The sequence below is a fragment of the Jaculus jaculus genome, chromosome 9 (assembly GCF_020740685.1).
Source record: "Jaculus jaculus isolate mJacJac1 chromosome 9, mJacJac1.mat.Y.cur, whole genome shotgun sequence".
NCBI lineage: Eukaryota > Metazoa > Chordata > Mammalia > Rodentia > Dipodidae > Jaculus > Jaculus jaculus.
The window spans coordinates 113,910,582-113,980,291 of NC_059110.1; the positions used below are offsets into that span (position 1 = coordinate 113,910,582).

Sequence of the window (69,710 nt, forward strand, 5' to 3'; positions counted from 1 at the left end):
TTTTCAGATGGCAGTGACCATTGGGGTGACTCAAAACTCACCAAATCCAGCCCTTGGGAGGCAGAGGTAGGAGGACTGCCCTGAGTTCAAAGCCACCCTGAGACTACATAGTGAATTCCAGGTCAGCCTGGGCTAGAGTAAGACCCAAGATCCTATCTCGAAAAAACAAACAACAACAACAAAAAAACCTCACCAAAGTGCTGAGAAGAAGTGACTGTGGAGTGTTCAGCACTAAGTGAGACATCTCAGTCACACTTTCCATGACTCAGAGACCACTATGGAAGACGCAAGAAAAGAACGTGAGAGCCAAAGGTAGGGAAAGAGTGCTTTGCAATACTGTCGTCCAGACGCAAAGTGGCCGTGGTGTTCATGGCCTCACAGTAGCTGATGCCACCTGCGCAAGACCTGCATAAGAGGAGGAACAAGTGACAACAGGATAGAAGCGTTAGAAAGAAAGGATTCAGTGGGGGGGGAGGTTTGGAAGGGGGGAAAGGAAGGATGGTGGGAGAGGATTCTGACCATGGTATACTGTCTATATGTACAGAGGTTGTCAATAAAAAGTGAAGAGGAGGGCTGGAGAGATGGCTTAGCGGTTAAGCGCTTGCCTGTGAAGCCTAAGGACCCTGGTTCGAAGCTCGGTTCCCCAGGTCCCACGTTAGCCAGATGCACAAGGGGGCGCACGCGTCTGGAGTTCGTTTGCAGAGGCTGGAGGCCCTGGCGCGCTCATTCCCTCTCTCTCCCTCTATCTGTCTTTCTCTCTGTGTCTGTCGCTCTCAAATAAATAAATAAATTTAAAACAATATATTAAAAAAAAGAGTGCACATTTAAAAAAGTGAAGAAGAAGGAGACGGAGAAGGAGAAGAAGAGAAAAAAAGAAGAAAGGAAGGAAGAAAGAGAAAATTGGAGATTCCTCTAGGTCCAGGCATAGGCCGAGCAACTCTAGATGAAGCCACCAGAGGGCAGTGTCAGCCCACATTTCGCCATCCACTGTGGTGTGGGCGCCAGCCCGGAAATGATGGACTAATTCCTACACCCCAGGCAGGGCTCCAAATAAACCAGCCCTGAGTCCTGACTGAACATGCCTGCCTCTCCAAGACCCAGGGCTGCCAGGAGACCAGAAGGGGCCTCTGAATCAGGCCTCTGCTTCCCTTCCTTCCTGCTGCCCAGCCCAAGGGGGAGGGTCGGGGTCAGAGGCTTCCTGTCCTCCCGGTCAGCATGTCCCCTCTCACCTCTGCTGGACCAGAATGAGGATGGGAAAGGATCCCCACACACTCCCCAATGAACTTGGAGTTTCAAGTCCCTCTAATGCCCCGCCCACGCCTGACTCAGTTCCCTCCTTCTGCTTCTGGAAAAAGTCATGGTGGATAAGGTACCACACAGAAAAAAGAAAACCCTGAGGGTCAGTGCCAGGAAAGTGCCCAGAGCCAGACACCCACCCCCAACGCTGCCAGGATTACTGTCTGCACGACCAAGCTCTAGGGCTGGGGAGACCGACTTTCCTGCAGCCCGAACTCCTGCAGGCTTGGGACCGGGAAGCGCAGTGGACGGGCCGCTCCCTCTCTGGGCTCAGGTTCCCCAGCAGAGCCAGGCAGTGGCCACCCAAGTGTCCAAACCCAGCACCAGCATAATCCACAGCATCCACAGAGTACGGAGCCTTCAAGGACTCAGGTGTCCCCATCCTTCAGGGTCTGCCTTTCCTTTACTCTTCTCCCCAACCTGGGCACGCTCTTCCGTCCCTGGGCAGCAGGTGGGACCGCGCTGGCCCCAGCATCTCCGCGGACTGACGTCTGCCTTTAGCGCCTCCTGCTGGCCAGGGCTAGGAAGGACCAGAAGCCAGGACTCTGGACTGAGAGCCAGTTTGCTGGGGGAGCAGTGTGTCTTGCAACCTAGGGGCTGACCAGCAGCGGTTACTTCTAACTTCCCCTCTCCTCGCCTCCCCACCCACCCCCGCCAGGCTCTCATCCTTGGAGACACCCCTCCCCCACCCCGAGCATGATTCACTCTGTTTCCACCCCAAGCCAACTTTTTTGTTTTGTTTTGCTTATTCCATGTAGGGTCTCACTGTTGCTCAGGCTGGCCTGGAATTCACTCTGTAGTCTCAGGGTGGCCTCGAACTCATGGAGATCCTCCTACCTCTGCTTCCCCCAGTGCTGGGATTAAAGGCGTGTGCCACCACACCAGGCCAAGCCAACTTTGGGAAGCTCTCAATACTCCCCACCCTTTGTTCAGTTTCCTTGTTCGGGCTTTCCTACCTCACCATTCAGCAGCGCAAGATGACGATATTTCCAAGAGGATCTGTTTCACCAGCGATGAGGACAGCGTCTGTTTTGTTCATTCTTGGACTAGTTAGGCACCCAATAAATATTTGTTGAATGAACACATGGTTGAAGTCTCTGGGAGTGGGTGTGTTCGGGTGGGAGGCGCATCACTGGCAGAGATCCCCACACGGCTCAGAGGACTGGCTTGCCCATCAGGATGAGAGCCCAGGGCTCTGGACTCCTAATCTAGTGCTCTGTGACCTAGCACGGGCTCCCATGAAACCTCCAAGGACTCTGGAACCCACCAGGGACACTCACAGGGACCCTGGCATAGTCAAGGAACCACTTCTCACATCTAGCCTCTCAGCCTGGCCCCTGCCTGCTCCCCCAGAGACTGGACTCTGAGATCTGGGCCTGCCTTGGAGCAGAGATGTATGGAGCAGGTTGGCAAACCTAGGACCTGACAGGCTCTGTGGGAAGCAGCTGGGGGCCTGAGAATGGCACCCACTGTGAAGAAGGGGGCAGCCCCAGTATTCATTGCCAGCCTGGAAGGATGTTGGGCTTTCCCACCTCCCTCAGAGCCTTTCTCGAAGCGCACAGGGAACAAAACACCAAGATTCCTTCACCATCTCATCTCTCCTGTCAGTAGCTGGCTTTGAGGCGTGTGCCCCAGTCTAGGCTCTGAGTCCTTCCAGAAACACTTTATGGGGGCAGGAAGAGGAGAAGCTCACACTTGCTAGCCTCAGCTACTAGGTAACATTCTTTTTTTTTTATTTTTTTTCTCAATTTTTATTAACATTTTCCATGATTATAAAAAATATCCCATGGTAATACCCTCCCTCCCCCCTTTTTGATTTTTTTAAAGTTCAGAGAGACTATATTAGATTTTATTTATTTGCAAGCAGAGAGAGAGAAAGAGAGAGAGGAAGGAAGGAAGGAAGGAAGGAAGGAAGGAAGGAAGGAAGGAAGGAAGGAAAGAGGAAGGAAGGAACGAACAGCCACTGCAAACTCCAGATGTATGCATCACTTTGTGCATCTGGCTTTATATGGATACTGAGGAATCAGACCCGGGTTGTTAGGCTTTGTATGCAAGCGCCTTAACCACTGAGCCATCTTTCCAGCCCTCTTTATTTATTTATTTTATTTTAATTTTTTTGGTTTTTCAAGGTAGGGTCTCACTCTAGTCCAGGCTGACCTGTAATTCACTATGTCATCTCAAGGTGGCCTTGAACTCATTACAATCCTCCTACCCCTGCCTCCTGAGTGCTGGGATTAAAGGTGTCTGCCACCATGCCTGGCCTCCATTCCATGTCTTAATATAATAAATAGGGCTGGAGAGATGGCTTAGCGGTTAAGCGCTTGCCTGTGAAGCCTAAGGATCCCAGTTCGAGGCTCGGTTCCCCAGGTCCCACTTTAGCCAGATGCACAAGGGGGCGCACGCGTCTGGAGTTCGTTTGCAGAGGCTGGAAGCCCTGGCGCGCCCATTCTCTCTCTCTCTGTCTGCCTCCTTCTCTCTCTGTCTGTCGCTCTCAAATAAATAAATAAAAATAAAAATAAAATAATAATTTAATATAATAAATAGATCTTGGGATGATTGCTCAATGGGGGCTGGAGAGATGGCTTAGTGGTTAAAATGCTTGCCTGAGAAGCCTAAGGACCCAGGTTTAATTTCCCAGGACCTAAGTAAACCAGATGTATATGGTGGCGCATGGAGTTTGTTTGCAGTGTCTAGAAGCCCTGGCACTCTGTCTCCCCCCCACCCCTTTCTCTCTCCGTTTCTCAAATATTAAAAAAAGATTGCTCAGTGGTTAAAGGCACTTGATTGGAATGGATGCTGGAACAGGTTTGGTATCCTCTCTCTCTCTCTCTCAAATAAATAGATTTAAAAAGTTATTGTGAGCCAGGCATGGTGGCACACGTCTTTCATCCCAGCACTCGGGAGGCAGGGGTAGGAGGAGGATCACCATGAGTTCAAGGTCACCCTGAGTGAGACTACATAGTGAATTCCAGGTCAGCCTGGGCTAGAGACCCCTACCTCTAAAAAAAAAAAAAAAAAAAAAAAAGAATGTCATTGCCAGATGTAGGCCCTTGGCCCTAAGACCTCCAAAACCATGAGAGCTAAATAAACCTGTTTTTTTTTTTTTGAGTTGTCTTTTCTTAAATATTTTGTTTATATTTATTTAGTTAGTTATTTATTTGACAGAGAAAGAGGGAGAGAGAGAGAGAATGGGTGTACCAGGGCCTCCAGCCACTGCAAATGAACTCCAGACATGTGCCCTCCCCCCACCATCTGGCTAACATGGGTTCTGGGGAATCAAATCTGGGTCCTTTGACTTGTCAGGCAAATGCCTTAGCCACTAGACCATCCCTCCAACCCGTTTTTTTTTTGTTTTTGTTTTTTAGTTTTCTGAGGTGGTGTCTCGCTCTAGGCCAGGATGACCTGAAATCGAACTCACAACGATCCCCCTATCTCTACTTCCTAAGTGGTAGGATTAACGTCATGTGCCACCATGCCCAGCTTAAAGAAAATTATTTACTTATTAGAAAGAGAGAAAGAGTGGGTATGGACACACCAGGGCCTCCTGACCCTGCGAACTAACTCCAGAAATATGCACCATTTTGTATATCCATGGGTACTGGGGAATTGAGCCGGGGCCGTCAGGCATTGCAAGCAAGGACCTTTAACCTCTGAGCCATCTCTCTAGCCCTATTTTTATTATGTTACTCAGCCTCAGGCATTTCCCATGTAATTTTTGTTGTAGTTGAGGTAGGGTCTTATGTAGCCCAGACTGGCTTCAAACTCAATATGTAGCTAAGAATATTCTTGAAGTTCTGATCCTTCCGCCTTCACCTCCTAAACACTAGAATTAAAGGTGAGCACCATCATGCCCAATTTATACAGTGCTGGCAATCAAATGCAAGGCCTTAGGCATGTTAACCACACAATCTACCAACTGCGCTATGTCCCCAGCCCAAGGCAATATGTTTCTAATATAGATAAGCAGGGACTGGGGAGATGGTTCAGCAGTTGAAGGCGCTTGTCTACAAAGCATGCTGGCCTGGGCTTGATTCTCCAGTACTCACATAAAGCCAGATGAGCAAAGAGATGCTTGCATCTGGAGTTTGTTTGCAGTGACAAAAGACTCTGTTGTGCCCATAAAGACAAGCAGTATGTTGTGGCGGGGGTTGTTTGTTTTGTTTTGTTTTTTTGAGGTGGTTTTGCTCTAGCCCATGGAATTCATGATGTAGTCTCAGGGTGTGGTGCTTTAGATTCTGGTGTCCCCCATAAACTTAGTTATTCCAATGCTAGGTTTCCCAGATGGAAATTTGGGAACTGGTGCCTCCTGGAGGCAGTGTGTTGTTAGGGGCGGGCTGATGGGTGTTATAGCCACTGTCCCCTTGCCAGTGTTTGTCACACTCTCCAGTTCCTGTTGTCCACCTGATGTTAGCCAGGAGGTGATGTCCACCCTCTGCTCGTGCCATTGTTTCCCCCTGCCATTATGGAGTTTCCCCTCGAGTCTGTAAGCCAAAATAAACCTTTTTTTTTTTTTCCCACAAACTGCTCTTGTTCTGGTGATGTCTCCCAGCGATGTAAACCTGAATGCAAAGTAAAGTTGGTACCAAGGAGTGGTGTCATTTTGCTGCTAGACACCTGACTGTGTCACTTTGGCCTTTTGGGAGGATTTGAAACCTTGGTCTAAAAGACACCTTGCAGTGCTGTAAGTACAGCTTGATGGACTATTCTGGTCAGAGTTGGAAGGCCTGAATGTGGTAATAACTATGGACTGTGAGGTTTGACTTATGAGGGTGAAAAAGAGCTTTTCCTGGACTGGGCTAGAAGCAGTTTGTGTGAGAGGCTTGCTGTTATGCCCATGTCCTGAGAACTTGAGCAAGGTTACATTGCACAGAAATGGACTCGTGTGAGCAGAGAGATAAGGCACAAAAAAAAAAAAAAAAAAAAAAAAAAGAAATCTTTGGAGGAAACTGTTGCCCATTCAGCTGCAATTTTATGAGAGATTACAACCATTGAGACTATGTCAGCTGACCCGCACCTGGACAACAGAAAGAATGCCATCTTTTGGAGGGTTCTGAATGCTGAAGGAGTGTCCTGTTCTTCAAAGTCTGCTTTATCCCCCCCTGGATTAACAAACGGGCAGCCCCCACCCACTTAGTAGTATAGAGTATAGAAATTCAGGAAAGAGAGGATCATTGAATTTACAATGTGGTTTTGTGTTTTGGAAACAGCCTTGGCAGCATGAAGCAGGCTTGCTGGATGCCTGCATGGGGCCAGATGGAGCCGTGAGGATGGATCGTGGGTGGCAGTGGAGATGCTGGGACCAAGAGACGGATGCTAAGGAGAGCTGCTGGCCCTGATGAAGTTTTCCAGGACTGTGAGAAGCCTAGCTGGAGGGGCGACATTGGAACTCCAGAGACTTGCTGCTGGTTAGAATTATCAGAGTTGGAGACTTGCCATTACTAGAGTTGTTAGATTTGGAGCTACAGAGCTCAATGTTTGCCCTGTTTAAATCTTGTATTGGTTTAATATTTCTTTGCTATGTCCAGTGTCATCTTTTGTAGTGTGAGTGTTTATTCTGTCCCTTTATGTTTTTTGGGGGGGTGATTTTTTGGTATTATGGCTCAGTTAAAAGACCTTGAATTATGGGGATGTTTGAACATCATTGGGGTTGATAAAACTGTGGGGGACTTTTAAAGTTGGACTGAATGCATTGCATTTTACATCATGGATGGTTATCAGTTTATGTGGGCCAGGGGTAGAACGTGGTGGTTTGATTCAGGTGTCCCCCATAAATTTAGGTATTCTGAATGCTAGTTTCCCAGTTAATGGAGATTTGGGAACTAGCGCCTCCTGGAGGCAGTGTATTGTTGGGGGCAGCTTATGGATGTTACAGCCAGTTTCCCCTTGCCAGTGTTTGGCACACTCTCCTGTTCCTGTTGTCCACCTGATGTTGGCCAGGGGCTGATGTCCACCCTCTGTTCATGCTGTCATTTCCCCTGACATCATGGAGCTTCCCCTCGAGTCTACAAACTGCTCTTGGTCGGGTGATTTCTGCCAGCAATGTGAACCTGACTGCAACACAGGGTGACCTTGAATTTACAGCAATCCTCCTACCTCTGCCTCCCAAGTGCTGACATTAAAGGCGTGTGCCACCATGCCCAGTTAAAATTTTGCTATTTTATTTTATTTATTTTATTTTTTTTTCAAGGTAGGGTCTTGCTCTAGCCCAGGCTGACCTGGAATTCACTATGTAGTCTCAGGGTGTCCTCGAACTCACAGCGATCCTCCTACCTCTGCCTCCTGAGTGCTGGGATTAAAGGTGTGCACCACCATGCCCAGCCTTTAAAAATATTTTTGTTTGCATATGTGTGTGTGTGTGGGGGGGTGTGCGTCAATGTCTCTTGCTGCTATAAATGAATGCCAGATGTTCATGCCACATTTTGCATCTGACTTTACGTGGGTACTGGGGAATTAAACCCAACCCATCAGGCTTTGCAAGCAAGTAACTTTAACCATTGAGCCATCTCCCAGCCCTGTTTTAGTTTGTTGAGACAGAACTTCACTCTGTAGTCAGGCTGGCTTCTAACTTGAGATCCTCCTGTCTCTGCTTGCAGAGTGATAAGATTACAAACCTTCCTTCCTTCCTTCCTTCCTTCCTTCCTTCCTTCCTTCCTTCCTTCCTTCCTTCCTTCCTTCCTTCCTTCCTCACACGAGCTATGGCCTCTTGCCACTGCAGGCCAACACCAGACACTTGTGCCACCTTTTGCATTTGGCTTACGTGGATGGCTTAGTAATTGAATTTGGGCCAGTAGGCTTTGCAAGCAAGTGCCTTTAACCACTGAGAGGTCTTCGGAGCTCCTAGCAAAAAGTTTTTAAATTACCTGTAGGCCTATGGTTGCCAGGTAACCACGATTGGCAGCATATCCTTCTGTTTTGGTTTGCCTTATCTGTGTCAATCTTCCCACACTGATAAACAAGAGCTCTTGACAGGAAGTATGTAAGCAAGCAAATAAAACGCATCTGGGCTGGGCTGCCAGACTGCACCCCACAGGAAGAGCCTGTCCCAGAAAATTCCAGTGCAGGCTTCCTCTTCCCTCCCTCAGCAACCGGAGTCTCCACTTCTGAAGCCAGGGCCTCACATCACCTCAGTGAGGCCTCCTACCCTACACCCCACAGGTGCCTGTTCCTTTTTCTGTATATATGCTGTTTGTTTGTTTTGTTTTTCGAGGTAGGGTTTCACCCTAGCCCAGGCTGACCTGGAATTCACTATAGAGTCTCAGGGTGGCCTCGAACTCATGGAGCCAAATACCCAACCCCTGTATTTTTATTCATTAAATATCTTATTTTCATTTATTTATTTGAGAGAGAGGCAGATAAAGAGAGAATGGGCACGCCAGGGCCTCTAGCCACTGCAAACGAACTCCAAACATATGCCCCACCTTGTGCATTTGGCTTATGTGGGTCCTGGGGAATCAAACCTGGGTCCTTTGGCATTGAAGACAAGCACCTTAACTGGTAAGCCATCTCTCCAGTCCTTTTTTGTTGTTGATCGTCTGTTTTTTGAGGTAGGATCTCACTCTAACCCAAACTGACCTGGAATTCATTATGTAATTTCAAGGTGGCCTCGATTTCACTGCAATCCTCCTACTTTTGCCTCCCGAGTGCTGGGATTAAAGGCATGTGCCACCACACCCAGCTCCTTTAATTATTTTTTTAGATTTACTTATTTATTATAGTTTTTCAAGGTAGGGTCTCACTCTGGCCCAGGCTGACCTGGAATTCGCTATAGAGTCTCCGGATGGCCTTGAACTCAATGGCAATCCTACCTCTGCCTGCTAAGTGTTGGGATTTTGTAGGCCACTACACCAGCTCCTGTATTTTTTCAAATGTGTGTATGTGTGTGCATGCTTGCATATATGTAAGTGAACATGTGTGTTAATGCGTGTGGAAGCCAGTGGACAGCCTCAAATGTTGTTCCTCAGGCCCTGTCCACCTTTATGGAGACAGGGTCTCTCACTGGCTCCCAGCACTGCCCCAGGGCCAGGGAGGAAGGATGGCTTCAGAACCGGTGGGACAGAGAGAGGCCTGTGAGCTGGGCAGGAATGCGTTCCAGGCAGAGGAATAGCCTCTGAGGTCCTCTTGTCAGATTCCCTGCGGCCACACCGCGGTGCCTTCATCTGGACGTGCACTGGCGGCTGCAAAATCTTGGCAGCTGTGTGGCTTTCCTGTGACAGGAAGCTCAGGGCAGGGACCCATGAACCTCTACACAGACCTCATTCTGGAAGTCGTCTAGATTCCCGCTTGGAGACTCGCCCTGGTTTGTCTGTGTGCACGTTCACGGTGTGAGCGCAGGTACATGCGTGTCGCGGAGCTCAGAGGACAGCTTTCGGGGCTGGTCCTCCACTTCTGACTCACGTGAGCCAGGTCTCTGGTGCCCTGCTCTGGTCACCAGGCTGGCTGGTCGGAGAGCTCCTATCTCGCTATAGCTGCTTGAATCAGCCCCAGAAGCCCATCATGTCTTCTGGCTTTTTATGTGGGGCTTGAGGATCCGAACTCAGTACTCACCCTTGTAAGCAAGTGCCTTTAAGTACTGAGCCATTTCTCCCGCCCCCTAGGTATTCACACTAGTAAGGGAAATGTTTTAAAGTTTTTTTTTTTTATTTTTTAAAAACTTCATGTTATTCACTTATTTGAGAGAGAATGGGTGCTCCAGGGCCTCCAGTCACTGCAAACAAACTCCAGACACATGTGCCCCCTTGTGCATCTGGCTTATGTGGGTCCTGGGGAATCAAACCAGGGTCCTTTGGCTTTGCAGGCAAACGCTTTAACCGCTAAGCCATCTCTCCAGCCCCAAATCTTCCTCTTTGGATTTCCAACCCTATCTGAGTTCTAATTTTTTTTTTTACTTTATAATATGTATATGTACATATATGTAGATAATATATATATACACACACATATAATAACAGCGTGTACTCTTATTCCCTCACCTCTGCTCCTGTTACCCTGGGGGCTCTTCTCAGTGGGGTTATGGTATTCACTGTGAGGTCATGAAGGCTTCAGTCAGCCCCTGTGGGGTAGGTGGGGATGTGCCTCATAATATTTCTATCCACTCTGTGGCTTTTACAATCTTTCCGCCTCTCTTCTGTAACCTGAGCCATGGTAGGCAGTGTTTGGAGAGCATTTAAATCCAGGGATGTTGGTGAAGCAGGATGCTCTGCCCAGGGTAGCCATTTTCCAGTTGGCCATAAATAGGAAAGGCAGAGGAAGGAGACAGTCGCCCTTTCCCTGTTGTGTGAGCTGGGACATGCGTCTCTTCTTCTGTCCCCAGCCTGCATTTCCGCCGCATGCGCTGCCCCCAGTCTTCAGGTCTCTGGAGGACCTGGACTGAACAACACCATCTGTTTCCTAGTCTGTGGCCTGCAGACAGCAGACCCTGGGACTTCTCACCCTCTATCATCAATTTCCCATACATACAGGAGCCAGTAAACCTCATGTGTTTATGTGTATGAATATAGGATTTCTGTTGCTTTGTGTATGTGTGTGTGCACATGTATGTGGGCGCACATGGGGGAGTATGTGGACATGTGCATGTGGAAGCTGAGGTTGTCAGTCTTCCTCAGTCACTCTCCACATTGTTCTTTGAGGCAGGGTCCCTTGTTGAACCTAGAGCTCACCATTTTGGCTACAAAATGTCTGCCTCTTTCTCTCTCTGTGCAAATAAATAAAATATTTAAATTAAAAAAAAATAAGCTAGACATGGTGGCGCACGCCTTAAATCCAGCAATTGGGAAGCAGAGGTAGGAGGAGGACCTAGAGCTCAAGGCCACCCTAAGATGACACCGTGAAGTCCAGGTCAGCCTGGGCTACAGGGAGACCCTACCTTGAAAACAAACAAACAAAAAAAAAAACAAAAAAAAAAAAAACAGGGCTGGAGAGGTTGCTTAGTGATTAAGACGCTTGCCTAAAAGCCAAAGGACCCACGTTCAATTCTCCAGGACCCACGTAAGCCAGATGCACAAGGTGGCTCATGCGTCTAGAGTTTGAAGTTCCTTTGCAGTGGCTAGAAGCCCTAGTCCACATTTTCTCTCTCTTTCTCTCTCATAAATAAATAAAATGTTTTTAAAAAAAACAACATACACGTGCATCAAGGGTCTTGTTGGCTGGAGCGTCGTCCGTCCCCAGTCAGCACTCCTCCCTCCCTGGCTCAGGCTCCCGGTGCTGGGGTCACTGGAGTCAGCCAGGTGCCATCATCCCTCTTCTTTGCTGTGTCCTCCACCTGCCCGGTGGTGAGGACGGTCCCTTCACCAGATTCTCCTCACATTACCCAACCTGAGTGTTCCTGCCAAGGCCCTGATCCTGGAGCACAGATAAGGAGCATGACTAAATGAGCTCCTTTGTAATCTCCGGACACTGTGTCCTCGTCTTGTGGCTCTGGCCAGCAGAATCGGAGGTCTCACATCATCCCTGCCTGATGTCACAGCCACCAGGTCACGCCGCGTCCCACTGATGCTCCATGAAGCTCCGGCTCCCGGCAGCTGTAGGAAGGAGGCGTCCTTGGGCTCTGCAGGCGCAGGTGTTCCTATTCTCAGGTTCTGTCTGCCTCCAAAAGGGGAGTTTAGGGAGTGCATACGTCAAAGCCGTAGGTTCAGTCCCCAGCACCACATAAAAAAACCTGGTCCCAGCATTTGGAAGGTGGAGGTAGGTGGATCACTGAGTTCGAGGTCGCCCTGAGACTACATAGCGAATTCCAGGGCAGCCTGGACTAGAGTGAGACCCTTCCTGGAAAAACCAAAGAAAAGAAAAGAAATCCGGATAGCTCGGCTGGAGTGCTTCTGGGGCAGGAGTGAGCCACAAGCAAAGGTCTTCTAGGCAGGGGGACAGCAGGAGCATACAGGGGGGAAGCCAGCAGCAGGGGTACGTGGAAAGAAGGGGGACAGGAGCTGGGGTGAGATCGCAGCCGGCCAAAAAGAGACCTGGACCCCACGTCGCAGGCCACGCGGAGTGGCAGTGCAGGAGACGTCACAGCTGGCAGGGGCCGCGGCTAGCCGGCGTGCGGACAGAGCAGCTCAGCCCTGCGGCGGAGACGCCTCGGTCACCTCTTTTCCTTGTCCTTGCCTCGTAAGCTTCCAATAAACATGGCATGGGATTAAGTCAACTGGCTCCTCAAACACTCCCTCACTCCCCTCATGTTGTCTTCCCCACAGGAAGACTTTCGGGGTCCAGGGACAGGAGGGGCACCAAACTGCTAAGGGAGCACCCCCCCCCCCGGGTCTTCCTATACCACACCACTAAACAGACTTCATTGTATCTGTGTGTTATTTTTATTTTCTTTGCTTTGGTCTATACAAAAAGAAAACAACAACAACCAATAACCAAAAACATAAAGCGGTCATAATACAACTCTGCGGAGCCTCGCCCCCTTCCCTCGGCACCCTCTGTGGCTGCCAATGGGGGGGGGGGGATCTGAAACAGGAAGGGGAAGCAAAGCCCCTCACCGCACACCAGAGGGGTCAGCAAGAGCACTTCTGTGGGTCAGTTGGGCCAGTGTGGGGCAGGGCGGGAGGGAGCCCCCCCCCACCAGAGGGGCACAGCGATTGAGCACGGTGCAGAGGCAGAGGAGAGAGTCAGGTTTCTGGAGCCAAGACTGTCCCTCCAATATCTCTGCCAGGCTCCCCTGGAAGGTCCCTGAAGTTTTTGAGATAAGCTTTGGCTGTCAGGGTTTTCGGTTGGGGGGGAAGCCTTCCTGGACTCCCCAAGGATTCAGAACAAGTGGCTACTGGAGTTCAGTGAGAAAAATCAGCCCCAGAAGAAACCAAAGTCTTGTGGGGTCCAGGTTGCTGGAGATGGACAGACAGGGAAGGTGACTGGGTACGTGTGGAGGGGGAGACCAGCGGGTGGCTGAGTATGAAGCTTCAGTGACCAGAGCCATGGGGGCAGGGAGGGAGTGTTGGTCCTGGACCCACAGGCCAGGACAGAAAAGCAAGAGCAGACCACCACCCCAAGAAACCCTACAGAGGACCTCTGGAGGCGCAAGTTCAGCAGGAAGTCGGGGCACACCTCAGGCACTTTTCTGTCTTGTCTCACCGCCTCCCAGGTGAGGAACTGCGCCTACGGGAGATAAGACACAGGGGGTCAGCGGCTCAGCGGGACACTGCGCCCCCGGGGAGCACAGCCCCCTTTGGGGCACCTACCCACCACCGCAGAAAGACTGGTGTCTTTTCTTAGGAAGAAGTCACTGGAGGGATAGGACACCAAGCAAAAGTGTAATAATAAGAAAGAGCCGGGCGTGGTGGCGCATGCCTTTAATCTCAGCACTCGGGAAGCAGAGGTAGGAGGATTGCCGTGAGTTCGAGGCCACCCTGAGACTACAGAGTGAATTCCAGGTCAGCCTGGGCTACAGCGAGACCCTACCTCGAAAAACCAAAAGAAAAAAAAAAAAGGAGGAGGAAGAGCTGGCCATGGTGATACAGGCTGGGTGGAAGCCCAGCTACTCAGGAAGCTGAGGTGGGAGAATCCCAAGTTCACGGTCTGACTGGACAACTTAGTGAGTCCTTGCCTCAAAATAAAAAGTAAATAACAGCAGGGCATCTCGTTCAGGGTTAGCACACGAGCATCGACTGGGTTCTAGGTTTAGTCCCTAGTACCACAGGGGGAAAGAAGAAGAAGAAGAGGAGGAGGAGGAGGAAGAAGGGAAGGAGAGAGGAAGGGAGGAAAGGGTGGTGCTGGGCAAGTGGTTCACACCTGCAATCCCACTAACTGAGAGACTGAGGAAGGGAAATAGCAACAAGTTTGGAGCCAGTCATTTTTTGTTGTTGTTGTTGTTTTTGTTTTGTTTTTGGAGATATGGTCTTGCTCTAGCTCAGACTGATCTAGAATTCACTATGTGGTCTCAGAGTGGCCTTGAACTCTCGGCGATCCTCCTACCTCTGCCTCCCGAGTGCTGGGGTTAAAGGCGTGCGCCACCACGCCCGGCAAGACAGCCAGTCTTAATAATAATTGTAATACTAAAGTGGGCCAGAGCACGCATGACGTGGGGAGATCAGCAACACAGAACTCGAACGCTCCTTCCACCCACAAGAGCCGAGTTCCAGCAGAGAAATGGGAAGGCCCTCATCAGAAGGATATGGGGGGGGGGGATAGGAGAGAGGGAAAGAGGAGAGAGGGAGATAATAAAGAGAGAGAGAGAAGAGTAGACTTTCCACAGCCACAGTGGCAGGCACAAAGTGGACCACGAGACAAAAGGAGCCTTACTGGGGTGCAGCCCGCTAAGCCAGCATGTGGTCGGCGGTGGGGTAGGGGGGCCTGAGGCCATCACTGTAGGTATCCATGGGGTAGTCCCCATCCATGTCCATGTGCATATCCAGGGGGTCCATGGGCACATCGCTGGAGTACATGGGGCGGTAAGTAGCATCCATGTCTGGGGAAAAGGAGGAGAGCTTGTTCAGAGGTCTGAAGGCCACCCATGGTGGGGAGGGAGGCCTGGGGAGCCCACATCCACCTCCTCTACCCCGTCCACCACCAGGGCCCTGATTTCCTCCCCGAAGTCCTAGAGCAGGGTTGTCTAGACTGGAACACAGACGGCGACTCCCCAGCTGGTGGCCACCACGTCTCCCCTTCCCTCCCACCCACACGGCTCCCCGGCACCGGGGATGGATCAGGCTTGGAGAGCTTCCCACACTCACCATCTGCGTAGGGCTCGTTGATGGGGATCATGCTCTGGGCCTGTGGAAGGATGGGGGGCGCGGGAGAGAGGGAGGGCAGTGTGAAAATGCACCCTGGCCTGCTCTCAAGCCAGAGGTGGGGAAGTTTCTAACAAGGGGGCAGGGTAAAGAGGAGGCCCCCACAGGGGAAGAAGAGAATGGATTCACGTCCTTGGCCTCTCCCCCAGGTAGAGGTCGTAATGTTTAGGGGGTGCTACTGATCAGAGCTGCTCTGGGAACAGGGCGAGGGGGGTGAGGGGAGGGAACTGGAGAAAGGGCACAACCTACTTACTCCCTAGCACCTGGGTGCAAATGAGAGCAAGGCAACCTGGGCCGGGGGTGTAGCTCAAGGGCAGAACATCTACCTAGCATGCCAAAGGCATGTTCCATCCCCCCCCCCAAAAAAAAAGGTTAAAAGGCTGGAGAGATGGCTTAGCGGTTAGGCGCTAGCCTGTGAAGCCTAAGAACTCATGTTCCAATCTCCAGGTCCCACCTACGTAAGCCCGATGTACCGTGATGCAAGCACGCAGTGACACACCTGCACACAAGGGGGCGCACGCATCTGGCGTTTCCAGAGGCTGAAGGCCCTGGCACACCCATTCTCTCTCTCTCTGCTTCTCTCTCTCTCTCAAATAAATAAATATTTTTTTAATACAAAATAAGGGCTGGAGAGATGGCTCAGCAATTAAGGCACTTGCCTGCAAAGCCTAAGGTAAGGACCCAAGTTCAATTCCCCAGTGCCCACATAACAACCAGACGTACAAGGTAAGGCATGTGTCTGGAACTCATTTGGGGTGGCTAGAGGTCCTGGTGTGGCTCTTTCTCTCTTAATCTCTTTCTCAAGTAAATAAATTTAAAAAAATTTAATACAAAATAAGACTGGAAAGACTATGGCTGGGTGTGGCGGTACACACCTTTAATCCCAGCACTTGTGAGGCAGAGGTAGGAAGATTACCATGAGTTCAAGGCCAGCCTAGGACTACATAGTGAGTTCCCGGTCAGCCTGGGCTAGTGTGAGACCATACCTTAAAATAAATAAACAAACAAACAAACGCCAGAGGTAGGTGGATCGCCGTGAGTTTGAGGCCACCCTGAGATTACATAGTGACTTCCAGGTCAGCCTGGGCTAGAGTGAGACCCTACCTCGAAAAAAAAAAAACAAAAAAACAAGTGACCAGAAAGATTGCAGATAAAGCTCAGTGGTAGCATGCTTCCTCTGGGTTCAAACACCAGCAATGCAAACACAACAAAAGCCACAAAATAAGGTCAGGAGTTCAAGACCACTCTGGACTACATGAGACCCTGTCTCAAAATAAAATAAAATAAAATAATCTTTCTCAGTACTTGGGAGGCTGAGGAAGGAGGGTTGCCATAAATTCAAGGCCAACATGAGGCTACAGAGTGAGTTCCTGATCAGTTTGTGATAGAGTGGGACCCTGCCTTGAAACAAACAAAACAAACTTTTAAGGTTAGAAAGATGGCTTAGCAGTTAAAGCGCTTGTCTGCAAAGCCAAACGACCAAGCAGTTCAATCTCCCCAGGACCCACATAGGCCAGATGCACAAGGTGGTACATGTGTCTGGAATTTGTTTGCAGTGGCTGGATGCCGTGGTATACCCATCCTTTCTCTCTCAAATAAACAAATCAATAAAAATAGAGTAAACTTAAAAAAACAGCCAGGCATGATGGTGCATAGCTTTAAACCCAGCACTCGGGAGGCAGTGGTCGGAGGATCGCCATGTGTTCGAGGCCACCCTGAGACTCCATAGTTAATTCCAGGTCAGCCTGGGCCAGAGTGAGACCCTACCTCAAAAACAACAACAACAACAATAACAAAACAAATCTTTGAAATCGAGCTGATTGAAACCTAGCCTCCTGGAAGTCTGCCTGTGCAGCGTCATGCAGACCCACCCCGATACTCACAGCCTCCCAAGCGGCGGGGTCGTGCTTGAACAGCGAGTTGGTGAGTTCCACAGACACCCGCTTACGGTAATCTGGGTTCTTGTCCTCGGAGATGCGGAACAGGACGGCGGCGGCGTAGGTGGCTGAGCAGAGAGGAAGGCCTGAGTGCAAGGCTGCCGCCGTGGCCACAGCTGGAGGAACGAGGCCGGCCTCCTCCCTCCCACGCTGGCCCCCGGCACAGCCACTCACCGGTGCCCTCGTTGCGGGAGTGCAGCAGCTCCATGAGCGGGGCCGAGGCTCCCTCAGCATCGATGGCATCCGCCGCCTCCTTGTCCTGGGCCAGTTCACACAGAACCCCGGCAGCCACACGCTGGATGTTTTCCACTGACGAGTACAGGAGCTGGAGACAGCACGGGCGTGCAGGTGAGGAGAGAGGCAGGCTGCTAGTGCGCTTGCAGCCCTGACCAGCTCTGCCCCGGCTTTAACACAGGCTCACGCCAGAAAAAGTGGATGGGCTGGAGACATGGTTTAGTGGTTAAGGCACTCGCCTGCAAACTCTAAGGACCCGGGTTCAATTCCCCATGTCTGGAGGTTTGCAGTGGCTGGAGACTCTGCCATGCCCATTCTTTCTCTATCTGCCTTTCTCTCTCTCTCTCTGTCTCTCAAAGAAATAAATTTTAAAAATATACTTTTTAAAAAAGGGAAAACTCAGAAAAGCATAAAGAAAAGGGGGAAAAAAAGCCAAGCGTGGTACACACCTTTAATTAGGAGGCAGAGGTAGGAGGCTCGCTGTGAGTTCAAGGCCACCCTGAGACTATATAGTGAATTCCAGGTCAGCTTGGACTAAAGCGAGACCCTACCTCAAAAAAAGGGTGGGGGGGCTGGAGGGATGGCTTAACAATTAAGGCATTTGTGCCTGCAAAGCCGAAGGACCCAGGTTTGATTCCCCAGGACCCACATTAGCTAGATGCACAAGGGGCCGCACACTGGAGTTCATTTGCAGTGGCTGGAGGCCCTGGTGCACCCATTCATTCATTCTCTCTCTCTCTTTTCCTCTCCCTCTTTATCAAATAAATAAATTAATTAAAAAACAAACTGAATGCTAAAAAATAAAAAAGGAAAAAGCCACAAATTGATATGACACAATCTCTAATATACTGGCATACTCCTAATGTACTTTTAAAAAATTTTTAAGTTTATTTATTAACTTATAAGAGAGAGAGAGGCAGATAGAGAATGGGAGCGCCAGGGCCTCTAGCCACTGCAAATGAACTCCAGACACATGCATCACCTTGTGCATCTGGCTTTATGTGGGTCCTAGGGAATCGAACCTGTGTCCTTAGACTTTGCAGGCAAGCACTTTAACCACTAAACAAACTCTCCAGCCCTAAGAATTTTATTTTATTATCCCTTGCTCAGTAACAACCTCCTCAACCAGCTTACTGACAACAGGCAACTGTCACTGAGAACAGCGTAAGATGCCCTAATAATTTTTTTTTTTTTTTATAATTTACTTACTAGCAAGAGAGCACCAGAGAATAAATTAGCACACTAGGGCCTCTATCCATTGCAAATGAGCTCCAGAAGCACGCACCACTTTGTGTATCTGGTTTTATGTGAGTACTGGGGAACTGAACCCAGGCCATCAGGTTTTGCAAGCAAGTGTCTTTAACTGCTGAGCCATCTCTCCAGCTTTTTTTTTTTTGAGGTAGGGTCTCACTTTAGCTCAGGCTGACCTGGAACTCACTATGTAGTCTCAGGGTGGCCTCGAACTCATAGCGATTCTCCTACTTGGGAGGTGATTCTGCCTCCTGAGTGCTGGGATTAAAGGTGTGCACCACTACATCTAATTTTGCTTTTGATTATTTTTGGAGGTATAGTCTCACTCTGGCTCAGGCTGACCTGGAATTCACTATGTAGTCTCAGGGTGGCCTTGAACTCACAGTGATCCTCCTACCTCTGCTTCAGAGTGCTGAGATTAAAGGCTTGCGCCACCATGTCCAGCTTTGATTTTTTTTGAGACAGCATCTAATATAGTCCAGGCTGGCCTCAAACTCACTTTGTAACTAAGGCTGATCTGTAACTCCTGATCCTCTGTCTCCACTTCCCCACAGCAGATATTTCTGCATGTCTGGCCCACACCTCCCAATCACATGGCTTCTTGGCAATGGCCAGGGGCAGGTTTTCTGCCTACCTGCCCTGAACTCACCTGTACAAACAGGGGGATGGTGTTGAGCCGGAAGATCTCCATGCGGTTCATGGGATCCCGGGCAAGGATGTGCAGGGCTCCAGTGCAGCCCTCCACGATCTCCTCCATCCTCACACCGTCCTGCATGAGAGGGGACACGCAGAGGGGAGTAGGTGACTTTTGGACAAAGCTACAACCCCTCCCCAACCACGACTCCAGAAAGTCCACAGGCCGCTAGTTGGCACCAATCATCCCTCTCCACTCGTACACACGCAGACAGTGCGGACATGCTGGCTCGCTTCCCCAGAAGCCACCGCAGCAGCCACCAGGCTCACTTACCGTATAGGGCTGTTGGGTTCCTGCTGCCACATGGCGCTGGGCATCCTGGTGGGCCTTGACCAACAGCTGGACGAGGCGGGGAATGACCGCTGCCTCCTGCAGTGGGGCATGGTTGGCTGGGCACAGGGCCAAATTTCGGATCAGGCCGATGGTTGCCTGGCAAGAAAGGGAGGGGGGCATTCCTTAAACAACTGGAGGATCCCAGCTTCAGGCCTCACTCCTTTTCCCCCGTCATCTTCTTGGTATCCCAGGCTGAAAGCAAGCACACTGGAAGATTCACAGAACAAGATCCCTGATTCCATCAGACCTGGAGATCCTCGTGTCTCTCTTTTTTTTTTAAGATTTATTTTTATTTATTTATTTATCAGAGAGAATGGGCACACCAGGGCCTTTATCCACTGCAAAGGCACTCCAGATGCATGCGCCATCATGTGCATCTGGCTTACATGGGACCTGGAGAATCAAACCTGGGTCCTTAGGCTTCCCAGGCAAGCACTTTAACTGCTAAGCCATCTCTCCAGCCCCTCGTGTCTAACTCTTATCAGCTCCACTGAAATGACATGCCGTTCTTGAACATTCCACAAGCCCCCACACCCTCCCTGTCTCTGTGAACCCACCCACAGATAAGACACCATGGTTTTGCCAGGTCCAGCTCTGGTTAGCAAGAAGTGTCCCCTAGGGCAAACCCCAAAGCCTCCTGCTGGATGATACTCATATTGTAATTAACCTCAGGGGACAGCTCCAAGACGAGGTCCCCTCCACAAGACTCACAAGAGCCATTCAGGCCACCCAGAGCGCCTCAGTGTCTGGCAGCGCAATCTGTCATCTCATCTGATGTTCAAAACAGGGAGTGGGGAGGGCAGAGATGGGAGTCATATGAGAGCCCAGGACGGCGCACAGGGCAGATGCCATGCTCAGATGACTCGTTACTTAGCAGCCGGGTCAGAATGCAAACACCACCCCTGTGTCAGGCTTGCAGCAGGGATCACACAGCAAGAAGGGATCACATGCTGACATTTTTTGGTGTGTGTGTGTGTGTGTGTGTGTGTGTGTGTGTGTGTGTGTGTGTGCAGGTGTGCACACCCTGTGTACATGTGTGTGGAGGCCAGAGGGAGATGTCTGGTGACCTCTTCTGTTGCTCTTCCACCTCATTTCCCTAAGACACTTTCTCACTGAGCCGGCTTGACCAGGGAACCTCAGTGATCCTCCTGCCTCTGCTCCCCTAGGACTGGGCTTTTTACGTGCGTTCTAGGGATTGAACTCGGGTCCGCAAGTTTGTGTAGCAAGGGTTCTTACCCATGGTCATCTCCCAGCTCCCTGGCACTTCTTTTTCTCTATATTTATTTATTTATTTAGAGATAGGGGCTACTTTGTTTTGTGACACACAGTCTTGTTTTATAACCCAAGCTGGCCTTAATTTACAATCCTCCAGCTTCAGCCTCTTGAGTCCTGAAAGATTACAGCTGCTAGATTATTTTTTCCTAAATTTTTTAAAATATAGGGAGGGAGAATGGGCGCGCCAGGGCCTCCAGCCACTGCAAACGAACCCCAGATGCATGCGCCCCCTTGTGCATCTGGCTCACGTGGGTCCTGGAGAATTGAACTGGGATCCTTTGGCTTTGCAGGCAGACGCCTTAACCGTTAAGCCATCTCTGCAGCCCAGCTGCTAGATTGTTAAATTCAATATATATAACCACTTAGAGCCATTCTTAAGGCACCTAAAACTTAGAGGGAGAAAAGCTGGCTCCTGTGCTCACTCACGAGACCCTTGCTTGTGGTAGCCATAAGCCGCCTCATTCTCTGCGACCAGATGTCACTTTGCCTTGGGCTTTTATCCTTGTTTTACAACCAGACAGACAGACAGACAACACACACAACCCCTTCCCCAGGCAATGATTCTGATCTGTGGTCACAGGCGTTATCCACCGTGGCACTGGTCTTCCCCGGGCAGTAATTCTGTCCCTCGCGTGTCCCTCCCCTCCGCCGTGTCCCTCCCCTCCGCCGCTCCATCAAGGACATAATGCGTCTCTTACAGCTAGCTGTCTACCAGGCGGCCCCTGGGGAGACCCCTCCTCCACTCCTGACTTCCTATGGCAGGGACTGTGTTCCCTGTTCCCAGCATCCTCTCTCCCCCTTATCTTTTTTAAATTTTTTGTTGTTGTTGTTGTTTATTTTTCTATTTATTTGAGAGCGACAGAGAGAGAGAGAGAGAGAGTATGGGTGTGCCAGTGCCTCCAGCCACTGCAAACGAACTCCAGATGCATGTGCCACCTCATACATCTGGCTTACATGGGTCCTGGGGAATTGAGCCTCGAACCGGGGTACTTAGGCTTCACAGGCAAGTGCTTAACCGCCAAGCCATCTCTCCAACCCCCTCCACCTTATCTTTTTTTTGTTGTTTATTTTTTGGGTTTTTTTTTTTTTTTTTTTTGACATAGTCTCACTCTAGCTCAGGCTGACCTGGAAGTCACTATATAGTCTCAGGGTGACCTCGAACTCACGGCGATCCTCCTACCTCTGCCTCCCAAGTGCTGGGATTAAAGGCGTGCTAGCTAGCCAAGGCGCTATACTCCTGTGATCCCAGCACTCAGGAGCCTGAGGCAGAAGTTACTGCAAGTTCAAGTCCAGCCCCCATTACCCAATAAGACCTTATCTTTAAAACACAGATGAACAAACAACAGAAAATCTGGAACTCTGGAGCAGAAGTAGCCCAGAGGTCAAAACCGCTCCGTGGGAGACCAACCATTTTCTGTGCTTCCTGAGCTGCTGTGGGTTTTTTTTGGGGGGGGGCGGGGGGGTCTCTTCATGACAACAGCTTTGCCTACACCCCTACGGTGGCAACCCTGTGTAGGGAGCTACCCTCTTCTAGTTCCCACGCAGCGGGGCGGCAGCTGGCAGGCAGAGTTGTGGCAGTCTGTACAGCGTCCTCCATAGCCTCTTGTGTCTGTGGCTGAGCCTCATCTCCAATCCCCAGCTGGTGGCAATTTGAGAGGTGGAGCCGTGCTGAGGGAAGTGTCTCTTGGGGTGCCCCCCCCCCGCCAGAGTGCAACTCACTCCTCTGCTGCTGTTGTGACAAGATATGACGCCCAGCTTCTATGCTGTTGTGCTTTCCCTTCCACGACGAAAACCTCCCCATGACACCATAAGCCGAAATATACCCTCTGCCTCCATGAGTTGATTTCAGTTGGGTATTTCGTCCCAGCGATAAGAAGGTAACTGCAGCCGGGTGGCGTGGTGGCTCACGCCTTTAATCCCAGCATTTAGGAGGCACAGGTAGGAGGACTGCCGTGAGTTCAAGGCCACCCTGAGACTACGTAGTGAATTCCAGGTCAGCCTGGGCTAGAGTGAGACCCTATCACCAAAAAAAAAGAAAACACCAAGGAGATGGTAACCTAACAGGAGTACCTTGACCAGTGGCCACTGGTTGGGCTGGTTGAGCAACTTGACAATGGCCGGGATGCCATAGTTCAGGCGCACAGAGTTTTGGGCCATCTCAGCCTCGGGGTGGCGGCTGGTGAGGTGGCGTAGGGCACAGACGGCAGGCTCCGTGATGTCGTCCTTGTCGCCGGCACGCAGGATGGCGTGGATGAGCGCCTCCACACCGCTGTTCTGGGTCACCAGGGTCTTGTTCTTGCTGTTGTTGCAGGTCAGGTTGGAGAGGGTACCCGTGGCACAGGTGAGGACGTTGACATCATCCACACTCAGCTGATTGACCAGGATCTTCAGCACGCTCTCCAGGCCCTCCTGAGGGACAGGGAGGGTACAGAGAGTAAGGGACGCGCCAGCTCCAGATGTCCTTCCCAGTAGGTCCAAGGGGAATGGACGGCCTGAAGGGTTCAGCCTACTCCGCCTGTGGGTGCTTTAGAACCTTCACCGCCACACCTGTCCATCCCCTGTGGGCAGGTGTTTCTAGCCCCTGCAGCAGTTAAGACCCTGAGGTCCAGAGAGGGTGAGGATCTGCCCACAGACCCACAGCTGCAGACTGGGTCCAATCTCAGGCCTGCCTCTATTTCCCATGCTCATTCCACTATGCCATGCGTCTCACCCCAGGGTGCTCGGAATTAGCCAGAGCCCAGCTCAGATAAACAGTGTGTCTACTAAACCGGGCGTGGTGGCACATGCCTTTAATCCCAGCCCATGGGAGGCAGAGGTAAGAGGATCCCCGAGAGTTCAAGGCCACCCTGAGACTATGTAGTGAATTCCAGGTCAGCCTGGGCTAGAGTGAGACCCTACCTCAAAAAAAAAAAAAAAAAAAAAAAGGCTGGAGAGACGGCTTAGCAGTTAAGGTGTTTGCCTGCAAATCCAAAGGATCCCGGTTCGACCCATGTAAGCCAGATGCAGAAGGCGGTGCACACATCTGGAGTTCGTTTGCAGTGGCTGGAGGCCCTGGCGCGCCCATTCTCTCCCTCTCTTCTCTCTCTCCTCTCTCTCTCTCTCTGTCGCTCAGTGGTTACCTGCTTCAGTCATCAGCTAACCACATGCTTCTCACCTTTGCTGTGCCTTCCCTGCCCCCCAAGAAACATCCCCTAACTCAAGAAGCCTGACTTCTCACGAGGGGAGTCCTATGGGCCTTGTGACGGGGGAAAAGTAAAGAGAGACTCCAGGCTTTGCAAGCACAGCCCAGGGTTCAAATTCCAGCTCTGCCATTTACTCGCCACTGCTGTTCCTGAGCTCCCAGGGCCGCATCGTGGTCTACAGCCACAGGCAGCTGAAGAGTCAGGTGAGCTCGGTCAGGAGCCGTGCCGGGCACCAGCCCCTCTGGTGAGGGTACTTGCTTGGCAGTGACAAGCAGGCACAGGGACAACGCTCTGCTTGCAGGAGGGGCTTGGGAACTTGTTCAGAGGCTGCACTTGCTTTAGTTGGGTGTCTCACCAGTAGCACGTGGCGGCACTCGCCCCAGGGTCCAGGCCCCCGTTATTCCATGACCACTTCCCGAATCCCAGCTTCACGATGTCAGCCCTTCTCCTTTTCCCTTCCTGAGCTCCTGGCAGGGTGGGAGCCTCTGGCTAAAGGGATGAGGGCTGTTGGCACCTTTCTAGCCTCAGCCACAAGGAGGACGAAGACCTGGAGACCCCAAAGGTCACACGCCCCGATAAGAGGCCGACAATGTGGTTGAAAAGGTTGGCTCAGGCCAGGACCCCTCCCTCACCTGCTTGGTGGCCACGTCCGACAGATTGCGCAGAGTCCACAGGCAGTTCTGCACCAGGCGGGGGCTGTTGCTTGTCAGGTGTTTGCCCAGAGCCTGCATCCCACCTGGGGTGCGGGAACAGGGGTCTTGTCAGCCACGGGAGAGTCAGGTCGACTGCGGCAGGCTGACGGGTAGAACCTTCGCCCTGACCCTCGCAGCCCAAGTGGCCACGGTGGTCAAGGCCAGCACACTCACCGGCCTCCACGATGGCAGGCTTGTTGCTGGGACACACGGAGAGCACCTTGAGCACGCGGCTCGTGGTCCAAAGCAGCTTCTCATAGCTGTAGTTCCGCATGATCTGCACCAGCGCCTGGGGCCCTCCGTTGGCCAGGATGATCAACTGTGTGAGACAAAGAACTTAGCAAGGAAGAGGGGACATGGGACGGAGCTGTCATTACCAAGCTTCCGCTAAAGCCTGAATGGCTCTCAATACTATCATAAAAGCCAAAACTCTGAGATGCCAGCACGGATGTGGCAAACGTATACTCTCAGCCATTGCCACAGATGGCACTGGAAATTAGGAGCGTCCTTTCAGAAAGTGATCTGAGCAGCTGGGCACAACTTTAAGTATTAAAACCTCTCCAGCCAAAGAAGTGACTGAAGTACTGAGTAACATCTTGATCACACCTTCCAAGGCTCAGGGTCTAATGCGGAAGAGGTGGCAGAAAGAAATGTAAGAGCCAAAGGAAGGGTAGGACTCCTTACAACGTGCTCCTCCAGACACAAAATGGCCTGGATATCCATGGCCTCACAGTGCCCGACACTACCTACACAAGACCATCATAAGAGGAGAAAAAGATCATGACATCAAAATAAAAGAGAGACTGATTGAGATGGGGAGGGGATATGATGGAGAACGGAATTTCAAAGGGGAAGGTAGGGGAGGGAAGGTATTACCATGGGTTATTTTTTATAATCATGGACAATGTTAATAAAAATTGAGACAAAAAAAAAAAACCTCTCCAGCTGGGTGTGGTGGTGCACGCCTTTAATCAGCACTCGGGAGGCAGAGGTAGGAGGATCGCCGTGAGTTCAAGGCCACCCTGAGACTACATAGTGAATTCTAGGTCAGCCTGGGCCAGAGTGAGACCCTACGTCAAAAAAAAAAAAAAAAAGAAAAAAGAAAGAAAGAAAGAAAGAAAGAAAGAAAGAATACTTTTACAGCATGAGTGCCTGAGACTACCTGAGTTCTAGCTCCAGCACCCACATAAATAGCTGGGCATGGCCACACATGCCTGTAATCCTGGTCCTATGGGGAGCAGAGACCAGGGAATTACTGGGGCTCATGAAAATAACAGCTCCAGTTTCAGAGAGAGACTCATTTTAGCCCCACCGATAAAATCTGTTTTCACTCTAAGAAAAGCTGTGCCCAGAGCTGGAGAGATGGCTTAGTGGTTAAGGCGCTTGCCTGCGAAGCCTAAGGACCGGGTTCAACTCCCTAGAACTCACGTATATATAATGAATTCCAGATCAGCCTGGGCTACAGCAAAACCCTACCTTGAAAAAAAACCAAAAAACATAAACAATCAAACAAACAAAATCCAATACAATAAAATTTAAAAATTAAGGGAGAAATTGGCAGCATGCTTTCCTAAGAACTACGTCTGGATTGCTCTCTACCATTAAAGAGGGTGTTTTTGTTTTTTGGTTTTTTGAGGTAGGGTCTCACTCTGATCCAGGCTAACCTGGAATTAACTATGTAGTCTCAGGGTGGCCTAGAATTTACAGCGACCCTCTTACCTCTGCCCCCAGAGGGCTGGGATTAAAGTTATGCACCACCACGCCCAGCTTTTGTTGCTTTTTAAATATATATATATAGTTACTTATTTATTTAAGAGAGAAAGAGGGAGAGAGAGGAAGAGGCAGATAGAGCGAATGGGCACACGAGGGCCTATAGCCACTGCAAATGAACTCCAGACACATGCGCCACCTTATGTATCTGGCTTATGTAGGTACTTGGGCATCGAACCTGGGTCCTTAGGTTTCGCAGGTAAGTGCTAAGCTAAGCTATCCCTCCAGCCCAAAATGATAGACAACTGTCTGTCTGTTTGTTTGTTTATTTATTTATTTGTGGGCTGGAGGGATGGCTTAGTGGTTGCGTTTGCCTGTAAAGTCAGAGGACCCATGTTTGACTCCCCAGGACCCACGTTAGCCAGATACATAAGGGGGTGCACGCACCTGGAGTTTGTTTGCAGTGGCTGGAAGCCCTTGTGCAACCATTCTCCCTCTCTCTCTCCCTGTCAAATGAATAAATAAAAGTATTTATTTATTTGCAAGGGGGGTCGAGAGAATATGGGTGCTACAGGGCCTCCAGCCACTGCAAACAAACTCCTGACGCGTGCACCCCCTTGTGCATCCGGCTGTACGTGGGTCCTGGGGAACTGAACCTGGGTCATTAGGCTTCACAGGCAAGTGCCTTAACTGCTGAGCCACCTCTCCAGCCCTCTTGTTTGCTTTTGAGACACGGTATCGTGTAGCACAAGCCCGCCTGGAATGGAACTATCCAGCTGACGTTAAGTTTCGGATCCTCCTGACCCCGACTCCCTGATTGCTGGGATTACAGGTGTTCAGCACCTCAACATGTTTAAACTGAGCTGAGGATCAAACCCAAGGAGTCTTGCACGCTAGACAAGCCATCTGCCACTGAGCTACGTCCCCAGCCTTCATGCTCCTTTTTTCTTATCCTCAAAATAATACCTCTGCAGCATTTCTGAAGGAACAGGACGAGACATAGTTCTCTACGCACGCACGCACGCACGCACGCACGCACGCACGCACGCACGCGCGCGCAGAGGAGACACGTCTTTGAGGGCAGCGGCCTGAGGCGTCAGGACGGTGGCGGGCCGGCCGCGGGCTCTGGCGGAGGGACCCACCTTGCTCTCCTGGTTGCCGTAGGCCAGGAGCTGCAGGCAGTCGGTGGTGATGGCCAGGAACTTGGGGTTGTTCTTGTTGAGCAGGGGCACCATCTTCTGCAAGCCGTCTGCCAGGCGCACCGCCATCTTGGCGCCCTCCTGGTACAGCAGCAGGTTGTGCAGCGTGGTGATGGCATAGAACAGGACAGACTCTACCGGGGAGCTGTGCGGTGGGTGAGGCTGGCGTGAGTCGACTGCCTCCGAGGACCTGATCTGAAGGCAAGCCGGGGACCCCCAGGAAGCCCACCCCATTATCCACCCCCGCCCCCCGTGAATACCCCTTTGTTAAATTCTCAAAGTCCTTTAACCCAGCCCCACTCCTTTTGTAGATTTTTTTTTTTTTTTTTTTTTGGTTTTTCGAGGTAAGGTCTCACTCTAGCCCAGGCTCACCTGGAATTCACTATGGAGTCTCAGGGTGGCCTCGAACTCACGGTGATCCTCCTATCTCTGCCTCCCGAGTGCTGGGATTATAGGCATGCGCCACCACGCCCGGCTTTTTTTTTTTTTTTTTTTTAATGAGGTGAGGTCTTGCTCAAGCCCAGGTTGACCTGGAAACCTCACTCTTTTTTGTATTCTAGTTTAGTTTAGTTTTTTGACGTAGGGCCTCACTCTGACCCAGGCTGACCTGGAATTCACTATGTAGTCTCAGGGTGACCTCGAACTCAGTAATCCACCTACCTCTGCCTCCTAAATGCTGGGATTAAAAGCATGCACTAGTACGCTCAGCTCCCACTCTTTTTTAAAAAAAATATTTTTATTTATTTGAAAAACAGAGTAGAGCTGGAGAGATGGCTCAGTAGTTAAAGTACTTGCCTTCAAAGCCTAAGGATCTAGGTTCAATTCCCCAGGACCCATGTAAGCCAGATGATACTAGGTGCTGCATATATCCACAGCTTGCAGTGGTCAGGGGCCCTGGTGCACCCATTCTCTCTCTCTCAAATAAATAAAATATTTTTTAAAAAGAAAAAAAAAAGAGAGGAAATATGAGCGTGCCAGCGCCTCTTGCCACTACCAATGAATTCCGGATGCAATCACCACTCTGTGCATCTGGCTTTATATGGGTACTGAAGAATCGAACCCTGGGCCTGCGGGCTTTACAAGTAAGCACTTTTTTAAGTTTTTCAAGGTAGGGTTTCGCTGTAGCCCAGGCTGACCTGGAATTCACTATGTAGTCTCAGGGTGGCCTTGAACTCACAACAATCCTCCTACCTCTGCCTCCCGAGTGCTGGGATTAAAGGTGTGCGCCACCATTAACTGCTGAGCCATCTCCCCAGCCTCACAACCCCACTCATACACAGAGCACAAGGTACATCTCTCCTACACCTGATCCTGAGCTCCTGCCTGATGCTACCTACCTACTAGGTCCGCTGGACAGCTTTCCTTAGAGAACCACATGGAAGGTCACATGTGAGAGGCATTCATTCATTCGACACCCTCGGGGAGCACCCGTCCAACATTAGTACAAAGCCAGGAGAGAAGAAAAGCTCAAGGGGGCCTCACAGAGCTGTTCCACCCCCCACCACCTACTCGTTAGTGCAACATTAACCGTGGTCAATGTCAGACACTCTTTTTTTTCCTCAGGAGGGGGTGTGTGTGTGTGTGTGTGTGGGCAAGAGCATGGCAGAGTGCATGTGTGGAGGTCAGACATCCTGGGCTTGGGGTGTCTGTCCTCAACAGTGAGCTTCACGTGGAGTCTGGGGACCTGAGCTCTGGTTGCCTGGCCAGGCTTGGCCCGCAAGCAGTTTTAACCACTGAGCCATCTCCTCAGGCTACCTTGTATCCCGACAGCCCCTGGCTCTTTACACCCCTGTCTCCTGCATATGCTGTGAGCAGCAAGCTCTGGGGACGGGAGGCAGGAGAGAGGCGAGCACCTGAGCATGCGGACCAAGGCTGGGATGCCACCGGACTTGAAGATGGCAAGCAGCCCCTCTCGATGGTGCGAGAGGTTGTGCAGGATGCTGGTGGTACAGCGGGCCGTGTCCAGGTCGCTGGTGTTCTGCATGGTGCGCACCACAGCGGCCACCAGCTGCGGCGAGCCCATCAAGGCCTTCCGCGATGCCTCCTTCTTGGACAGTTGGTTCACAATCATGGCCGCCTTGGTCACCACCACCTGGAGGGCAGGTGTGGGGGGAGGGGCATGAGCGGATGGCGCAGGCCCAGTTTCCATGGCTACGACACAGCTCAGGTGACCCGAGTGAGGCTCATGATGCTCATGACCACCTTCCCTTGGGGACACTTGAGTTCAGCCCACCCCACCCCTGGGCCCCTCACGGACCGGGTCCTCATCGTTGAGCAGTTTGGTGAGCTCGGGCAGAGCCCGGGTGGCCAGCTCGGCATCGTCCTGGTAGTTGATGAGATGCACAATGGCGGACTTGAGTAGCTGGGATGGCTCAGCCAGTCGTTGCAGGTTGGTGGTCTGTCCGTCCACCTGGGTGGCCAGCAGCAGTGAGCTGTCCTCGCCTGTCACACCTGGGCACATGGCCTCCCGGACCCGCTTGGCTCTGGCTGTTGTGGACATCTGGTATTCCAGGTCACCTAGGGGCACATGACATAGGGACTGAGCTACAGGAGGGGAGAAGGACACAGAGAATAACAAAAGTCATACAAATAGGGCTCTTGGGTTGCTTAGGCCCTGACCTAAGCCCAGGGCATCTTTCACAGTTCTGTCTCCAACCAGGGTCCTGGAGGATCACCAGTGCCTACATCTGTTTATAGCGTGGGATCCACTTAGTCTGTCCAGCCCAGGAAACGTGACAACTCAATGAGATCATAGTTGTGACTTGCTTTGAAAAGAAAAGATTCTTGCCTGACAACTATCATTATGAGAATGTCAGCAAAAATACAGAGAGAGCTGGGCGTGGTGGTACACACCTTTAATCCCAGCACTTGGGTGGCAGAGGTAGGAGGATCACTATGAGTTCAAGGCCACCCTGAGACTACATAGTGAATTCCAGGTCAGCCTAGGCTAGAGCCAGACCTTAACTTAAAAAAAGAAAAAGGGCAGAGGGATGGTTTAGCAGTTAAGGTGTTTGTTTGCAAAGCCAAAGGACCAAGGTTTGATTCCCCAGGACCCACATTAGCCAGATGCACAAGGGAGTGCATGCATCTGGAGTTTGTTTGCAGTGGCTGGAGGCTGTGGCACGCCCATTCTCTCTCTCTCGCTCTTCCTCTTTCTTCCTATTAAATAAGTAAAAATAAAATATTGAATATATGTACTCCTAGCACTTGGGAGGTGGACATAGGAAGATCAGAGGTCTAAGAACATTCTCTGATACACAGTGAGACCCTCTTTCACAAAAAAAAAGGGGGGTCTGGAGAGATGGCTTAGTGGTTAAGGTGTTTGCCTGAGAAGTCTAACAAACAACCTGAGTTCTATGCCCCAGTACCCACATAAAACCAGATGCACAAAGTGGCACATGTGACTGGAGTCCGTCTGCAGTGTCTATAGGCTCTGGTGTGCCCATTCTTTTTTTTTTCTTCTCTCTCTCTGCTTGCAAATAAATAAAGCTACAGAGATGGCTTGGTGGTTAAGGCAAATAAATAAATAAAGCTGGAGAGATGGCTTGATGGTTAAGGCACTTGCCTGCAAAGCCTAACCACCTGGGTTTGACACCCCAGTACCGCATAAAGCCAGATGCACAAAGTGGTACATGCATCTGGAGTTCATTTGCAGTGGCTCAAGGCCCTGGATTCCCATTCTCTCTCAATTTCTCTCTCTCTCTCTCCTTGCAAATAAGTAAATAAATTTTAGAAAAAAATTTAGGGCCAGAGACATAAATGGTTTAGCAGTTAAGGAACTTGCCTGCAAAGCCAAAGGACCCAGGTTTGATTCCCCAGGACCCAAATGAGCAGGCCAATGGCAATGAATAACGCATCTGACTACAATTCCCCAGGACCCATGTAAGCCAGGTACACAGGGTAAGGTGGCACATGCATTTAGAGTTTGTTTGTAGGGGCTGGAGGCCCTGGTGCACCCATTTTCTCCCTCTCTCTCTCTCTTTCTTTCTCTATGTGGCTCTTTCTCAAATAAATAAATATATTTTTTAAAACAGCTAATATTAGTTGGGCATGGTGTGCACGCCTTTAATCCCAGCACTCGGGAGGCAGAGATAGGAGGATCGTTATGAGTTCGAGGCCACCGTGAGACTACATAGTGAATTCCAGGTCAGCCCCTGGGATAGAGCAAGACCCTACCTTAAAAAAAAAAAAAGAAAAGAAAAAGTGCCTGTGGATGGGGGCGGTCAGGGAGGAGGCTAACAATGGTACCAACTTGATTGTATTCACTGATTACAAAACTAATAAAAAATAAATTAATTAATATTAATGCTTTTCTTGACACAAAAAAGGTAATTTTTTTTGAGTACATATGTGCCTGATAGTGAATTAACTTCTATTTTCTCATTTATTCTTGAAACAAGCCTATAAGGAAAGTATATCGCTATCTCCATTTTGCAGGTAAGAACTTGAACCACAGATGTCAGAAGGCACCTGGACTCAGGAGCCAGAAGCCCTCATCTCTCCTCCTCTAACCCTTAGGGTGGTCATGGGATTCGATAACCTAAACCTCATTACACTACTGACAGCCGCCCCCTCCAGTCTGCAACTCTCCCGTGCACATGCACACATGAAGCCCGAGGATCACAAAGCTGCTGGGGCGTCAGGACCGGGGCTTACGGAGAGGAGGAGCAGTTACTCCCCTCCGAGCAGACACCGGGCTCTTCCCTGGTGCAGGTTGAGCAATCCCATGATAAAGGCCCAGACAGCCTGCCTCTCTGCGCTCCAGCTCCAAAGCCCCAGGAGAGACTTGCAGGAGAGTTACCCTCTAATTAGTTGAGGAGGAGGAGACATCTACAGTGCTTTTCCATTTGGATGGCACCCTTTTAGCTCCCAGCAGGGTACTGGCCTCCTCAGACAGAGAAGTCTCTGCCTGAGCCGAGGAAAGAGATTCCCACCACAGAGCTCTAGCATAGAGGTACACTCAGCCACAGTGCACCCCGGATGTGTCCAGGCCTCACAGCTCATCCCTCTGGAATGTTTCATGTCCCGGCATCGTGGACATAGGGGTAGGGCCCAGAGGCACCTTTGCCCTGGAGGGAAAGGGTCACTTGGACTGATGGGGCTTTTCTTCCTAAGACTAAGGCCAGAACTCACTCAGCCCCTGCACACCCTGGCCCCCATCTGCACATCACATGCCAGGCACAGTCTAGACTTGACTTGGGCGCTGTGCCTCTCCCAGCAGACTCGAGGCTCCCGGTCTCAAAAGAAAAAAAAAAAAAAACAAAAAACACTTCCCATAGTCCCCAGGGCAGAGCGAAGCTTCCCAGAAGACAAGCACTGAGACTTTTTTCCTTTGAGAAGGAGAACTCTGGGGCAGGGTCTAGCCTCCCTCCACACCAAGGGTTCATGGGAGGAGAGTCTGTGTCCATAACAGATAACGTACCAGGGCACCCGGATGTAGCTATGCCTCCCTCCCCAATCTTCCCAGGTTTCTATAAAACAGTAACTGCGGGGCTGGAGAGATGGCTTAGCTGTTCAGGCGGTTTGCCTGCAAAGCCTAAGGACCCAGGTTCAATTCTCCGGGTCCCACTTAAGCCAGATGCACATGGTGGCACCTGTGTCTGGAGTTCGTCGGCAGTGGCTGGAAGCCCTGGTGCGCCCATTCTCACTTTCTCTCTGTGTGTCTCTCTCGGTAGCTGTGCCTCTTACCCTGAAACCAGCGGCTCCCTTTACTCCATCTCCCTCCAGCCCGATTCTCTACCCCCCACTGCAGCAGAGCCCCCTGGGGTCCTCACCTTGGCTCTGAGGCACGCCCTGAGTGTAGGTGGTGGTCTTCTTGAGTGTGTACTGCCGCCCACAGGTTTCATCCTCCTCCATGATGCCCTTGCTGCTGACCGAGGGCACGCAGGTGTTGGCACCCGAGTGGATGCCCGAGTCGTAGGTGTACGTCTGCTGCCACTCCGTCACCTTGATGGGCTGTTCCATCAGGTTCATCACCTCCATGGTGGCTGCTGCGGAGGGCACGGAGGACGAACAGGACGTCAGCTGGCTGTGGGGGGTGGGGGGATGGCCCAAGCCCGGACTTCAACACAACCCCACTGCCTAGCCCTGGAGCCCACTCTTCTCTCTTCACCCCAACCAAGGCTCTCAGGGGGCTGCAGACAGCAAGGTGCCAGGATGAGCTAGAAGGGAGCTGGGCTCAGGAAGGCGCCACAGGCGTTGCAGCTGCAGGAGAGCTGTGGTAACTTAGCCCTGGGCAGCAAAGGTCCAGATGCCAACCCCCCTTGTCTAGCGACCGGATTTCCCCAACATAACACTTCCGGTGGCAGAAAGAACTTAGGGCCTCTAGCAGCTTCTGGGGCCTACAGATTGTCTCTCACCCCAGTAGGGCTCCCTGGGAAAGGACATGGAGGAGGCAAGGCAAGGCGAGGTGAGGTGAGGCAGGGAGGCCGGGGCACCCAGCCATTGGACGGGGAAACTGGGTGGGGCACGGAAGCTGCCAGACAGGTTTCTCGGTGGCACCGTGGGCTTCTCAGATTCTGAATCTCACTTTCCAGAAGGTCAGGTGGAATCAGGCCCTCCTCTCTCCCATTTCCCAGCTTTCCCAGCACTCTGAAGTCTCAGCTTCTTACTCCTGGATTAATTCACCTCCCTCGGTGTCTGTAAAATCAGGCTCCAGGGCTGGAGAGATGGCTTAGCGGTTAAGGCGCATGCCTGCGAAGCCTAAGGACCCCGGTTCGTTTCCCCAGGTCCCAAGTAAGCCAGATGCACAAGGTGGAGTTCATTTACAGTGGCTGGAGACCCTGGTGCACTCATTCTCTCTCTCTCAGTCTCTCTCTCTCTCCCCCTCCCTCTCTGTGTCTCTAGTAAATAAATAAAAATCAAGCTCCACCTGCCTGTCCCCCCCCCCCCCCGCAGTGGGTTGCTGTTGAAGACCAAGCTTGAGAAGAGCCCAGCATGGTCCTGGCACTTAGAAGGTGTGCTCGGTGTTGGAGGCCAGGGTGATGTTTCAGTACTGCTTCACACTGTTACCCCAAGCCCTCCTAACACCCACTCTCCAACCCAGGTTCTTGCTCCATTCTGGACCCTGGGAACCCAGGCTAGAAGCATGGAGTTCAGGAATCACACCTGTCCCTAAGCATGAGCATCAGAGCAGGGATCTGCACTTCCCACTTGGTCAGTTCCTTCACTGTCCTGGACACTGACCACCCTCGCTCAGCCCACAGAGCTGTGCAATCAAACAGAGACAAGGGAAGCTACGAAGGGCCTATTAAATACCAGACCCCTCAAGAGTACCACCAGACTCCCTACACACAGGTTTCAAAACACATGCTATTGTGTACATGATGTAGACACTGTGGTTACAGGGCTGGAGAGATGGCTTAGTGGCTAAGGTGCTGGCCTGCAAAGCCAAAGGACCTCGGTTCAATTCCCCAGAAGCCGGGCGTGGTGGCGCACGCCTTTAATCCCAGCACTTGGGAGACAGAGGTAGGAGGATCGCCGTGAGTTCGAGGCCACCCTGAGACTCCGTAGTGAATTCCAGGTCAGCCTGGGCTACAGTGAGACTCCACCTCGAAAAACCAAAAAAAAAAAAAAAAAAAAAAAAATTCTCCAGGACCCACGTAAGCCAGATACATAAGGTGACTCATGCATCTGGAGTTCATCTGCATTGGCTGGAGGCCCTGGCATGCCCGTTCTCTCTCTCTCTCTCTCTCAGTCTATGTCTGCCTCTTTCTCTCCCAAATAAATAAATAAATAAAATTAAAAAAAACAAAAACCTGTGGCTAGAGATGACAGAGAAGGGACCAGGCGCAGGCAAGCGTGACACTGAAGCCTGCAGCCCCTGCACTCCAGTGTGGCCTTAGAGCGGACAGACATCAGGCTGACCCCCCCCCCCACATGAAGCGAGGTGGAACCCAGCCTCTCCAACCAGTTATCCTGCTGTGATGGAGAACCAGTAAGGGTGAAGATGGGGCAGCCGGTGCCTTTGGGTGCTACCCCAGGAACAAAAAACACCAGGGATTTTTTTTTTTTTTTTTCCAGTGACAACCCTGATGCCATCTTTTCAAGGACCATGACCAGAGAAAGGTATGCCGGCTACCCGGAAGACTGAGGCAGGAGATCACGGGTTGAAAGCCGGCTTGTGCTACAGAGGGGGACACTGGCAATAGGAAAAGAAGGAGGAGGAGGAGGAGGAGCCAGCATGACAAAGGTTCTCCCTGCCCTTCATGGGACGCTGAGCCACTCCCTTGCCATGAGCACTCCGGGACAGGGGCAGGAGTGGAACCAGCTCCCCGCTGCCTCCTTCCTCTCCTCCTGCCACCTGGAGTGACTCAGAGTTTCGTTTGGGGCCGATAAACAGAAGCAGGCCCAGGCCACCAGACAGCAGGCTCTTTGCCGCCAGATGTGCACAGCTGTTCCCAGACACTTGCCAGCAGTCGTTCTTTCAGGAGAGCCCCGCACCTCTGCCTTCCCATGCTTCCCGCGCCCCCCCCCCCCCACACACACACCAGCCCCAGCAGTCAACAAGGGCCAATGGAAGGAAATCAGGGGCTCAGAAGAAGCCAATTCAGGAAGATCCTACCCAATGCTCCCCCTACTTCCTGCATCCTGCCCCCCCAACCCCAAGCGTGGGTCCCAAAGAGAATGAATGAGGACCTTGGTGGGACGAGTGGGTCTGAGAAGCCACCACCTGGGGAAGAGGAAGAAATGGAACCCCCCCAACACACACATGCCCACAAGCACTCAAGAAGGAGAAGCCCAGTGACACCACTCCCCCAAATGTCACTCACTGGAGTAGCAGAGGTCAGGTGCCCAGCCATGGCCAACACAAACACCCAAGCCTGACCAGAAACACTGCCTTCCATAGAGACATTACCCTGGGTTCCAGCCAGACAGGAGGGCACTCACCCTAAACCAAGGGACCACCTCAGGTTAGAAGGGACTGCTGTGGCCAAAGTTAGCAACAGAAGAGGGGTGTGCTTGTGGGTCTCCCCCCCCCCCCACAGTCCACAGCTGCTGAGGCCTGGAGCCAACGGAAGCTGAGGGCTGGACAGCTGCCCAGGGCGAAGTGCAGGTCAGAGGACGTCAGGGGAGGGGAGGCCAGTTGCTTTAATAGCTAATGAATCTCATCCCTGTTGGCAGGCCTTTTATTATCCCCCAACTTCTAGGTGGGGAAACCGAGGCTCCATGCTACGGAAATGGTGGCGCTCGAACTCAAAGCTCGGTCTTGTCTCATTGAGGACAGATACTTAATCCACCATTCAACTAGGAATAAGGGGCCAGGATTCCCCTGACAGTGAGGAAGGGGCTGAAAGCAAGCATGGCCAGAGGGGGACAGTAGTTCAGAGAGGGGACATGCACCCGAACATTTCACCAGAACAGCTCATTCCTGCAACAGGAAGGCCAGAAGTCAGCCATCGGGCAGGACTGTCCGTCAGTCCCTCTTCCCTCCCCAGCCCCCTCTACTTCTCAGGGGAACCTGGGAAATTCTCCTACAAGAAACAGAAGTACAGGTTTGGCAATTCCCAGGGTGGAGGGGCCACACCCAGCTTGCTCCCAGTGATCTCCACCCTGGGCTCCAGAGACAGACCTTCCTCAATGTTCCTGGACAGAACCAAGATGGATGCCCAGAGAGACAGTGTCTCATCCTGTCCAGACACCCAGACCAGCGAGAGACCAAGACAGGGCGTGTTTCAGAGTTGAATGGGGGGCCTTTGTTTAGAAACATGTTCCGCTCCATTGTTGGCAGCAGGAGAGGAAGAAACCAGCTCAGAGATCAGAGGGTGGAGTGTGTGTGGGGGGGGGGACAGGGACAGGACAGCTCAAGGACAGGAAGAGAGAAGACACAGGCCCTTAGAAGGTATGCCAAGGACCCCTTCCCCCACTGGGTCCAGACTGGGTAAGAAGGGTCCCCGCCCTTCATTCCTGTTCCCTCTCAGCACAGCCAGCCAGAGTTGGCACCAGGTCCCCTCCATCCAAGACTGTCCTGCCCTGACTTTTAAAAATAACCCCACTGGAGTGACAGCAGCCTCCAGCCCGGCCAGCACCTGCTGGGGACAGTCAACAACAGGCACAGCTGGGCTGGGCCACCCAGTTTCAGCAAGACACCTGGAAATAACCTGGAAATAAGGGCAGAAATGGGCTGCCCAAGAGGCCATGCTGGACTTGGATGCAGAAACAAGACAAGTGGTGACCAGATGCGTAGGACACAGCATTCCTCACCCCCAGAGATTCCTCAGGCCAGAGGCAGGCCCTGTGCATACCCAGACCCACGGTCTGAGCCCATGACAGCTGGGCAGCCATGGGCAACACAGGAGAGGAGCTCCATCCACCGGGCAGCAGGCCTTTTTAAATCCAGCCATGTTCCTAACTAATACACAACCCATTTCCTCAGACAGCCGTGTGTGATGCCAGCTGTGGGCCGAAATGTCCCCTACAAGCATTCTCACACTGGAGAAACAGCAGAGGAGTGGAAGGAAGACAGGAGCCAGGCAGGCTTTTAGGGATCTAGGTCTCTTCCTTTGGTCTGATCCCTTGGGTGCAGTGTAGCAGGGAAGTCATCTTGCAGACCTCGGCTAGAGTCCCTGCGGAAGCTGAGGAGAGTATAGCGTCCAGTCCCAGTTGGGCAGAGGCAAGTCGGGCCAGGGTCCCCACAGAACAGCACCTGCTGGGATGGGGGACAGGCAAGCTCAGCAGGACCACCAACCCCAGCCTTCCTAGGCTGCTGGGCCCCCAAGGAGATGTGATTAGTAGTTCCAAGGACCCGAACAGATGCTGGCATGGTACAGACAGACAGACATAACTGCTTCCAACAAAGTTTCTCCCCTCAGGCTAGGGACTCCAGGAGAAAAACCCTCACACACCCCCACTTCCATCACAGAGGGGTTCCTGGGCAGTCAGCTGTGGCCTTCATCAGCAGAATGGTCACTCCGGGAGACAGGAGACTGGAGAGGGGGCCACGTGCCGCCAGGGCTGGGGATGGAGGAAGACAAGACGGGGAAGTTTCCTGAGGAAACCTCTCACTTCCAGCCTGGAGGAGAGCCCAGGCTGTCTCTTCTTAAGAACTGGCACCGGTGGGGGAGTGGGGGAGGCCTAGGCCAAGGACCCAGATGCGATTTGTTCTCCTCTGGGCTGCTTCCCAAAGCAAACAGAGTAGGGTGGGAAAATGAAGGGGATTTGTAGCGGAGGGAAACAGCCGGGCCAAGTGGCATGACCTTGGGAACCTCGGGGCTCCCCTGCCGAGGGCTCCAGCTGCAGCTGTATCCCTGGCAAGGCCCCTCAACGGAATATCCCAAACCAGCAGATGAACCCCAACTGGGGCACCTGGGGATGGAAAAACACACCAGCAGCATCAAGAACGGCAGCAAACCGCTGGCTCGCTTTAGTGACAGGAGCTGATATACAAATAAGCCGGAGGAACTGGCCCCAGCCAACCCTAGCGTGGCTGAGGCAACAGCCTGCCTTACCATATCAGCCCAAGTCCCCTCCTTAGCATATGGTACTGCAGGGATGAGGGACCCTAACCCCTAGACTCGGGACAGCACAGGCTGCGTGCAGAAAGCCAGGCTTGGCAAGAAGGCTTCATGCAAACTTGCCGTAGCGGAGCGCGCTGACATGCAGGAGGCCCTGGATCTCAACCCCGCACCGAGAAAACCGTACCAACCGACCGCGGTGTCCAGATGGAGGCTAAAGAGACGGAAGGATACAAAGGGAAGAGAAGGGAAGGGGAAGGAATGATCATGGTAGATGTCTCACAAAGTCGAGACAACTCTTGAGGGCTAGAGGTATAGCTCAGATGGTAGAGGGTTTGCCTAGCATGTGAGAAGCCTAGGGTTTGGACTGAGGAGATTGCTCAGTGGCTAAGGACACTCGCTTACTAAGCCTATGGCCTGGGTTCAAGCCCCAGCACCCACATAAAGACAGCTGCACAGTGTCGCCTGTAGCATGCATTGGCTGCAGCAGGAAGCACTGGCACACCTATACTGTTCTCTCTCTCAAATAAATAAGTAAAAATAAATTTTATTTTTAGTTGTTCCAGGTAGGGATTCCCTCTAGCCCAGGCTGACCTAGAATTCACTATGTAGTCTCAAGCTGGCCTCAAATTCACAGTGATCCTCCTACCTCTGCCTCTCAAGTGTGCACTACCATGCCTAGCAAAAAAAAAAAAAAAAAAAAAATATATATATATATATATATATATATATTATTAATAAAGCTCTGGGTTTGATCCCTAGTACCACATAAACGGGACATGGTGGTACGTGCCTATAATCCCAGCACTTGGGAAGTACATCCAAGAGAATCAGAAGTTCAAAGTTTCCCTCAGCTACATAACAAGTTCTAGGCCAACCTGGGCTACATGGGACCCTATTTCAAAAAAGGGTGAAGGAAGCTGGGCATGGTGGCGCACACCTTTATTCTCAGCAATTGAGAGGCAGAGGGAGGAGGATCAACATGAGTTCAAAACCATCCTGAGACTACATAGTGAATTCCAGGTCCGCCTAGGATACAGCAAGACCCTACCTTAAAAAAAAATGTGTGAGGGAAGCCAGGCATGGTGGGGCACACACCCTAATCCCAGCACTCAGAAGGCAGAGTAGGAGGATCACAGTGAGTTCAAGGCCACCCTGAGACTACATAGTGAATTCCAGATCAGCCTGAGCTAGAGTGAGACCCTACCTTGAAAAACAAAAACAACAACAAAAAAAGCCTGGAATTGGTCTCAGGCTGGCCTTGAACTCACAGCAATCCTCCTACCTCAGCCTCCTGAGTGCTGGGATTAAAGGCATACACCACCATGCCTAGCTATGCCTGGATTTCGTTTACAACAGCAAGAGACCCTGATGTGTCCATTCTCTCTCTGTCTCTTTCTCTCACACACACATACACGTAAATAAAAATATAAAAGACAGGCTGGAGAGACGGCTTATCGGTTAAGGAGCTTGCTTACAAAGGACCCAGGTTTGATTCCTCAAGACCCACGTAAGCCAGATGCACAGGTGGCACACACACACACATCTGGAGCTCATTTGCAGTGGCTGGAGGTCCTGGCGCACCAATTCTTTCTCTCTGTGTCTCCTTCCCTCTCTCAACTAAATAAATTTTAAAAATTTAAATTTTAAAAAAGTTGTATGTGACACCGACCACCTGGAATTCACTATGTAGTCTCAGGGTGGCCTTGAGCTTACAGCAACATATATATGAGACAACTTTTTTTTTGTGCAAACTTCCCTAAACTTCTCATTTAAAAATATGATCAGAAGCCAGCCGTGGTGGCGCACACCTTTAATTCCCACCACGGGAGGCAGAGGTAGGAGGGTCACTCAGTTTGAGGCCATCCTGGGACTACATAGTGAATTCCAGGTCAGCCTGAGACAGAGTGAGACCCTATCTCAAAAATATACCCCCCTCAAAAAAAAATCAGACATTATTTTTTTTCCAATTAAGAGAAGTAGAGACTTCCCAACCAGGCGGAATGTTGACTGCTCAGCCTAAGTCTCAACTCTGTCCCTCTACCAGCCACTAACAATAGACAAGAATCTGTCTGACTCCGCCTGGAGGAAAGATAGAGAAAGCTTAGTTTCCTGCCCTGAGGCCTCCAAAGGCTGAAATGCCAGGAGGCGAGCACAATGGAAGGTCAGAAAGCTATTTCTTCAGGCCCAGCCCAGGAAGTTGCTGGAAAATGGAACAGTCCATGTCCCCAGACTTCCACCAGATTCAACCATGTCCCAGGGTGTCATTACAGGAACACAAACCCCAGTGACCTGAGTGGTCAGTCTACCTGCCTCTCCTCATCAGAGGGTTTCTGGGCCAGCCTGACTCTGGATGATCCCCATGCCACACAGGTCTTCTCCCCGCAAAAGTCACAAGACACAGTTTCCCCAAAGACCCAGCAGGACTTCAGATTCATCCACAGGAAGCCCTCCCTCCTGGGCTGGACAGCCCTCTCCACAGGAGACTCAACTATAAGCCTCCTCCTCTCCCTCTTCCTCTTCAAGCCAAGATTTCCTATCCAGAGGACAGCAAGTCCTCCCTCCTGTCTAGCTCCATTCCTTCTATAAGGGCACCAGGTCCCTTGTTCCTGTGTCTTCAAGGTGCTGGAAAGCTGCAGGCCCATCACCTTATATAGCACGGTTTCTTCTCACTCAGGTGAAGGATGCTTCCTTAAAGCTCTCTTCTCCAGGATGAATATTCATGCTAGGGTCTTGCTCTCCTGCTCTCAAGGGTACTACAGCTTGGTGATGAGCAGCTCCATCCTCAACTCTACCACCACATGGAGGCAGAACCCAGTTCCAGACCCCACGGCTGGGCCCATTGTGGTATCAGGTACTCAGCTGGCAGAGGGGCCAGAATCAGGCAAGTCTGAAAGGACCACGTGACACCAGCTCCTCCCTCAGGGCCAGGAATGTGGATGACCTACGCACCCATGACCCCCACCCCATCCGCAGCAAAGCCCTCCCAGCAGCAGCCACCCCAACGCAGGCCTTAAGGTCATTAGACATTAGGACAGCCAGTTCCCTGAGTGCAGTCTGGACACACTGACTAGCACGACCCAGCGGGACAGGCACCCAGGCCTAAATATGACTCATGTCTCTTCCCTCCCCAGGGAACAACCCTCCTTCATCTTGGTAAAGTCCCAGCCCCCCTGCAAAGGCAGCAACTCCCACTTCCCATCCAGGGAAAGCTTTGACCTCTGCTCTCCTTCCCTCAGACCTCCCCCAACACCCACCCGGGGCCCAGGGCCTTGGGGAGCTTACTTGGGGAGTCTTTCAGAATGCTGGTAGCTAGACATGAGTCACCCCCCACCTGATAAACCCTAACCACCCACACATGCCTTACAGCGTTCTTCTGAATTCCCTTCTCCCCAGTGGAGCCAAGGTTCTCCAAAAGGTATAATAAAAAAGGAAGGAAGGAAGGGGAAAGGGAAGGGAAGAGAAGAGAAGGGAAAGAAAAAGGAAAGTTTCATCCAGAGGTCTAGAAACGTAGTTCAGTTGTCACAGTAGTTGCTTTCCATGCCTGAAGCCCTGAGTTCTATTCCCAGCACAGCATAAACCAGGCACAGTGGTACGCGCCCGTAACCCTGCACTTGGGATGTAGAGGCAAAAGAACCGGAAGTTTGAGGTCATCTTGGCTACATGAGACTCTGTCTTGAAAAAAAAAAAGAGGGGCTGGAGAGATGGCTTAGTGGTTAAGGCACTTGCCTGCAAAGCCAAAGGACCCAAGTTCAATTCCCCAGGACCCACATAAGGCCAGATGCACAAGGGGGCACACGTGTCCGGAGTTCATTTGCAGTGGCTGGAGGCCCTGGCGCACCCACATCCATTCTCACTCTTGTGCTCTTTCCCTCTCTCTGACTCTAATAAATAAATAAAGGGGGGGGGGGGGCTGGAGAGATTGCTTAGTGGTTAAGGCACGTGCCTGCAAAGCAAAGAATCCAAGTTCGATTTCCCAGTATTCACACAAGCCAGATGCACAAGGTGGCGCATGCGTCTGATCCCTGACACACCCATTCTCTCCATCTCTCTTTTCTCCCCCCTTTGTTTCTCTCTCTTTCAAATACATAAATAAAATATTTAAGAAGATAGAGAGAAAAGACATCCAGGGCTGAAAATGGGGCTCTGTGGTTGAGCGTGGATGCTTAGCATGTGCAAGGCCCTGGGTCTGATCCTAGCACCTCCAAACAATCCTTCTACACCTGCAGTAGGCCTTCCAGCAGGATCTTTGCATGGGTCTTGCTACACAATTTTCCCCAAGTTATTGAACTTCCTTGAGTTTCCAAAGGAGAAACTTAATGACATCTGTCTCTAAGGTTAGCCATGATTAAGCGAGAACAGTAGTGAAAGCATCCACAAAGTCTTCTCTTGGGTTTAAGTCACCATCACTCAAGTCCCTGCTGGGTAGGTAAGCCTTATGATTCCCATTTGCCAAAGAGGTCACTGAACCTCAACCAGGCACGGTGCCTGGCTCAAGCCAGCTCAGCCCAAGTCCAGGTCTCCACACTCAGAACTGCTTCGCCTGACCACCCCTCCTGGTAACCATCCTTTTGTGGGTCAGCTAACAGAGACACCTCTATTTCTAAGGTGTCTCCCGGTGGGGAGAGGCCTCCCCCCTCATGAACATCAGCCCATGGGCTCCCAGGAAGGGAAACAGGCAGCCAGCCCTAGCGTGAGCCTTCCATTCCCACAAGCTGCGTTCTCCAGGCTGAGCCCTGGCAGGCCAGACAGAGGCTCTGAGGGAATGGGGCGGAGCCGGGGTGCGAGGGAGGCTTCTGTCACCCAAGCCTGGGCTTGATCTGGCAAGAAATGACTAATCGGATCCTACCTTCCTTTCCCTCCCCACCCCAGCCCCTCGTCTAGTCAGAAGCCAGTCTGGGCCAGGTGCCTCCTAGCCAGCTTCCTCAGCGTTAGCTTTTCATCACAACCACAAACCAGATTAGCTAAACTAATCATTTGGCCAATGTAATTTACAATACCTTCCCCTCCTCTCTTTAGAAAAGAAAAAGAAGATGGGTTGTCTGACCCAAATTTCACGACCCCCCTGGAGCCCTCTAGAGGTACACTTGAGCACTTTCACACCCCAGGGCTGAGTCTGCTCCCCATTCAGGGCGTCATTCCATCTACAACCAAGAAAGACAACAGCTGGGTGTGATGGTGCACGCCTTTAATCCCAGCACTCGGGAGACAGAGGTAGGAGGATCACCATGAGTTCAAGGCCACCCTGAGACTACATAGTGAATTCCAGGTCAGCCTGGAGAGACCCTACCTCGAAAAACAAAAAAAGATAAAGAAAAGAAAGAGACTGCCCGGGTGAGAGAAGGCGGGCAAGCAGCACAAGCCCCTCCATCCTCCCCAAGACTGAGGAGACCAGCTCTGACATTCTCACTCTGAGCCCCCCCCCAAGGAGACTGGGTTCCAAATCTCTGTGAAAAGATAACACTTCAGACTTATATAAACTAATGCATCAAGGAAGTTTGCAATACCACCAGGGAGTGGGTGGTCACAGCACATTGTGGGGTTTTAAAAAGAGGGCTCAAGAATCTCTTGTCTAGGGCACCTGGCAATGGGAGCAACCTTCCTCCTGCGAAGCTTTCCTTCTGCTCCACTTTCCCCAGGGAACACTCAGGAAAAGGGTGGGTGGGGAGGACTTCTGGCCCAGCCTCCAGAAGGAATGCACCTTCCCTAGACAGAAATCCAAGAGGAGCAGGACCCTGTGCGCCGCGCTCTCCTGCGTGCACTGCAAGCCAGCTAAACCATGTGGAGAATGAGGGAGTGGGGTGCACACAAAAACAATCACCCCCCCCAAGTCAGCCTCAGCTTGGCCCAGCCCTGCTTCACCCCCATTCCAGGGGAAGGGGCAGAGCTTGGGAGGCAGAACCAGACTTCAACCCAGGGGAAGTGGTGGTCCTGGAAGTCGGAAAATAATGAAGAAGCCATTTCCCCTCTCTGAGACCCTTCCTGCCCTGGTCACTCTACCTCTCTCGACCCAGGGGCCCAACAAACAGGATGGAGGTGGGGGCAGGGGGGGGCAGGGCTAGAGCCCAGGCACTGGACCATGGTCAGCCTGAGGCTAACTAGGGTAATGGGCTTTCTTCCAAGGACCCCCACCCTCCCAACTTTTTAGCCTATAGGAAGCTCTGGGTAAGGAAACAGAGAGACCCTCGGAGGAACCTGCCTTGGCTATTTCCTCCTGCAAAGTTTGTTTGAGGTAATTTTTCAAAAATAAGAGGTTAGAGCACAAGAGTATTGCTATTCCCACACCAACAGTCGGGAAGCCACAGCTGTTGAACACTGCACGAGTGACCCTGAGTCCTCAGACCGTGCCCCAGTTGCTCCAGTCACCCCCAGCCCCACCTCCGCGGAAGGAACCCGAGGCCCGCAACCCACTGGGGCGGAGGGAGGCGCCGCAGGTAGAGCACGGAGCTGGAGGGCAGGGCCGGGGTCCTCCCGGAGCTCACCTGCTCAGCAGGTGGGGCCCGCGTCGCTGGGGAAAGAAATGCGCGCTCGGCCCCCACAGTTGGGCAAGCTGGGCGCAAACAATAGGGCCCCACCCAGGCCTGGGGGAGTAGGGAGGGAGGGGAAGCGAGGATGACGTGTGGGGTGGGGTGGGGTGAGGGTGGCCCCAAAGAGACCAGCGGTAGCAAGTTTCCCAAGCGGACGATTCCTGACCACAGCGAGCTCCCGGGACGCAAAGGCGGAGCCGTTCAAAGTCTGCCCGGCAAGCTCAGGGTGAGAGTCAGGGACGCGGCGTCTGACCAGCTCCGCGGGGTCCACACCCCGACATCCCCCCCCACACCAACACACCCCGCGAGGGGGAGGAGGTATGACCCAGGAAGGCACCTGCCCCGATCGCTCCCGAGGCGCTGGTCACATCTGGGGCTCGCGGAGCCTGCAAGATGCGCTCCGCCCGAGCCGCGCGCCCCGGGCCCCCTGCGCGCCCCCTGCCGCCGGTGCAAGGGTGGCGACGCTCCGTCCCGGGCACCCGCCCTCACCTGCCCGGGAGGCGGCTCGAACCGGCCTCTTGGCCGTTTGCAGTCTCTCTCTCTCTCTCTCTCCCTCCCCAGAGATACCTGGCCCCGATCGGATCGTCCGTACCTGCCTGCGCGTGGAAGCTGGTCGGGCCGGGGGAGGGGGCGGAGGCCGGCACGGGCAGCGGACTGAGCTCGGCGCGCTCGGGCGGAGGCAGCTCCGGACTCTGGCCACAGCAGCAACTCAGTAACCGAACAAAAGGCGAAAGGACCTGACAGCCAAGCCACACCTCTCGCCCCCTCGAATCTCCGCCCCCCTCCCCACCGGGAGACGCCCACCCTCGGGTGCTAGCTCACTGGCTGTCCGGCCTGACTGTCCTCTTGCGGGGCGGAGCCTCAGGCCCGGTCCTCGGCCACGGCCGCCTCTGTTTATGAGCTTGCCATTGGCCCCAGGGACTGCCAGTCGGGTCTGGGTGGACTCCAACCTGAGGTCTCATCCTCACTCCTCATCTATTGGCAAACAGAAAGTCACTTCCTTATGATTGGACCAGACACTGTCAGTAAGGCTCAGGAAAGAACCAATGGGAAGGACGGGGTGTGTCTTGCCCCACCCTAGCCTTGAGCAGGTAAAGACTCATTACTCTCCCCTTCCTCCCCCCCCCCACTACCTGTCCAACAGGTGAGTCAAAGGGGCGCCATGGGAAAGGACTGACGCCTTCGCTAGCCAGCCAACTCTGCGTCAGGCTTATTCACCATCGCCCCAAAGTAGTAATAACATATTTAAAACATTTCATAGGCTTTGTGCTAGGTTGGGATTTTTTTTTTTCCTCCCCAAAGATGGAGTGGTTCCTGGAATTTAAAATGAGGAAGACCTGGGTTTGTGTTTTTGCCTCTTAACCTCTGTATGATTTTAGGCCAATGAAGTCACCTTTCACTCTGTTTCTCTTCATCTGTAAAGTGGGTCCATTATCTCAGTGCAGGGGTGGGGAGTGGATTCAATGAAGTAAGCTTGTGAAAGCATTTGTACGGCTGTGGAATGTCAGAATTTAAGCGGATGATACGGGATAAGTTCTCCTGACACACACACACACAAAAGTTAAGGTAACAAAATGATCCTCATTTAAAACATAGAGAAACCGAGCTTTAGGGAGGTCACAAGAATAGAATATGTCACACTCGAAGCTAGGACATCTTTCTTCTCTGTTCAAGTCCCACAGGACTAGTTTGGGTGCCAAATATCAAACCAGTACGGAAAGGGGTAAGAAAAAAAAAAAAAAAACATAATGCCTGGGAGGGACAGGAAAGCTGCCCTTCTGTTCAAAGTTAAATGGTGGAGGGAAGCTTTGGGAAACATCAGGCAGCAGATGGCAAGAAAACAGTCTAAAAGCAAGCTCCCCTCTGTGGTGGGTTAAAGAACCAGGAGCACTGCCTATCACACAGCCTCAGAAGACAAGGGTTGATGAACTGAATGCTGTTGGTGGCCACACAGTGAGCCAAGGCTCCTGCAGGCAGTCCACCCAAGGATTAAGCACCAGCTGTATGCTAGGCGTCAGTTTAGACCCTGAGGACACAGAAAGGCAGAAGGACCCCAACCCCCAGAGAGCTCACCGAGGGATAAGGGTGAAAGCTGTGTGGGTGGGTGTTGGGGGAGTGGCTGTTTAGAAAAGGATTTCCTACCACAACCACTCACACAGAAGAGCTTTATAGCCCAAAGCTAGTGGAGAGGAGAGGATGGGAGCAGTGAGGGTATCCCAGCAGTGCCCTGGAGTGCGTTCCAAAGTTATGCCATCCAAGAAGGTCTTACCAGAAGGGATTGGGGGGAGGAGATATCAACACTCTAGATCTAGCTGCCACTTCACATTACCAGGATGCCAGGGCCAGTCCTCTTTGCTCCGTTTCCCTGACTCCCCCTCTTCCTCTTACCTCAAGATCTTTTTTTTTGGAATTCACTATGCAGTCTCAGGGTGGCCTCGAACTCATAGTGATCCTCCTACCTCTGCCTCCTGAGTGCTGGTATTAAAGGCGCGTGCCACCACTCCTGGCTTCTTCTCTTTTTTAAAATACATTTTTATTTATTTGAGAGAAAGAGGCGGGGAGAGCGAAATAGGAAGGGAGAGGATGGGCGAGCCAGGGCCTCCAGCCACTGCAAAGTCCAGATGCATGAGCCCCTGTGTGCATCTGGCTCACGTGGGTCCTGGAGAATTGAACAGGGATCCTTTGGCTTTGCAGGCAAATGCCTTAATCGCTAAGCCATCCCTCCAGCCCTACTTCAGGGTCCTTATCCCTACCCAGCCCCTGCTCCACCTGCGTGCTCCGCTCACCACCCTCCAGGACCTAGTGGCCACCCCAGCGCTGAAAAGGAAGCTCCACCCTCTCCCGCACATCTGTCTTCTCACCCCACCCCCACCCAGACGGACCTCAGGGCTCCCCTCCACCCTGGCTACACTCCCTCCTTTCTCCCGACTTCTGCCACCCAGCAGCGACAGCGACAGCTGCAGAGAGGCGAAGAAACCTTTAGGAGGAAGAAGTGGGGCTTGGCAATAATGTCTGGATGTCCCCAGAATGCCTACCCCCCGCCCCCACGCTTGTCTTGGTATGGAGCGTGTCACAGCATGCCAGTCCAAAAGCCAAGCTTCCACCCTGGGGTTGGGTGGGGGCCCCCAGCAGCCGCTGTTCCTCCAGATCAGGCAATTTCCCCTGGCTCCTACTGAGTGCCCGCCTGCGCGGGGCATTCACTGCATCCAAGGACGCCGCGAAAGAATCAGAAAATAGTCTTCCCTGGAATCAGCTGTCAGCACAGGGGTTTGGGTCTCACCGGGGAGGAGGTGTCCAGAAAGAGGAATAAGCACTGCTGTGACCTCGGTCTCCCTTGTAGCTTGAACTTGAAGGAAAGGCCATTTTACTCAATCTACTTCCAAGCCTTTTAAAGGCAAGCATTTCTGTTTGACAGATCTCCAAAAAAGGGAAATTCTCCAGCCTCCCTCATAGCAAATGCCCTTGTCTCCTTATTCTGACAGTGGTAAGTTTCTTCTGATGTCTAGCTTCAATTTGTGTTCCTGTAGTTAAACCTCTTATCTCTTGTCTGGAGCTCAATAAAAGCTGAATCCTTGGGCTGTCAAGACACATCTGGTTAACCCAACCTTACAGCCTTCTGGGTCCTGCCAAGTGAGGAGAGAAACAGCATGAAGAGGCCCCCAAGCTGTCCCAATCAGAAGTCAGTGGCACTGGGGTATCCAAGGAGGGACTATTGGCTAGAAGAGGTGCTTTCCAGGGAAAAGTGACCATCAACCAGCCAGTAGCCAGGATACCTCCCTTGTTCATGTCATCTCATCTTCCACAAGGACTCTGGACCATGTAAGGAACAGGAGAGTTTCTCTTTTGTTTTTTAAAAAAAATTTTATTTTTATTTTTATCTTTTGGCTTTTTGAGGTAAGATTTCAGTCTAGCTCAAGCTGACCTACAATTCACTATGTAGTTTCAGGGTGGCCTTGAACTCACAGCGCTCTTCCTACTCTGCCTCCTGAGTGCTGGAATTAAAGATATTTTTAAAAATATTTTATATTTATTTATTTATTTTCATTATTATTTATTTATTGGTTTTTCAAGATAGGGTCTCGCTGTAGCCCAGGCTGACCTGGAATTCACTATGTAGTCTCAGGGTGGCCTCAAACTCATGGAAATCCTACCTCTACCTCCTGAGTGATGAGATTAAAGGTGTGTACCACCAACACATGGCTTTAATATTGTATTTTTATTTATTTATTTGAAAGAGGGAGAGAATAAGTGCTCCAGGGCCTCCAACCACTGGAAACAAACTCCAGATGCATGTGCCAACTTGTGCATCTGGCTTATGTGGGTCTTGGGAATCAGACCTGGGTCCTTTGGCTTTGCAGGCAAGTGCCTTAACCATGAAGCCATCTCTCCAGCCCTAAAAGGTATGGGTTTTTTTTGTTTTTTTTTTTAATTTTTTAAACTTTACTTGAGAGAGAGAGAGAGGAGAATGAAAGAAAATGGGTGTGACAGGGCCTTCTGCTGCTACTAACAAACTCCAAACACATGCACCACTTTGTGCATCTGGCTTTATGAGGGTACTGGGGAATGGAACGTAGCCACAAAGCACCTTTAACCACTGAGCTATTTCTGATCTTTCTTTGAGCCTAACTTGTATGCTATGGTGGGGGAAAGGACCTCCTCAGGAACAGATAGAAATTTAGACCTACAGAAGCACACACATACACTCATATCCCAACCTTCCTCCTCTTCATCCTCAGGTGACCCAAGAGATGGCTGCTTCTAGAAAGGGCAACGCAGTCACCTTTTAATCACCAAGAAGCCTCTGCCCTGGCTTTGCAGCAGTGACAAAGATAATCACTAACCAAAAGCTAGAGGCATTGTGGCCATGGGCATCTTTTACCCCAGGGGCAGAGCTGTCCTTAGACCTGGGAAGTGGGGAAAAAGTCTTCTGTCCTGGGTCTTTTCTTTTAAAGGTCCCCTTCCCCAACACCAAGGGTTGTGGGATTATGGGCCCTCCTCAACACAAGGCCAAGGGAACAGCCTGAGCAAAATTCACACTCCTTCCAGACCACACTTACCAAACCCGGCCTCAGGAACCCTGACGTCCCTTCCCAGCTCTTAGGCAGTTTCTAGGCCTGTGGGCCTCTTGCTGTGGTCTCTTATCCCAGACGCACTAGGGCATAGGGTGGTAAAGCCAAAGAAGTGCCAGGGCCAGTGGCACGTGGGGTGGGGTGGGAAGAGACGCCCAGCCTGGATTTGCAAATGGGAGCACCCATAGGCATGTGCAAGGTGGTATAGTGGTGTGGGGGATGCCTGAGGCGCAGAGACCAGGACCCTGGCTCAGGGCTGGGGTCCGGGAACAGTTTTACTTGAGGGAGCCATGTTCTGAGAGAGGGAATTTTAAGCTCTCTCCTGGCCTTTGGGTCATGGTGAGGTGACCTTGTGATGAGATCGCTTATTTAATGGCTTGTGTGCTTGGAAACACCCATGGGAACTCGTATCTATCCGTGGCACAGGGCTTCCATATGTCCTCCTGTCCCTGTCCATGGGTGTTGGGGGTGGGGCTTAGTTACAGAAGAGCCTGGAAGCCGCTGGACTTGCCAGGAGGGAATCCCCATTATCACCTAGAGCTGGAAGGGAGCGGGATGGGGGCAAGGACCTAGAGGGTTGGGACAACTGTCTCCTCCACCATCCTTAGCCCAGGGGAGGAGCCTTGAGGCCAGAGGCTGCCCATAGTTTGTCCTGTGGGTGTGTGCCCAGCCAGAGAAGGCTCCTAATTACAGAGGTGGCTCCTGGGACACCTCACTGCAAGGCATGTGGGCGGGATGGAATGCCACCAGGAAAATAGGGAGACAAGAAAACAGAGATAGGAAAGCCAGAAATAGTACAGGCAGGGACCAGATACCAGTGGTGTGTGGTGGGGGGAGAGAAGCCAAGAGAGGCCCAGGACCTCTCCCGATAATCTGTCCCAGGCTGCCCCCTTTACCAACCCCAGCCTCCCCCCCACCCCCACCCAGTGAAGTCCCAGGACGGGCTCCTGGCATAGGTAGGCTCGGAGGTGGAGGTGGGTCTCCTGAGAGCTGACTCTGAACAGCCCGGCCCCTCCCCCTCCTGAATAGTTTTAAGGGAGAGCATGGTGCCAGCCAGACTTTGCCACCTGAGTCACTCCGTCCCTGCTCCTGGCCTGGGCAGACTCCGCTGCGCACAGTGACACAGTTGAGGCCCCACCTGCCTGCCAGCTGCCTGTCCTGCCCTCCCTCTCCCTCCACCCTCTCCCCCCAAGCCCGGAGAGATCGCCGCGCTGACAAGGCACCCTTCGCACAAAGAGGCCACGGCTCCTGAGCTCCTGTGCGCCCGCCCGCTGCCCGCCCGCTGCCGGCCCGCTGCCCGCTCTGCCCGCCCGCTGCCCGCTCTGCCCAGGCAGCACTTTCTCTCCCACCTGTGGAGAGTTCCCGGGAAGAAAGACTTGTCTAAGCGGAGCCCCGTTCCCTGGCATACATGGGAAACTGAGCCGCGAGAGGGGTTTGTCTAAAGCCAAGTGGGCACAGCAAATCCCTAGCAGGGCTGAAACCAGAATCTTCCTGCAAATTGAGGTGTTGTTTTTTTTTTTTTTTTTAGGTATGGTTTCGATAGAGCCAAGGCTGACCTGGAGTGGAATTCACTATGAAGTCCCAGGCTGGCTTCAAACTCATGGCGATCCTCCTACCTCTGCTTCCCAGTGCTGGGATTAAAGGCGTGCGCCACCATGCTGGGCTTAATTTTTTTATTATTATTATTAACAATTTCCAGTATACCACAATCTTATTTTTATTTAGTTTTTATTTTTTTAAACATCTTTTTTACCACCTCAACAACAATTTGTTCTTTTTGTTGGTTATTTTTATTTATTTGAAAGTAATAGAGAGAGAAAGAGGCAGATAGAGAGAGAATGGGCGAGCCAGGGCCTCCAGCCACTGCAAACGAACTCCAGACACGTGTGCCCCCTTGTGCATCTGGCTAACGTGGGTCCGGGGGAATGGAGCCTCGAACTGGGGTCCTTTGGCTTCTCAGGCAAGCCCTTAACAGCTAAGCCATCTCTCCAGCCCACGATCTTACTTTTAGTATATGTGCTGCCAAAGTAAGCACAGTATACCATGCTCTTAATCCCCTCCCACCACCTCCATTTCCCCCTTTGCAAATCTGCCCCTGAAGTCTCTTTCTATTCAGGTACGCTGGAGTTCCATTGGGGCAGGGGAACGAGGGCTGTCCCTTAGCCAAAACTCCAGGAACACTTTGGGGTTAGAGAGGCTGGGGTGGCTGTGGATGCCTGGCCCACTCTCTTCTCCTGGATTTAAAGTCAGTTACAGAGAGGCTTTACTCCCTCTGAGACACCACACACACGCACGCACGCACGCACGCACGCACAAGCACACGCACAAGCACATACCTTCCAGGTCTCATTCCCTGCCCAGACTCATTTAGTAAGAATTGGGGCAGGACTTGGAATCCCTGGCCAGGCCAGTCCCTCGGCCCCCAGGGAATTTAAGAGTTGAGATCCTTGAATATTTCATCAGCACTTCAGCTCCAGCTGAGGCTGCAGCCAACTTAGAGCTCATGGATAATTTACCACCCGTCAGAGAACCTGGAAGCAGTGGGGGGAGGGGCCGCGAGGGGGAGGTGGACCCCCGGCTGGTGATAAGGGAGTTTGGCTTGGAAGTGTTAGGGCAGGGCAGGGGCTCCAACACCAGAAACATTTCCTTTTTTTTTTCTTTCTCCCCGAGGTAGTGTTCCGCTCTAGCCCAGGCTGACCTGGAACTCACTATGTAGTCTCAGGCTGGCCTTGAACTCACAGCGATCTAGTCCTCCTACCTCTGCCTCCCTAGGGCTGAGTGCTGGGATTAAAGATGTGCACCACCACGCCTGGCTGACACTTACATTTTTGCTTCCTCAATTTTTATTAACATTTTCCATGATTATAAAAAATATCCCATGATAATGCCCTCCCTCCCCCCACTTTCCCCTTTGAAACTCCATTCTCCATCATATCCCCTCCCCCTCTCAACCAGTCTCTCTTTGATTTTGATGTCATGATCTTTTCCTCCTATTATGATGGTCTTGTGTAGGTAGTGTCAGGCACTGTGGGGTCATGAATATCCAGGCCATTTTGTGTCTGGGGGAGCACATTGTAAGGAGTCCTACCCTTCCTTTGGCTCTTACATTCTTTCCACCCCTCTTCTGCATTAGACCCTGAGACACTTACATTTGTGACATTTGCATGTGTTAATACATTTCCATGTATTTAGTAATACATATACTTCCACGTATTACAAACCAACAACCAGAGCCATCAGAAAAACTATGCTGGAGAGTAAAGCATTTTCTGACTTCAGGCATGTCCCTCTCAATGTCAAAAGGTGTATAATCACACTCTGAGATAACAAAAAAAGGAAAAAAAAAAAAAGTAATAGAGGTGTTCTGTGATTGTAAAGCCTTAAAATGACCCCTACTCCAAACATCTTCGAGGCCTAGGAGAACAGCCAGACTTCCCACTTGTACTGGCTAAACTGTCCCCCTGCCCAGTCTCCTCCTCCAGGAAGGCCCCAAGGGATTTCAACCAAGAGGTCAAGAGAGAAGCAGGGAATCCGCTATCAGCTCGGCCATCTCTGACTTCACCCCGGGAACAAAACTTCACACACTTCTTACACAACAAAAGACGGCAAAGGTGAGCCCCCCACCAAAAAAAAAAATATGGAAAATGGCAAGTTCTGTTTGCCTCTGCTTCATGACCTTAGTGAGTTCTAGAGCGTGAAGGGAATCAAGCACATGCGTGTGGGAGGAGAGCAAATGAGCAGGCACATCCTTCCCTTTGCCTCAGTTTCCCCACCTGAGTCATGGACAAGACAGGTGCTCCCATCCCAACGGCTGTTTCGCGGGACAACAGAGATGCTATCCAGGTACCCAGGCGCCAGCTGAGGCCCAGGGAGGTTGTGATGATGGGTTAATATGTCCATAGGTCAGGTCAAGCCCTGGGGGTTTCAGCGGGGACTGCTTGCTGAGGGCCCCAGCACCCTCCCACAGAATCCCCAGTCATCTAGGAACCTGAGCATGAAGGAAGCCAGAACTGCCTCAGCCCGGCTCAGAGTGAACCCTACCCCTGGAGTCCAACCCAGACACGTCTCTGTAGTTTCCCCATCGGTGAAATTATGGCCATCTTCCAGGACTGAGGTTGGAAATATGCTGCAAACGAGGGCTTGAAAGAAGGTCCCAGAGTGGGAAACAGGGGTGATGGGAGTCCTTTGTGTGTGTGTGTGGCTTTTTTTTTTTTTTTTTTTTTTTTTTCTGAGATAGGGTCTTGCTCTAGCCCAGGCTGACCTGGAATTCACTGTAGTCTCAGAGTAGCCTAGAACTCATGGTGATCCCAAGTGCTGGGACTAAAGGCATGAGCCACCACACCCAGCCTAGGGGGTCTTTTTTGATCCCAGGTGATACCCCAACCCCCCAGAGACAAGGAATACCAGGGTGAGACTTCTTTTCAGGGCTAGGGAGACGGCTCACTTGGTAAGTGATTGACACACAGAACATGAGAGTCTGAGTTTGGATCCCCGACACTCATGCTTGATCCAGGCATGGTGCCACACCTACAATCCCAGCCCTGGGGAGGTGGAGACAGGAGGGAACTTCAGGCTTTCTGGCTAGCTAGTCCAGCTGAACTGGTGAGCTCTGGGTTCAGTGAGAAACCTTGTTTCAAAATATAATGGGGGGGGGTGCTGGAGAGATGGCTTAGTGGTTAAGGCATTTGCCTGCAAAGCCAAAGGATCCTGGTTCGATTCTCCAGGACCCATGTAAGCCAGATGCACAAGGGGGCGCATGCATCTGGAGTTCGCTTGCAGTGGCTGGAGGTACTGGCATGCCCATTCTCTCTCTTTCTCTCTCTGCCTCTTTCTCTCTCTCAAATAAATAAATTAAATTAAATATATTAAAAATATAATGTGGGGCTGGGAAAATGGTTCAGCAGTTAGAGCAACTTTCACTTATTTATTTTTAAAGATTTATTTTATTTATTTGTTTATTTATTTATTAGAGATAGACAGAGGGAGAGAGAGAGAGAGAATGGGCATACCAGGGCCTCTAGCCACTGTGAACGAACTCCAGATTCATGCGCCACCATGTGCATCTGGCTAACACGGGACCTAGAAAATTGAATCTGGGTCCTTAGGTTTTGCAGGCATGCGCTTAACCACTAAGCATCTCTCCAGCCCCATTTATTTATTTAGGAGAGGGACAAAGAGAGAAAGTATGGACGTGCTAGGGTCTCCTACCACTGCAAAGGAATTCTAGATGCATGCACTTCTTTGTACATCTGGTATTGGGAAATCAAAGTTGAGCCATCAGACTTTGCAAGCAAATGTCTTTAACCACTGAGCCATCTCTCCAGCCCCTAAAGGCACTTTCTTGCAAAGCCTAGTCAGCCTGGGTTCAATTCGCCAGTAACCACATAAAGCCAAATGCATAAAGCAGTGCATGCCTTTGGAGTTCATTTGCAGCAGGAAGAGGCCTTGACACACCATGACCTGTCTGCCTGTCTCTCAAATAAACAAACAAATAAATAAATAGATACATATTTTATTTTTTGAAATTTTGTTTATTTATTTATTTATTTGAGAGTGACAGACAGACAGAGAAAGAGGCAGAGAGAGAGGAGAGTGGGTGCACCAGGGCCTCCAGCCACTGCAAATGAACTCCAGATGCGTGCGCTCCCTTGTGCATCTGGCTAATGTGGGTCCTGGGGAATCGAGCCTGGAACCGGGGTCCTTAAGCTTCACAGGCAAGCACTTAACCGCTAAGCCATCTCTTCAGCCCATACGGCTTAGTGGTTAAGGCATATGCCTACGAAGCCTAAGGACCCAGTTTCTATTCTCCAGATCCCACATAAGTCAGATGCACATGGTGGGGCATGCCTCCAGTGGCTAGAGGCCCTGGCATGCCCATTCTCACTCTCTGTCTCTGTCTGTCTGTCTCCTTCTCTGTGTCTCAAATAAATAAATAAAATAGATAAATAAAATGTTTAAAAAAAAACAAAAAAAATAAGATGAACAATTGAAAAAGACACCAATGTATATGTGAGCATCCACATGCGTACAAATATGCACACACATACCGCACACAAAATAAATAAGCAAATAATTTAAAAATAGTTCTTGGAGGACTGAGCATGGTGGCACATGCCTTGAATTCCAGCACTTGGGAGGCTGAAGTAGGAGGATCATCATAAGTTCAAGGCCAGTCTGAGACTACATAGTGAATTCAAGGTCAGCCTAGGCCAGAGGAAGACCCTACCTCGAAAAATCAAAATAAATAAGTATAATTCTTGGGCTGGAGAGATGGCTCAGTGGTTAAAAGTGCTTGCCTGCAAAGTCTAATGACCCAGGTCTGATTCCTCAGTATCCAAGTAAAGTCAGATACACAAGGTGGCTCACATAGCTGGAGTTTATAATGGCTACAGGCCCTGGCATGCCCATTCTCTCTTCTCTCTCTCTCTCTCTCTCTCTGTCCTTGCAAATAAATAAATAAAATTTTAAAAGAACTATTTTAAAAGGTGGGAATTTCTTCCAGTAGAATTCCTGAAATGTTGGCAAGTCAGCAGGACCCTCAGCTGGCCTGACCATTTCTCTCAGGGTTCAGGAAGTTGCTATTCTAAGTCTAAGTGACTCCGGCAACTCTGTCCTTCAGCTCCAACATAAAACCTAAGCATCATGCCAGGTGTGGTGGCGCATGCCTTTAACCCCAGCAGAGGTAGGAGGATCGCCATGAGTTCGAGGCCACCCTGAGACTCCATAGTGAATTCCAGGTCAGACTGAGCTAGAATGAGACCCTACCTTGAAAAACCAAAAAAAAAAGAACATAAATGTCATGAAGTTAACAGAGAAACAATGAGGGGGACAAGGTTCTCCTCTTCCCACCTTCTTTGCCACCTTCTTTTTCTTTTTTTTTTATATTTTTTATTTATTTATTTGAGAGTGAGAGAGATACAGAAATAGGTAGGTAGAGAGAGAGAGAGAGAGAGAGAGAATGGGCGCACCAGGGCCTCCAGCCACTGCAAACAAGCTCCAGATGTGTGTGCCCCCTTGTGCATCTGTCTTACGTAGGTCCTGGGGAATCAAACCTGGGTCCTTTGGCTTTGCAGGCAAGTACCTTAACCGTTAAGCCATCTCTCCAGCCTGCCACCTTCTTCTTCTTGTCCCCTTCCCCTCCCCACTCTTCCTTCGCAAATTCCTTTCGAGGTGCACACAGTCGGGGCTTTGTCTGGATACCTTTGCTTACCTTCCCCAGCCCCAGCTCTCAGCACAAAGACCAACCTCAGACCCCAGAGCACTCTCTCCCTTTCCTTCCTTCTCTGAGCAGTGCTGACCAAACTCAGGTCAGTCTTCACGGGACTCCAGGCAAGCCAACGTTCATTCCTCTGAGGCACCTGGAGCAGAGGGGACAGCTTGTGCACTGCAAACACTTGTTCGTTTGTCTTGATTTTCAAGGTGGGGTCCCGCTCTAGCCCAGGCTGACCTGGAATTCACTCTGTGGTCGCAGGCTGGCCTCGAGCACTCGGAGATCCTCCTACCTCTGTCTGCCTCCCGAGTGTTGAGATTAAAGGCATGTGCCCAGTTTCCAAAAACAGTTAGGAGGGTTATGACAATTGCTGAGTACCTGCCCCTTCCCCCCAACCCCCAGAAGGAGGCTCATTGCAAGCATACACTTTCTGAATCTGAGACACTTCCATGAATGGCCTCTCTCTTAGATTGTGTGAGGTCATATGCCGGGGTCATTTGTCCATCCCTGTCCCTTTGCCCATCATACTAAGACTCAGGGGCTAAGGAAGATCCGGTGATGTGTTGTGCGCAGGGTGAGGAGGAGAGCTGAACCAGGGAGACAGGTGCGGAGGAAGGTGAGGGCATTGGAACTGGGTGTAGCTGGGAGAATAGGCTCCAGGGCCCACGCGGAGACTGGTTGGGACTCTGCCTCACCGGTTTGGGGAGCCAGTTGACTGGGCAATGGGAGAGGCTGGCATCAGGGAGAGATGGGAGGGGTTGGCAGCTCCCTGGGAAAGGGAAGCTCAATAAGGCTCACAGGACTGGCTGGAGGTCTGGGTGGGCTCCTAGAAGGGGCGCACTCTCCTGCTGCCGGGGGCCACCAGCTAGTACATATGTATTACACACGCACGCACACACACAGACATACTCTTAGATGCACACTTGGACGTGAACAGCTACACATTTAAGCTAAAGCTCTTCAGTGCTTTGAATCCCTCTTTTTTTTTTTTTTTTTTTTCCATGTTCAGGTCTTGATCTACTAGCCCAGGCTGACCTGGAATTCCTCCTACCTTGGCCTCCCAAGTGCTGGGATTAAAAGTGTGTGCCATCACACAGGACCTTGACTCCATCTTGCCCAGCTGTATTTTCCTATCTCATTAGATATGCATAGTTTTATTGATTATTATTATTCCCCGTTTTTCGAGGTAGAGTCTTGCTTTAGCCCAGGCTGACCTGAAATTCACTATGTAGTCTCAGGGTGGCCTTGAATTTACGGAGATCCTCCTGTCTCTGCCTCCCCAGTGCTGGGACTAAAGACGTAAGCCACTATATCCTGCTTCAAAGGTTTTTTGTTTCTTTGTTTTTCGAGATAGGGTCTCACTCTAGCCCAGGCTGACCTGGAATTCACTGTGTAGTCTTAGGATGGCCTTGAACTCACGGTGATCCTCCTACTTCTGCCTACCGAATGCTGGGATTAAAGGCATGCACCACCACTCCCGGCTACAGGATTTTTTTTTAACTTATTTGAGAGCAACAGAGAGAGAGAAAGACACAGAAAGAGAGAGAGAGAATGGGCGCACCAGGGCCTCCAGCCACTGCCAACAAGCTCCAGACGCATGTGCCCCTTGTGCATCTGGCTAACGTGGATCCTGGGGAATCGAGCCTCAAACCCGGGTCCTTAGGCTTCACAGGCAAGCGCTTAACCGCTCCAGCTCTTTTTTTTTTTTTTTTTTTTTTTTTTTTGAGACAGGTAATATAGCCCTGGCTGGCCTGGAACTTGCTATGATCTATTTTCCTGCCTTCTAAGTGCTGGGGATACTATCACATTTATATAACACTTGCTGTTCACTGCCTGTGTCCCAACAAAGGCAGTGTGCTCAGCCTGTTTTGCTCATGATCACAAGCCCAGTACCTGCAGCTTTGCTCGGGTACATAATAGGTACACAGCAAACGCATGCTGAATGAATGAATTCTTCTGAAAACATGTTCACATACACATGCTCATGGACACAAACACACACACACACTCACTCAAAGTCATGTGGGTGCGACAGACCCACAGCTGCCACAGACACCCTCAGACCTGTGCACACGGGCACACGCTCACGCCAGATCTGATCACAGTCACTCAAACACACGGATCTTTGCACTCTGACCACAGGCACTTTCAGTCCCACACCCAGCCATCTGGATTCCAGAGCTGGTGCTCACAGCAGCACGTCTGTGCAGACACGCTCCAGCACGTCCCGCTCCCAGCTCCGTGGGGTGCCAGCCCTGGAGGGCAGCCCCGCCTAAGAGCAGGGGAGGAGGACCCATGGACGCTGACAACACAACAGTATGGGAGAGGTAGGCTGGGCAGGGCCACCCCGGCATCTAGGAACCTCCAAGAAACACAGCACGCCTACCTAAGACCGGGAGGAAGGAGGACACCGGACCCTAGTCTGGACCTAGCTCTTGTTCCAGAGGCTGACCAACTTGGTTCAAAGCCTAGTGGAGGGGAAGGTTGGACACAGTCCTCCAGGGCACAGAGTTGGGTGGGGCTGGGGCAGGTCATCTGGCCTCCAGAATGGGGAACAGGGGTGTGGCAGAGAGAACTCAGCTTCCCAGGGTCAACTCTACCCTCCAATAGAAGACTCTGCCCCCTGATCCCTGGAAACCTAGCAAGATGAAGAATAGGACAGACATGTCATCTGGCTGCCTTGAGCTGTGGGTCCCCTTTTGAGCCCACCTCACTGTGGAATGACAATGGAGTCAGTGCTGGATAATGTCCTTTCTCCCATGCCCTTGGATTGCTGTCTCCCAGAACCAGTGAAAGATGGGGCAAGAGGACTATGGCTGTCCCACTGTGGTCCAAGAGGTCTCAAATCAGGCTGGAGAGATAGCTTAGTGGATAAGGCACTTGCCTGTAAAGCCAAAGAACCCAGGTCCCCAGAACCCACCCACATAAAGCTGGACACCCAAGGTGGTGCGTGTGTCTGGAGTTCACTTGCAGTGGCTAAAGGCCTTGGTGCATGCCTTTCTTGCTTTCTCTTTCTCTCTCTTCCCCTTTCTCTCTCTCAAATAAATAAATGTTTTTTTGAAAATAAGTCTCAAATGATCATCCCATATTTCTAGAGTTCCCCTATCCACTGAGCAGGGGTCATAGCCAGCTGGAAATGAGGAAATAGCCAGAGCAGGACAGGACAGAGACATGCTCACTCTGACTCTAGGGAAATTCCAGGAAAAAAAATATATATCAGAACATAAGGGCAGGAGAGATGGCTTAGTGGTTAAGGTGCTTGCCTGCAAAGCCAAAGGACTTTGGTTCAATTCACTAGGGCCCACGTAAGGCAGATGCACAAAGTGGTGCATGCATCTGGAGTTCGTTAGCAGTGTCTGTAGGCCCTGGCATGCCCATTCTCCCTCTTTCGGTGTGTCTTAAATAAATAAAAATAAAATATTTTTTAAAATCAGAAGATAAATGTTCTTGGTCCCCTCCCCATATAGTGATATGCCTCAAGAAGAGACGCACAGGGCTGGAGAGTCGGCTCAGGGTTAAAGACGCTGGCTTGTAAAATCTGACAGCTTGAGCTCAATTCGCCAGTACCCCCAGTAAGGCCAGATGCACAAAGTGGCGCAAGCATCTGGAATTTGTTTGCAGTGGCTACAGGCCCTGACACGCCCAAATGCTCTCTGTCTCTCTCTCAAATAAATGTTAAAAGTGAGAGAGAGACTCAGAAACTAGGAAAACAGACAACCCCCACCTTAGAAATCTGAAACCATCTTTCCAAGGCTCCAGGGAATACTATGTCCTCCCGCCCCCTGGTGGCAGATCTGAGCGCACGCTTCCCTCTTCCCACACCTCCCACAGACCCCAGGAGTACGTAGGGAACATGCCGAGGCCACGGTAGGCCAGCAGGTCCTGTACGGACGAGGGAAAATGAGTGGATGGAGGGAGGCACAGGTCACCCGAGACACTGATCCCAGGAGCTGTGATTCATTCGACAACAAGATTTATTAAGCACCCACTGGTGTTGACTGAGCACCAGCTCTCCAGGCCCAGTGTTTGCGTGACCCAACTCGTCAGATAAAGTTCAGGCTTCGTCTTCAGGACAATGTCCACTTGGCAGGGGCAGCAGGGAGGAAGAGGGACCCCCAGCGTCCCGCTTGCCAACGGGCACCACTGCCACCATGCTGCGGTCCAAGGACGTACAAGCAGCAAGGGTGGAATCCGGGTTAGACAAGATGGAGGCCCGGCAACGGTCTCCATTTTTAAGTTTGCTTGTTCGGTTTTGTTTCTTTTCCGGACAAGATCCTAGGCTGCCCTCGAACTTTCTTTGTGGCCAAGGATGACCTTGAACTTCACATCCTACTCTGTCCACCTCCTGAGCTGGATCACAGGGATGCTCGCCCATGTCTGGCTTATAGGGATCGAACCCAGGGCTTTGTGCATGCCAGACAAGCACTCTACCAAATGAGCTGCCTCCCCAAACTTCACGGAAAACACTATTTTTTTTTTTTTTTTTGAGGCAGGGTCTCATTCTGGCCAGGATGACTTTTTTAACTCACTCTGTAGCCCAGGCTGGCCTCAACTCACGGCGATCCTCCTATCTCAGCCTCCCGACTGCTGAGATTAAAGGTGTGAACCACCACACCTGGCATTGAGAACTTCAATAAATAGTTATCGTTGCTGTCCAAGCATCCTAAGCTCGAGGGGTGTGTGGTGACCCCTTACTCATGCCAACTCAGGCTCTGGCTCTGGAAAGGAAGGCGAGAGGAGGAGGTTAGCCCCGCCCACTCCAGCAGGTGTCTGGGTTCTATGGGGAAGGGAGGCAGGCAGGTCACTAACATGCAAGGAGCCCTTCAAGGACAAACCCCGCCTCCCACCCACACCCTATTAACTCCTTATCCCCAGGACCGCGGCCCCCGCCCTCCTCCACTCATCCCCATCACCGACCAGCCTCAGCCTCGTCGCCCTTAGCATCTGGCTCCTGCCACCAGTTGGCATAGAGGCCTTCCTCGTAGTCCCCCTCCCCCTCAAACTCGGCGTCGGACGGCGGCGTCTCAGGTTCCGGGGAAGCCTCCGTCTCCACTTCCATCTAGAGTAGCCCGGGGTTGGGGGAGAAACTGAGTCAGAGCAGGCCCACATCCCAGACGAGCTCCCGTCAGCTCAGCCCAGAGCAACTTCTGCCTCATCTCTCAGCGCTGCCCCACTCCAGCAGGTGGCCCAGGCGCCACCGTGGCAGTGGGCACGTGGGCAGGCCTGAGGCTACCCAGGATCACGGTCTCCCTGCCGAGTGTCAGGGACTACGCTGAGCACAGTGTGAAGTCATCAAGCTGCTTCCTTCCCCCAGTGACACTTGGGGCTCCACCAGCCACAGCCCAGGGCTAGCGTCAGCACCCCTGCATCTCAGCCCCACCTCAGCATCACGCCCCAGCGAGAACACTGCTGGCTGTGCATTTTTTTTTATCATTTGAACTATGTATATTTATACTACTAAAATCAAACACGCATCACCCTCAAACATTCATGTATCATGATTTTTATATATTACATTATTTAACACCATTCCTCATCACATGTGGCTGTGCATTTTGTCCGCATGTGTCCTGGATGGGCCCACAGGTTTCTCCAAAGCCACGTGTCCGCTCCAGGCTGTGGTCCTCACGAGACACCCTGGTTGGTCCAGGAGCCCTCTGCTGACACCCATGCCCAGCTCTGCAGGTGCAGTGTGTGCTTTCTCCACAAGATACCCTGGGAGGGGGACCTGCCGCTCACCTACCTACTCCAGTCCCAAGTCTGTCTGGAAAACGGTAGGCACCTACTGTGTGCCAACTGTACATTTGGTGTTGATTGTTTTTTCAAGGCAGGGTCTCACTCTAGCTCAGACTGACCTGGAACTCACGCCGTAGCTCCAGGCTGGCCTTGAACTCATGGTGATCTTCCTACCTCAGCCTCCTGAGCACTGGGATTAAAGGCATGCACCACCAAACTGGGCAACTTGGTATTTTTTTTTTTTCTTAATATCTTCAGTTGCAAGCACAGAGAAAGAGAGAGAGAGAGAGAGAGAGAGAGAGAGAGGAGAGAGAAGAGCCAAGGTCTTCTGACACTGTGCATTTGTCTTTATATGGGTACTGGGAAACTGAACCTGGGCACTTGGACTTTGCAAGCAAGTGTCTTTTACCACCGAGTCATCGCTCCAGCCCTGGGGGTTTCTGTTTACTTGATATCATTTGCTTTTTATAATTCAAGGCAAAGAGCATCACTCTCCCCATTTTTTGTTTTTGTTTTTCAAGTTAGGGTCTCGCTCTAGCCCAGGCTGACCAGGAATTCACTATGTATTCTCAGGGTGGCTTCGAACTCACTGTGATCCTCCTACCTCTGCTTCCTGAGTGCTGGGATTAAAGGTGTGCGCTGCCACGCCCAGCTGAAACCCTACCTTGAAGAGGAGGAGGAGGCGGCGGGAGACAAAGAAGCATGAGAAGTTACCCAAGACTGGTCTTGAGGCCACCCAGCTGGCAAAGGGTGGAGCCAGGTATGACTAGCTCCTGAGCCAGGTGTGATGGTGCAGACCCTGCCCCTGAGTCCACAGAACAGGAATGTATCAACAAGTCCTGAGCAGGACCCCTCACTCAGAACAGGTGTACCCTGTGGCCCTTCTTTCCCGGCAGCCTTCGTTCATTCATTCATCCACTTGCTCGTGCGCCAGCACTGTAGAAGAACTGGAAATAACTTAGTCCACTGTGCTGGCCTGCGGTTCTCCAAGAGGCCAGTTAGAGAACAGGGCCAGGGCAAAACCAGAGCATTGCTGCAAGGAACTGCAGGCCCCAGCCCAGGAAGCCAGGCGGGGGAAGAGAGGGCAGTGTTGACAGAACAAACCCAGAAGAGAGCCAGCGCATGTGGCAAGGGCTCCAGGTGCCATCTGAGTGGGGTCCAAGAGCGATGGGAATACTGAGGTGACGAGACGAGGGGAGGTATATAGATGGGGGACAGGCCAACAACTCCTGCTTCACGGCAGCTGGGGCTGTCACATCCCCATCACCGCCCAGCCCAGAGGGCAGGGTGCCACTCACCTCATCATCGGACTGCAGGTACATGCGCGTGAACTCCAGGAGCTCCCGCAGCTCAGCGGTCTGGTTGTGGTACAGCGTGGCCTCCTGGGAGGAAGGAGAGGGCGGGCTGGCCTCTGCTGCCGGGCGGCGGGGAGACAGGAGGCCTGGGACTCCAGCCCACCAGTGCTTTCTCCAGCTCAAGGATCAGGGGAAAGGTAGCAGGCTCACGTGTTAGTTAAATAACCATAACTACTTGGAGCACCGAGTCAAGGAGGATTCTGAGAGTTCAGGGAAAAGGAACGCCCCAATCTCCGGCACAGGCGAGGAAAGCAGGAGTAGCAGGGCTCCCCTCTGCCCTAGACTCCAGGGCTTTCCTCAGCTGATTCTAGACTAGCAGCAGTGAGGGCAATGAAGTGGGGTGCGGGGGAGGCAGGCAGGCAGAGTCACCTTCCCACATCCCAGACATCATGCTGAACCTCAGACTCTAACAACAGCCCATATTCATTCTTTCCCCTTCTCCTCCTGCCTTCCAAGGACGCCAGACGTTTTGGTCAGCAAAAAAAAAAAAAAAAACCCTACACATGTGGCAAGGGCTCCCAAAGGCAACGCCCACCTTCCGGGGCTGGAAGTCCTCCTCTTCCAGGCCCCAGCGAGCCCGGTGGAAGCGGTAATACACCAGGTTCTGCTGCATGACACTGTCCGTGGGGTCAAAGAGCTTGTAGCTGGCAGCGCTACGGGCAGCCTGGCGGACATCATTCACTGTTGGCAGGACAGCATTAAGGGGTAACCCTGGTGCCTCCCTTCCAAGCAGCCCACCTCCCATCTCAGTCCAGTGCTCCACCCTCCCCCCCTCGGAATGCTTGCCGGCCTCTCAGCCCACCGAACAGAACCCAAACCAGCAGGCAACGGGTGTTTCCCATGTACCAGGCCCTGGGCCCTGTGTGACTCACTGATGCCTCACTCACTGTCGCTGCATTTTACTGGCAAGAAATCGGAGGCACAGAGGGATTAGATAAACTGCACAAGCTGGAACTGTTGAGGAGTGATGGCACAGGAGATCAGAGGTCTTCAGTCTCTTGGCCATTGCTCCCAGGAAGGGTTTCTTGGTCCCTGCATCTCAACCCCTCTATCCCCTGACACCTGGCATCCCTGAGTTGAAGAAACCCTGGATTGTCTAGCCCAACCCCATTTGATGGCAAGACCTCCCTGTGAGGAGGGCTGTTAAGTTATGGGGCTCTGGGCTCCTTGCCCTCTCTCTACCAGTCTGTTTCCTTATCTGAAGGATGGGTCCAGGAATGCCAGTGGCACTGCGCTGATGAAAAGATTCAGCAGATAAGGGCTGTATGAACTGTCTAGCACTTAACAGTGCGGGTGACCTAGTCAAAGGCCTCCCCCAAGATCCCTTATCCTTCCCCCACCTGGGTTTCTTCCCCATGACCCCTGCAGGCCCAGCTCCAGGGTCTTCCTTCACCCAGAGGAATATCTCTGGGAGAGCCACAGTGCTTCCCCCTCCTCTCCCCACCACCCGGCCCACCCAAGGGGGCTTACACTTATAGTAGGCAAACTGCAGGTAGTGATACATGGTAGCCACGAACTTGTCCACGAAGTAGCCACCCACGTTGGGGGTGAGGTTGGCCTCACAGTCCACCTTGCACTGCAAGGACTCTGAAAAGAGATCTGGGGAGGAGGCGCCAGTAAGGACCTGCTGGTGTGCTAACTCTGTTCCCATTGTGGAGACCAGATCCCAGCTCTGCCCACGGAGCCCGCTTCCCTGGCCCGGAAGTGCGTCCTTGTTTCGATCACACGAGGTCAATGTGTGTGACGTGTTTTAACACACAGTACACGGTGTGAGCTGGGAAGCACTTGCTACCTCTCCAGCTCAACTCCCACTCCATGGCCGAGGGAGTTCTGAGAGAATGGCAGGTGAGCTTTGGAGCAAGACTGAGTCCACATATAAAAGCTAAGCACGGCCAGGCATGGTGGCGCACGCCTTTAATCCCAGCACTTGGGAGGCAGAGGTAGAAGGATTGCTGTGAGTTTGAGGCTAGCCTGGGACTCCAGGGGAAGTTTCAGGACAGCCTGAGCCAGTGAGACCCTATCTCTAAAAAAGAAAAAGAGAGAGAGAGAGAGAGAGAGAGAGGGAATGAGGGAGGGAGAATAAAAGCTAAGGACAGCTCTCTGTCCTATTTGAAGGACTTCAGGGATTAGGGATCCAGAACCTAACCGATTTCTTCCCCAACTGCTTTCTACTCACACCTGCTGGGGATGAACTCTGTGTTGCTTTTTTTTAAAAAATGCATCTGTAGGTGCACATGGGTATGGAGGCCAAAGGTTGACATGGGGTGCCTTCCTCAATCACTCTCTGCCTTATTTCATCTATTTTTCCAAGGTAGGGTCTTGCTCTATCCCAGACTGACCTGGAATTCACTATGTAGTCTCAGGGTGGTGTCAAACTCATGGAGGTCCTCACACCTCTGCCTCCCGAGTGCTGAGAATAAAGGCACATGCCACCATGCCCATCCCTGCCTTATCCTGGAGTTCAATGCTTCGCTTAGACTCATTAGCCAGTAAGCTTCAGAGATTGTCTTGTCTCTGCCTCCACAGCACAGAGATTACAGGCCTGCACCACCATGCTTGACTTTTACATGGGTGCTGGGGCTTGAACTCAGGTCCTCACACTTATGCAGCAGGTACTTTACCCATTGAGCCAGCTCCCCAACCCCTTGTGGGTTTTTTTGTTGTTGTTGTTTTTGCCTTTAGGGATAGGGAGAGAACTCACACTGTAGTCAAGACTGGTGGCCTGGAACTTACTATGTAGCCCAAGCTGGCCTCAAACCTGTGCCAATCCTTCTGCCTCAGCCTCCTTAGTGTTGGGATTACAGATGTGAGCCACTATGCCCAGCGAGGCATCTTCTTTGCATCTGCATGACCCACTTCCTGAAAGGCACCCAACGATGACACCCAACCTTCCTAGAGCCTTCTGGGATGTCCCTGCCTCTCTGCATAAATACCCAGCACCTTGGACACACCCCTGACTTCTGCACCCAGTATCTCTCTTAATAGAATGAATGGAGACCTCCCTATGGGCTGAGAAAACATCTGACTCTTGTGCCATTACCGAGCCGAGCATTTTGTATATGCTCCGTATATACTGTGGGTCAAAGCCTTGGGTTAAGGGGGTTTTGGGAAAGCAGAGCCCTGCGAGTGAGAGGAATGCTCACGGTGTGTGGGGGGGAATACCTGCTATGGCTGGGTAAAAGTCCTTGAAGTCCACCTGCTCATGCGCCCACTCACAGCCAGCTAGACACCGGGCAAAGACTGCCAGGTATTCAGCTAGGGCCCGTTCCATGTCCTCTGAGCTGCTGCGGAAGTCACCACTGTTGTAGAGCTTGACAGCTCTAAGGAACACGGCCTGCAGGGAGTGTGACAGGCGAGTCAGGGTCAACCCCGTCCCAAGGCTAAGAAGTGGGGGGGGGTGCAGCCTTCTCCCCACCTCGTAGGGCTGAGCCTCTAGGTCCGTGAGGGACTCATCGGCGATGTCCATCATGCCCCGGTAGTAGTTGAGATACTTGGCGGTCAGCTCGTGCTTGGGGTTCCTCTGGAGGAAGGTGTAGGCCGCGGCCACAGCCTTCTCCAGTCGGTTTGCCTAGGTGGGGAAGCATGCATCAGGAACTGGAGCGATCAGTGTGGGGAGGGGGGGTCCCCCATCCCCGAACCCGCGGCCCTGGGGGTGGGGGGAGTCCCATCCCACCTTGAAGAGGGCGTAGTGCAGGTACTGGTAGGGCAGGCGGCTCTGGAAGTCGCGCAGCAGCTGTCGCGGCGGGTAGGGCATCTGGAAGGCGGGCAGCGTCCTCTTGCAGCGCCGCAGGCAGGCAGCGCGCTCCAGGACGCGCCCGAAGAGCCTCAGCTCGCGCGCCCAGTCTGCGTCGTCACCGCGGTCGTGGCCGTCGAGATCGGGCACGGGCCCGGGCCCGGTCCCGGTCGGGGAGGCGGCGGGCCCGCTGCAGTTGGCGTGGCAGAAGGCCTCGCTGTCGCGCAGCAGCCGGTGCAGCCGCAGCGCCGCCTCCAGGTAGCGCGCGCTCTCGCGCCAGCTCTCGCCCTCGTACTGCTCGAGCGCGTGGCCGTAGGCCGAGGCCAGGGGCATCAGGTCCTCGGGCGGGAAGCCGCGGAAGCTGTACTTCTCGTACTGAGCGCCGGCGCTGCCCAGCAGCAGCCACAGCAGCCCCCACGCCGTCCGAGCCATGCCCCCTGCCGTGCCCCCGGGCTCCCGGGAGCAGAGAGCTGGCTCAGCCCACGACCACCCGGCCGCCGCGCGCCCGCTGGGTCCTAGCGCCGGCCGCCCGCGGGGAATAGGTCGCACCTCTCTCTCTGTCTCTCTCTCTGTCTCTGTCTCGCTCTCTCTCTCGCTCTCTCTCTCTCTCTCTCTGTCTCGCTCTCTCTCGTCTTTCATCCGGTGATGCCCGAATCCGCTACGTGCGCCAGACTTTTCTGGCCCTGGGGTCCGCCCCTCGGGGAAGTGGGCGGGGCTCCGCTGCCAGCCGCGGAGGGAAGAGTCTGGAAAGACCCGCCTACGCCCCGCGGATCCCCTTTACCGTGAAGCCGTGGGAGACCCGCTGTAGCGATGGCTCGGTGGTTCGTTCGCAGGGGCTGGAGGCCCTGGCACGCCCATTCATCCTCTCTGTCTCTTGTCTCTCTCTTTCTCCCCCCCTCTCTCTCTCAGCCTCTTGCTCGCTTGCTAATAAATAAATAAATTAAAATATTTAAAAAGAGGGCTGGAGAGATGGCTTAGCGGTTAAGGCGTTTGCGCCTGCAAAGCCAAAGGAACTCGGTTCGATTCCCCAGGACCCACGTAAGCCAGATGCACAAGGGGGGGCGCAGGCATCTGGAGTGCCTTTGCAATGATTGGGAAACCCT

The 69,710-nt window shown here is 52.0% G+C and overlaps 2 protein-coding genes across 5 annotated transcripts; both read right to left on the reverse strand.

The window, feature by feature from the left end:
* Positions 1–12,580: 12,580 nt before the first annotated feature.
* LOC101594357 (junction plakoglobin) lies at positions 12,581–46,247 on the reverse strand. Of its 4 annotated transcripts, none has more exons than XM_045159270.1 (15): positions 46,097–46,247; positions 33,299–33,514; positions 29,782–30,068; positions 29,378–29,616; positions 27,468–27,669; positions 24,790–24,934; positions 24,556–24,659; positions 22,812–23,150; positions 19,407–19,562; positions 19,089–19,208; positions 17,129–17,279; positions 16,901–17,022; positions 14,961–15,000; positions 14,530–14,695; positions 12,581–13,386 (listed from the first exon to the last, which is right to left on the reverse strand). In XM_045159270.1, the coding sequence occupies exons 2-14, from the start codon at positions 33,504–33,506 to the stop codon at positions 14,544–14,546; spliced, it is 2,265 nt and encodes a 754-aa protein (XP_045015205.1). In that variant the 5' UTR covers positions 33,507–33,514; positions 46,097–46,247; the 3' UTR covers positions 12,581–13,386; positions 14,530–14,543. The 4 variants fall into 4 exon arrangements, with proteins under 4 accessions (XP_045015205.1, XP_045015208.1, XP_045015206.1 ...); XM_045159273.1 differs by having other exon boundaries at positions 29,782–30,041; positions 46,097–46,246; XM_045159271.1 differs by lacking the exon at positions 46,097–46,247 and adding an exon at positions 45,460–45,520.
* A 15,492-nt stretch (positions 46,248–61,739) lies between these two features.
* P3h4 (prolyl 3-hydroxylase family member 4 (inactive)) lies at positions 61,740–69,179 on the reverse strand. Its single transcript, XM_004655389.2, has 8 exons — positions 68,548–69,179; positions 68,290–68,442; positions 68,037–68,208; positions 66,345–66,473; positions 65,410–65,555; positions 64,818–64,901; positions 62,701–62,842; positions 61,740–62,501 (listed from the first exon to the last, which is right to left on the reverse strand). The coding sequence occupies exons 1-8, from the start codon at positions 69,037–69,039 to the stop codon at positions 62,479–62,481; spliced, it is 1,341 nt and encodes a 446-aa protein (XP_004655446.2). The 5' UTR covers positions 69,040–69,179; the 3' UTR covers positions 61,740–62,478.
* Positions 69,180–69,710: the final 531 nt, after the last annotated feature.

Excerpts from the sequence above, each read along its gene's own strand:
- LOC101594357 (XM_045159270.1), bottom strand. The coding sequence starts at position 33,506 with ATGGAGGTGATGAACCTGATGGAACAGCCCATCAAGGTGACGGAGTGG. Across the intron at positions 24,660-24,789 it reads GCCTGCCATCGTGGAGGCCG|GTGGGATGCAGGCTCTGGGC; the intron begins GTGAGTGTGCTG and ends CCCGCACCCCAG. Across the intron at positions 17,023-17,128 it reads CTCCCGCAACGAGGGCACCG|CCACCTACGCCGCCGCCGTC; the intron begins GTGAGTGGCTGT and ends CTCTCTGCTCAG.
- P3h4 (XM_004655389.2), bottom strand. The coding sequence starts at position 69,039 with ATGGCTCGGACGGCGTGGGGGCTGCTGTGGCTGCTGCTGGGCAGCGCC. Across the intron at positions 65,556-66,344 it reads GCAGTTTGCCTACTATAAGT|TGAATGATGTCCGCCAGGCT; the intron begins GTAAGCCCCCTT and ends TCCTGCCAACAG. Across the intron at positions 62,843-64,817 it reads ACCTGCAGTCCGATGATGAG|ATGGAAGTGGAGACGGAGGC; the intron begins GTGAGTGGCACC and ends GGGCTACTCTAG.